The sequence below is a fragment of the Rhamphochromis longiceps genome, linkage group LG16 (assembly GCF_057381845.1).
Source record: "Rhamphochromis longiceps isolate RC_006_pf linkage group LG16, R_longiceps_female_GT1.1, whole genome shotgun sequence".
Classification (NCBI taxonomy): Eukaryota; Metazoa; Chordata; class Actinopteri; order Cichliformes; family Cichlidae; genus Rhamphochromis; species Rhamphochromis longiceps.
Genome location: NC_140572.1, coordinates 11211199 through 11282295, shown reverse-complemented (window position 1 = coordinate 11282295; position 71097 = coordinate 11211199). Strand labels below are relative to the sequence as shown.

Sequence of the window (71097 nt, the reverse complement as noted above, 5' to 3'; positions counted from 1 at the left end):
CCCAGTAACATCATCATCCTCTCTCTGGCTGTCTCTGACTTTTTTGTCTGTTTTTTGTTGATGCCGGTAGAAATCTTCAAAAACACGGCCTGCTGGGTATTTGGTGATCTCATGTGTTCACTTTATACTTATCTGGGCTGCATTCTTATCAATGCTTCATTTGAAATGATTATTCTCGTATCAGTTGACCGCTATGTGGCTATTTGTGACCCTCTGCATTACCCCACCAGAATCACTGTGCCGAGAGTCAAACTCAGTGTTTTTCTGTGCTGGCTTTATGCTATTTTGTACAACATCATCTATACAAAGCATGCCCTGATAAACCCAGGCAGGTATGTGTTAGATTTGTATTGTTGATTGTCATTTATGCTTAGAAATATTTACTTATATATGCTTAGAGTTTTGTAATTAGTTGTAGATTGGTAGAGGTTTTGATCCTTGATAGTCTGCAAACTTTGTGTGTATTAGACAGCACTTTGGGAGCATGAGAGGTCATACCGTGTCTTATTGTTTTATGGTAGGATTAACGTAGCTACATCTGTTCTAGTCTAAGTGCTCTTTGTTTAGATGAACTGCAGGACTTCCTCACCGTGTTATCTAGGATGAACCATCTAGGGTGAGGGGGAGGCTACCCTCTTCCTGACCAAGGATGTTTAACCCTTTGATCAGAAACACACACACACACACACACACACACACACACACACACACACACACACACACACAGGCAAGGTACTCTTTGTTTGTATGTAGACGTCGTATGTTAATGAACCTATGCATATTCATGTAACCTCAATAAAAGGACAGTGTTACGGGAGGACGGACGAGAGCTACTGGGGTCAAGCGAAGGAACGGCGTTTGTCTGGTTCTCTCCCGTGCATGAGTACCATGAAGAAGTTTGCCTACTTGCGTCTTGCTTGCAGTGTAATTATATTGTCTTCAACGTTCCAGCAGATGGGTTCAAGCTACAAACCTATCAGTATGGTTCCTGCTATGGAGAGTGTGTTTTTGTTGTTGATGATATTATTGGAATTGTTGACTTTGTTGTATCTCTTATAGTTCCAGTTACGATCATCGTAGTTCTGTATACGAGAGTGTTTGTGGTGGTTGTGTCTCAGGCTCGTGCCATGCGCTCTCATGTTACAGCTGTCACACTTCAGCGGCCACTGAATCAAGCAAACAAATCTGAGCTGAAAGCAGCCAGGAACCTTGGGATTCTTGTAGTTGTGTTTCTGGCGTGCTACTGTCCATTTTACTGCTACTTTTTTCTTGCAGGCAATGATCCAGCTGCTTCTTCTGCATCTTCTATCCTCATTGTTTATTATTTTAACTCTTGCCTAAACCCATTAATGTATGCACTGTTTTACTCCTGGTTTAGAAATGCTGTTAAACTTATCATCACTCTGCAGATATTAAAGGCTAACAGCAGTGAGATCAACATACTACAGAGATAATGCGGAGTGACTTGACTAACATCTGCTATATAAAGATTTCAAATCCAGTAAATGAATGTGTCCATAGTCTGGAAATATAAAAATGCTGTCTTCTATGTATTGAGATGTGTATGAATTCAGTACGATAAAATTTGTTTAAATGTTAACATTTAAGTTAACTTGAACATGAAGAGCATTCAGCTTAAGCCACTTTCTATTTTATAACCAATAATGACATTGACTTTGGCTGTGTTTCTTAAACACACATTGATTTACAGCTGTGTTGTTTTTCTAGCTCTGATACAATTGTATCATATGCTTAATACCAAAATTTTTTTTTCTCAAAAATCAAAAGTTAGCTAACTATTTCCACACCTGTGAATATGGCTAATATATTAATTAGCATCTCAGTAAATGTTACCTTTTAAATATATCATAACAGTTTTGAGGAAAAAGAAGGCAATCATGCTAAAAATCCATCAATAGAAGAGAAGCAGGTATGTAGGTTGTTTAAGTAGATTGTTTTATCTAGTTAATAAAAATGTTTTTTCTAGCTTTAACTGCTGTTTTTAATGAACTTTCAAGATAATGAAGTTGACAAATATGTAAACTTCCTTGAGAAAAAGTAAAGAATTTCCATGAAGGAACTGTTACTAAAATATAGTTAAAAGTAGAAACTGATAGCACACCATTAAACATGCCCTGCAAAGTTTGCCTCCCCTAATTTAGCTGAGCTGAGCTGAGCTAACGTGGCTAACTAGCCTTACAGTTATGCTGTTTTTTGATGCATTAGCATTGCAGTCTTCTTTCAAACCTCACTTTTAAACTTAGTATTCTGTAAACCTCAGGTGGGTTACGTTTGCATCTGGCAATAAATATCTATATGTACATAATTTTTCTGTTGTAAGGATAGTTGAGACTTGCTAGAGTCTTAAGCTACTTTCATTTTCATTAATGCTTTATAATGGTACGACACTCCATTTACATGAGGTCAAACAAAATACTTAACAACTAGTAAGTGCCTGAATTAACTATGAATTACAATATGAAATAAGTATTAATAAAACCTCCATTAACACACTCAAACAATGCACTTATATCTTAATCATTATATATATATAAATGTGCTTCTAAATACTTGAATCACTTATTTAGACTTTGTACATTTTACCATGAACAAGTTATATATGAGCAACACTTTATAAATGATCAGAGGTGGAGGAAGATCTCAGCCTGGGCGTCTATTGTCTTGTGTAGTCTGGAAGATGAGTGGATGGCGGGGTGGGTGGAGTTTTCTCTGTGGTGGGGTCGTGTGGGCTAAGTCCTGGGCTCTGTGGGGCCAGGCAGCGCCGCCGAACTGTGCCCCGGTCCGGATGGGCCTGGGCCCCCTTTCCCTGGCGGGTTGCAGAGTATGGAGATGCCTACTGGGGTCAGCAGGGGAGCTGGCCCCAGGGAGGGGTCACTTGCCCCTCCCTTCCTTCCTTTCACCCCTGCGTCATTGCCCACCTCTCAATTTTAAATACACGTAGACACTGAGGGCTATCAGGACAGGCTATGCGCTTACCTGCTGCTCTCTGGCAGGTAGCTCCATGTCCTCCTAGGTTTTAAATGCACCTTAGAACACACATGCATCAACACTACATATGAGCGGGCAGAAGAAGCTTTGGAGTCTTTACACACCCCCGTTCTCTGCAGCCTGTCGGAGTGGGGGGGCTAGGAGGAGGAGATGGCCGCCCGATCAGGGTCTGGAATGTGGGGCCTCCCTGCTGCTGCCGAGTCAGGGCAGTCTGCTTCTCTCCACCCCAGAGAAAAGGGTAACACTACCTGGCTTGGGTGCAGTTTCCCCCCCTCCGAGGGCACAGCTGGCTGCCGGCGGAGCTCACGGGCAGCCCCCCCTCCTGGCTTCTGCTCCGCAGCTACTGAGTGATCCCTCATCTGGGACTCTCCTCAGCTCTTTCTGGGACAGTGGCGTGGCTGCCCCTCTGTTGGTCTTCCTTGGTTTCTTGTGTTCTGAGGGCCTCTGGATGTCTGGAGTTTTGATCTCCTCCATACCTGCTTCATGCCCTGGAGGACGGGGCAGTGGCTCCCCACACCCTCTAACAGATCATTACATGTAGGAACCTTTTAAATACAAGCGTGCTCATGCTCACAGGTGTACACACGGGTGCTCACACACACAAACTACACCCTTTTTGGCTCCTACCTCAAAGCACACTGTGCGCTGTTGTTTTTCCCTTTATCCCCGTCCCTCTTCCCTGCTGTTTTTCTTTCCCTCTTTCTTTCTCCCCTTTCTTTTCCCCAGTCAAGTCTGTCCCGTATTTAACAAGTGAAAATAAAATAAACAATAAAAGGTGAATCAAATTGACCATTACGGCAAGGCTGGGATGGTCAATTTGGTAAAGTAAATCCGTTGGGCATCTTTCTTTGCCTTTAGACATTAATTCTGATGGCAGAAGAGCCAAACGGGACAGGCAAAAAAAAAAAAGGGTTCATTAATAGGAAGGGATGTAGAAGTGAAACCATGGGTGTGGTCTGTACAACAGTTGGTCCAGTTTCAATTTCTTTAACACTATGACTTTGTGTTAAATGATTATGCCTCTTCCTGTTAACCATCATTTGACACATTGTTGTTATTGTGACCAGAAGATCTCTTTTTTTTTTATCCATGTCCACTTTCTTTGAACCCAAAGCCTTTCTTACTCCCTCTTCCCATGCTGCACGTGCCTTATCATAATTCTCTTTTGCTTTTTGATGCAGGGCTTGTATTGTATCATTAGTTGGGAGTGGTGCTCCTGGATGTGTAGTGAGAAATCCTTTTTCCCACGCCATCCAGACATCATCGAAGCATTTTTACGATTTTGCCCTTTTTTTCTTCTCCGTTTCTCTTTCCAACATTTGGCATTTACAAAGTCCTTGAGGTGTCTCATATTGCTGGGAGCTGCTAGTTCTTCTTCATTGAATGTTGCAGGGGTGGTAGTAGCCATTGTAATTTTTCTTTTATATTTCACTCTTCCTATATAATTATACCTTAATTATTTTGTTGCTCGTGTATTCATTTACTGTTTTTAATTTGTTATTACTTATTTCAACATCATCTGTTATTTTATTATTCTTCCAATTATTTTCAATTTCTTTCTTTCGTTGCTTAATCTTTTTTTGAATTGCCAGTATTTCTTTATGCTTTATCACTACTCTTTGTTGATCAATCAATTAATTTTTTTTATCCTGTCCTCAATTTTTTCCTTAAGTTCTTACTCAATGAATTTATTTATTGTACTTGTTTTATTTATTAACAGTAAATGGACTAATTCTATACTACTTTGATACTACTTTTTCACTTTTATTCAGCCCTCCCTCTCTACAGGTTTTACACCTTTTAAACAAAACAAGTACCAAACCAAAAACAGACAAATACATACCACAACAACTACACGTAAAATAATCACATCGTGACGCCTCTGCCTTTCTAAATGGAGGGACATTAACTGCGCGTGTATGTAAGCGTGTAAAACCTGCAGATAGTCAGATTAACATTTTGTCTCTATCTGCCATTCTGCAATTTATTCCATATAAACAATAACGTGGCGCACAGCGTGACGTGAAAAAAGGCACATACCTTTGACATTGCGTGACGAACTCTGTATTTCTCGTCCACACTAAACGCAAAAAAAGAGTTTTAAAAAAATCTCAGTTTTCGGTGATTCGAAACGCCGTTTACGTGTGGACGAAACAGCTGCGTTTTCACAAATACCCGTGTAGGTGTGGACGTAGCGTAAAAGAGTTAGTAGTTTATTTCATTGCTACCTGTAATTTATTGCAGATTACTTGTATTTGCTTAATTGTTTACTAAATGTTTGAGGTGTGAAATAAACTGCAATGGAGCAAAATATGGGTGTTTGTGGTTGGAGGATGTGTGCGTGTGCACGCGGGTGCGTGAACATTTTTCTTGTAAAACAAAGGGGGGCGCAGCAAAAAAAGTTTGGGAACCACTGCCATAGACCCCTATGCTCAAAACCATATTCGGCTTGCTCCTTACTTATTGAAAAAATCTGTGTATATGCCCCGTTTTTTCCAAAGTTCAGACACGGGTTGATTCTCAAAGAAAATAAATAGCAACATTAATTTGACATAGCATAGACCTTGTTAGCTGATTGGAGTAAAACCTTAAATTGGAGGAACAGGTCCAACTTGCCTACACCAAGTCTACTTCCTGTGTGCAGAGATGTGTGGAGTCTGTAAAAGTCCTTAAAGGTTTCAAGTAAAATGTCCAAAAGTCTAGGGGAATGTGTGTGTGTGTGTGTGTGTGTGTTTGAAAGGGGACAGCAAGTTCAAAATGGCGTGAGATTTCTGTTGCAGCTGGCCTACCACACTCTGTTTTGGAGCACGGGAAAAAATCAACTGGTCCATCAACAGGATTGGCTCATCATCAATATCAGATCCAATCTAACGCATTTAACAAAAAACCTGACCTGTCAACGACAGTGTCATAGGACATACTGAGTTTGTAAAAATTAACACTTCACAATTTGTTAGCAAATAAAAAATTACTGCTTGTAACATTAACCATGCTTACAATTGAAAATAAAATACCAAAATATGTAACACTCTTTTTAAATGCTTCTTCAGTCTTCTCTCAATAATTTAAATATTTACAATTTCAATCACATTCTGAATAAAAAATACCACTGCAGGACATTGCCTCAAGTTTTCTTTTAAGCAAAATAAAGTATAGCTTTCTACAAAACATTGTAAACTATTTCTTCAGTAAATGTTAGAAATATTTTACTCACAGTGAACTCATAAAAAGTGAAAATAAATAATGAACAGGTAAAATAATTTGCTCACCGATCTCACAAGAGGACATTTTAGAAATGACACTCTCTCTAAGCCCTGATTTTCTACGACCAAAAATGCAGAGAGAATCAGAACTAGTTAATAGTAATTACATTTGAACACACTGTTTTAGCAGTATACATGCATAAAATAATTTTTAGTATCTGCAGTGAGTGCTAACTCTTCTTTCTGTATCATTTTTGTAAGTTTTACTGTGAATCTCGGTGTCCTTATTTTGTGCTAGTGTGCTCAGAGCTCATGTGGCAGCCACCAGAAAAGAGGAAGGTCTGTGCTCTCTCAGATGGAGATGGCAATTGGGACAATGCACCAACTACTAGAGATATTAGAGGAATATTAGAGATTGGATATTAGGGATGAGGTCCACAGACTAACCCTGATAGGTCCCCTTCTTCACTTTGATTGCTCCCTTCAGCCAGTTTACTAATAGTTTATTGTAAGAACAAATTATGTTCACCAAGTGAAAGTTGCATTTGAGAATACAATAGGTGAAGTGAAATTGGAGTGGAGCAGGAACTCCACAGGTGAAGCAAATGCAAAGAAATCAAAATTGCCCACATGAGAGAAAGACAGAAATAACAGGAGAGAGGACTGGGAGAGAGAAAAAGAGGCACAGCAGAGCAAAGGAAAGAGAGGTTGAACAAAATAAATTAGGTGTATGACAGTCCAAGAGGTTGTGCAGAGAGAAATAGGAGCGAATTCTACAGAGCATGAATGAGAGGAGGAGACAGATCAGACGCAGAGATAAATCTGCTGTATAATAATGAGATCAGGTCAGAGAGCTGCAGAGGTTGTAGTTGTCTGATGATGGAGATACAGAAAGGAGCTGAGCTCTGTTTTCCACAACTCCTCAACAGCTCCTGCAGGAAGCCGACGCTTCGCTGGTCCAAAGCTGTGCTCCTGAACATTGTCCTGTCCTGCATCTCTCTGCTCACTGCTGCTCTAAACCTTCTCGTGATCATCTCAGTCTCCTACTTCAGGCACATATAATGTTTCTAAAACTTAAACTGTATCTTCATTTAAAAAGTTTAACACCATGATTTATTATCTAAATTGAAATTAATTTGGCACATTCTTGGTCAATTTAAACCACAATATTTAATTTTTATACACCTTAATGTCTTTGTCTTACAGTCTTAATAATGGACCTTTTTACATTTTAAAATTACTAATATATTCTTTTTTGTTCTATTTCAGGAAGCTTCACACACCCAGCAACATCCTCCTGCTCTCTCTTGCTGTCTCAGACTTTCTCATGGGTCTCTTGCTGATGCCAGCAGAAATCCTTAGAAGCATGACGTGCTGGGTACTTGGTGATCTTATGTGTTCTGTTTATTTTTTTCTGACTGTAAACATTACCTGTGCTTCAATAGGGAACATAGTTCTTATATCAATTGACCGTTATGTGGCTATTTGTGACCCTCTGCATTACTCCACGAGAATTACTGTGGCAAGAGTCAAACTCAGTGTTTGTCTGTGTTGGTTTTATTCAACTTTCTACTGCAGTCTTTATACGCAAGAAATGCTGATTGAACCAGGCAGGTATAATTCCTGTTATGGTGAGTGTGTGCTTGTCATCAGTGATTTTGCTGGAATGGTTGACCTTATTTTATTTTTTATTCTTCCAGTTTCTGTCATCATAGTTCTGTATACAAGAGTATTTGTGGTGGCTGTGTCTCAGGCTCGTGCCATGCGCTCTCATGTTACGGCTGTCACACTTCAGCGTTCATTGAATCAAACAAACAAATCTGAGCTGAAAGCAGCCAGGACTCTGGGGGTTCTTGTAGTTGTGTTTCTGTCATGCTACTGTCCATTTTATTGCTACTCTCTCACTGATAAAAATGCTGTCAATGATCCAGCTACATCTTTTGTGATCTTTATCTTTTATTTTAACTCTTGTATAAACCCTTTGATCTATGCCCTGTTTTACCCCTGGTTTAGAAATGCTGTTAAACTTATTATCACATTGCAGATATTCAAGCATAACTCCTGTGAGGCCAACATACTATAAAAAGACTATGAACCCTGCTCCAGTAAACTGCTTTAAATCAGGAAATGGGCCCATGTGGTAATCTACTGCATTAATTACAGAGGGGAAAAAAAGCATTTTTGACCACTTCAATTCCACGAACACTAGCATTCAAATTACTTATGCCAGTAATCATCCACAACTATTTTCAGTTGCAGATGATAAAGGACTCAGAAACTTTATTCATGCAAGCCCATATGACAGAGAATGTGCATCTTTTTGCTTTGCATATTTTAATTTATATTTTATTGTGTTGTGGTTTGCAGTGTTTTGTGTTGTTTCACTTTAAATTTGTTTAAAAGGAAAAAGCTGAAATTTAAATAGTTAGGAGTTGAAATGCAAATAGTTGGTTTTTGTATTTTATAATTTATTTATTACATTTTACATGATGTGAATAAATAAAAGTATCACCCAAGCGAAAATATAACAAAGTGCGCCATACAGTCAAATGCCACAACGAGCAATCCCTTTCACGTCCCCATAGCATAGCTACCCGGAAGCCATTATGTCCTAAACTGCACCTAGCTGCTACTGTGGGGATACTTCCAGGCCTAACCTGGGCTTACCATAGAACCAAGTTCGCCAGAGCTCATATTATATTTTTACATGTTGTGGAGCCATTTTTGGGAGCATTTCAAGTTGATATACATCAGTACAACCATTATAGCCCAAATTTTAATAATATGTCTGCATTAAGTGCATAGTACTTACATAAATTGCAACAAAGTGCAATAAACTACAAAAAGAATTAAAATTGTTTTTTTTTAACATATATTTCTAGTTAGAGAAATTTAAGAGGCTTATCCCTCAAAACTGTAAATACAAAAAAGTTGCACAAAATAGTTTCCCACCACAGGAAATTTATTTTAAGTGTCTTCATATTATTATTTCTGAAATACACCAATTTTTATATACTGCAGCAAAAACGAAAATAAATATTATAATGCAAATTTGCAAAAAAAAAAACAGCATATGCATCAAAATAAACTATTTTCAGCAGTGCAATATGAGTCCTAAGCATCCCAGAAAATTCTTTATTTATCACATGCATAGTCATACGAGCACAACACACAGTGAAATGTTTCTTGAATGCTCCTTTGACTGTGCAAAAAACAACATTATATGCAAATGGTGTTAGAGGAATGGCTGTAACCCATATCCCTTATAATATAAGAGTAAATGGAACAACCAAGGTTAAAAAATAGTCCCAGTAATGCAGCGTATGAGAATCACACATTCTCTCTAGCAGGGATTACATCTGCCTAGTTGAATTGGATTATCTGTTGCAAACACACTGCTATAGAAAACAGAACAAGGCTAAGAATTGCTGACAAAATTGACCAATATTAGCACATGCATGAAGACAGACATGTCTGTCTGTCTTCCGAACTTGTCCCTTTGGGTCCCATTTGGAAACACTGTGGACAGACCACTCAAAGTGCAGGGCCTATTGCCCATTGGTACATTATTGCTACCTAGTGGTATTAGGTGTAGTCTAGAAATTTTGAAAGAAAAAAAAAAAAAAAGCTACTCTTAACTACATTACCCACATTAACCATTCATTATAGAGTTGATTCGGCAGATTTTTACACTAGACACCCTTCATGACATAACCCTCAAAGGATTTACGTTTTCTCTCAAGCTTGAACCAGGGATTGTTTGCTTGACAGTTAAACATATAAATCACTACACTATGGATCAAATTGCCTTCAAAAGGGATAAAAAAAAAGTTTAGTATGACTTGGAATGTAGCTCGATATCTTTCACTTCGTGAACAGTTTTGCATCAATCCATCCATCTTCTTCCACTTATCGGTGGCTGGCAGGGGCAGCAGCCTAAAGAGAGAACCCCAGACCTCCCTCTCACCAACCAACTCCTCCAGCTTGTCCAGGAGAGAGCATCCCAGTGAAACACTAGGACCATCTCTGAATTGTGGCCACCGCCCTTACATCTTATACACAGAGACAGAGACAAAGAACATTCCACAAACTCTTACATGTTGGCCCCTCTTGGGGAGGGGGGGGGGGGGGGGGGGGGCTATACCTTCTCCCTTGCAGAGAGAATTATTACCTCGTTTTCTGCTTGGCCGTCACCTAAGGACTTACATCCCTGATGTGATTAACACAACAGAAAAGAAACCTGCTTCCACAAACACCTAACACAGAATGTGCGTGGGATGCATCATTATCAGATGCTTGAACCACCTCAACTGGCTCCTTTCGATGTGGAGAAGTAGCAGCTCTACTCTCAGCCCCTCCTGGATGGCTGAACTCCTCACCCTATCTCTAAGGGAGAAAGAAACCAGCCATCCTTCAGAGAAAGCTTATTTCCGCTGCTTGTATCCATGATCTCATTCTTTTGGTCACTACCTAAACTTTGTGACCATAGGTTAGGGTGGGGACAGAGATCGACCGGTAAATCAAGAGATTCACTTTTATGTTTAACTGTCTCTTCACCCTTCAGACTGGTACAGCGTCTGCGTCATTGTAACCACAGCACGAATCCGTCTGACACTTTTTGTGCAAAATATAGCTTCAGTTTCATGATCTTAGTTGTTTGTTTGTAATAAGTGGTTATTTTGGGTTCTGTTGCCTTCCTATCAGCTTGAAGTAGTCTAGCCATTCTCCTCTGACATCAACAAAGGATTTCAACCCAGAAAACTACAGCACACTGAATAATTTTCTCATTTCAGACCACTCCATAAACTCTGGAGATGTTTGTGCAGAAAAATCTCAGTACATCAGTATGTCTCTGAAATACTCAGATCCACTGGTTTGACATCAACAATTATGCCACATTTACTCATCTTTTTTTCATTTTTTGATCCTCGGTTTGACCTCCAGCAGGCACCACCTTGATTATATCGACATGCCTAAATGCTTTGACTATCTCTACTTTTAAAATTAGGCTTAAAACTTTCCTTTTTGCATATAGTTAGGGCTGGATCAGGTGACCCTGAATCCTCCCTTAGTTACCCTGCAATAGTTATACAGGGAGTGCAGAATTATTAGGCAAATGAGTATTTTGTCCACATCATCCTCTTCATGCATGTTGTCTTACTCCAAGCTGTATAGGCTCGAAAGCCTACTACCAATTAAGCATATTAGGTGATGTGCATCTCTGTAATGAGAAGGGGTGTGGTCTAATGACATCAACACCCTATATCAGGTGTGCATAATTATTAGGCAACGTCCTTTCCTTTGGCAAAATGGGTCAAAAGAAGGACTTGGCAGGCTCAGAAAAGTCAAAAATAGTGAGATATCTTGCAGAGGGATGCAGCAGTCTCAAAATTGCAAAGCTTCTGAAGCGTGATCATCGAACAATCAAGCGTTTCATTCAAAATAGTCAACAGGGTCGCAAGAAGCGTGTGGAAAAACCAAGGCGCAAAATAACTGCCCATGAACTGAGAAAAGTCAAGCGTGCAGCTGCCAAGATGCCACTTGCCACCAGTTTGGCCATATTTCAGAGCTGCAACATCACTGGAGTGCCCAAAAGCACAAGGTGTGCAATACTCAGAGACATGGCCAAGGTAAGAAAGGCTGAAAGACGACCACCACTGAACAAGACACACAAGCTGAAACGTCAAGACTGGGTCAAGAAATATCTCAAGACTGATTTTTCTAAGGTTTTATGGATTGATGAAATGAGAGTGAGTCTTGATGGGCCCGTGGCTGGATTGGTAAAGGGCAGAGAGCTCCAGTCCGACTCAGACGCCAGCAAGGTGGAGGTGGAGTACTGGTTTGGGCTGGTATCATCAAAGATGAGCTTGTGGGGCCTTTTCGGGTTGAGGATGGAGTCAAGCTCAACTCCCAGTCCTACTGCCAGTTTCTGGAAGACACCTTCTTCAAGCAGTGGTACAGGAAGAAGTCTGCATCCTTCAAGAAAAACATGATTTTCATGCAGGACAATGCTCCATCACACGCGTCCAAGTACTCCACAGCGTGGCTGGCAAGAAAGGGTATAAAAGAAGAAAAACTAATGACATGGCCACCTTGTTCACCTGATCTGAACCCCATTGAGAACCTGTGGTCCATCATCAAATGTGAGATTTACAAGGAGGGAAAACAGTACACCTCTCTGAACAGTGTCTGGGAGGCTGTGGTTGCTGCTGCACGCAATGTTGATGGTGAACAGATCAAAACACTGACAGAATCCATGGATGGCAGGCTTTTGAGTGCACTGTAATCCCTAACAGTTGTTCTAGCTCATAACTAATAAGCTCATAACACTCAAATGTCGTTTTGTAGTTGAGCAAACTATAAAGTATTGAGCTCTGTTGGCTTTTATGCAGCTTTAATTCAACAGGGCTCAATATTTTTTAGCTAATTTTTTTGGAACGCTCAAAAAGTTTAAGAAGCATATATTAGTGACGTTCTGGTGGGTGGAGTCTTGTCGCTCCTTCAGGAAAGCTGTGTCAGCCATCTTGAATTTACCTTGATGCGGGGAAGATTTGGCCAGCGTCATTAATTAATTATTTTTTTAATTAAGTTGAAAAATATTGAACATTTTGAGTTTATTACTCCCTAATTATAAGTTGAGGAATATCAACATTTATGAGTTAACATTGAGGTAATTTAAGGCAACTGCAACTATAATTTTTAGTTAAACTTAAAACTTTTAAAAACATCACTAAAAAATTGTGTAATCTGTTACACAACAATTTTTGAGTTCTGTGAACTTATTAGGTTTTACAGTGTGTCCTTGCAAAGAAAGGTGGCTATATTGGTCGCTGATTTGTTTTTGTTTTGTTTTTGAATGTCAGAAATGTATATTTGTGAATGTGGAGATGTTATATTGGTTTCACTGGTAAAAATAAATAATTGAAATGGGTATATATTTGTTTTTTGTTAAGTTGCCTAATAATTATGCACAGTAATAGTCACCTGCACACACAGATATCCCCCTAAAATAGCTAAAACTAAAAACAAACTAAAAACTACTTCCAAAAACATTCAGCTTTGATATTAATGAGTTTTTTGGGTTCATTGAGAACATGGTTGTTGTTCAATAATAAAATTATTTCTCAAAAATACAACTTGCCTAATAATTCTGCACTCCCTGTAGGCTGCTGGGGGATTACCATGATGAGTTTTTCCTTTCCAGTCACCTTTCTCACTCACTATGTGTTAATAGACCTCTCTGTATTGAATTGTACCTGCTATTAATCTTGGGCTCTGTTCCACAGCATGTCTTTTATTCTGTTTTCCTTCTCTCACCCCAAGCGGTCGCAGCAGATGACTGCTCCTCCCTGAGCCTGGTTCTGCTGGAGGTTTCTTCCTGTTAAAAGGGAGTTTTTCCTTCCCACTGTCGCCCAAGTGCTTGCTCATAGGGGGCCATATGATTGTTGGGTTTTTCTCAGTATCTATTATTGTAGGATCTACTGTACAATATGAAGCGCCTATGTTGTGATTTGGCGCTATATAAATAAAATCGAATTAAATTGAATTGGTGCTGATGAGAAAGGCTAATTAGAAATATGGATTATTGTGGCGAGCACTGGAGTAAAGTGTAACTGATAAAGTGGTTGCTGAATGTATGTACAGGGTGGGCCATTTATACGGTACACCGTAATAACATGGGAATGGTTGGTGATATTAAAGTCCTGTTTGTGGCACATTAGTATATGTGAGGGGGCAAACTCCTAAAGATGGGTGGTGACCATGGTGGCCATTTAGAAGTCGGCCATCTTGGATACAACTTTTGTTTTTTCAATAGGAAGAGGGCCATGTGACACATCAAACTTATTGGTAATGTCACAAGAAAAACAACGGTGCGCTTGGTTTCAACGTAAGTTTATTCTTTCATGAGTTATTTACAAGTGTCTCTTTGTTCACAGCCATTGACATGTCGAAGAGGTTAACACATGAGGAGCGGATCGAAATTGTGTTGATATCTGGTGAACGCAGTAACCGGGTCATTGCAGCAGATTTCAATGCAAGACACCCTACGAGACCACCCATCTCCCATGCTACAGTTAGCAAACTGCTTGCTAAGTTTCTATATATATATGACTAGAGATGGGTATCGTTTAGGTTTTATCCGATACCGGTGCCAAATCGGTACTTTTGAAACGGTGCCGGTGCTCAAACGGTGCTCAAACCGGTGCTTAAAGAATGGAGAACACAAAATTGGTCCAAAAACCTCTCATGTTCAGCTGTTTTTTGTAAAAATATAACAATGTTAGCCTTTTCTGCAGCTATGGGGCATATATGGTATCACTCTTGGCTGGAAGCAGTGCTTAAACAATGGAAAAAACACAAACTTTGTCCTAAACCTCTCATGTTTAACTGTTTTCCACTTTTTCTTTGGTCATTTTAGCCTTTTTAGCCAGGGTGAAGAGAGTATCTGCCATCAAACAAGAAGACAGCCGCATGTAGCTATGATGATGTTTGCTAGTTCACCTTACATGCATTAATGTAATAACGTGGTTAGCCTACTCACGCAGAGAAGAACGGCTGCTGCTGCCATCATCATCCGTCATCATTTCTGCTACACTGGCAGGGCTAGGGGCCAGGACTCTCCTCTTCGTGTTTTTGGGGGATGTTGCATAACAGGCAACCCACCCGCAGTAGATGTGCTCGGTGTGAGGTCTCGCAGCAAGCTATCAAATACGGCGCATTTCTCGGCTTTTAAAAAAAACGCTATGCGTCGCCAGGTGTTTCATCGGATTTCAGGTGTTACCTCCTTTGACAGTATCACAGTATCAGCTTAAAGCACTTGTTGCAGGCTGCTGAGTTTGCATATTTTGCTATGAAGTACAGCCAGACTTTTAACCGCTTCGCCTTGGACATTTTTAATCTGTAGCTCTGCTCTAAAAGAACGTACGTACCTGGCCCCGCCTACTATCCTCGGAAACGTAAAATGATTGGCTAGAATCTAAAGTGTATCACAGCTCAGGAAAAAAAAGCACCGAAATAAAGCACCGAAATGTGCGCTGCTTTTCGGTCTGGTTACTACCGTTTATGTCAGAACCGGTGCCATCATGGCACCGGACACCGGTACCCATCCCTATATATGACTGACATAAAATGGTGCTTACAAACCAAAAAAATCTAACAGCTGAAAATAATGACAAAAATTAGTTGGAGAAGAGTTCAGAGTCTTTTATAGTATGTTGGCCTCACAGGAGTTATGCTTGAAGACCTGCAGAGTGACAATAAGTTTAACAGCATTTCTAAACCAGGGGTAAAACAAGGCATAGATCAAAGGGTTTAGACAAGAGTTAATGTAAAAAATAATGATAACAGTAGATGCAGATGGATCATTGACCACATTTTCTTCAGCAAGATAATAGCAGTAAAATGGAGAGTAACATAATAGAAACACAACTACAAGAACCCCCAGAGTCCTGGCTGCTTTCAGCTCAGATTTCTTTGCTTGATTGCTTGAATGCTGAAGTGTGACAGATGTAACATGAGAGCGCATGGCACGAGCTTGGGACACAGCCGCCACAAATACTCTCATATAAAGAACTATGATGACAGAAAGTGGAACAATAAAAGCTAAAATAAGGTCAATAATCCCTGCAATATCACTGCTGACAAACATACACTCTCCGTAGCAGGAATTATACCTGCCCGGTTCAATCAGGATATTCTTTATATAAAGACTCCAGTAGAAAATAGCATAAAACCAACATAAGCACACACTGAGTTTGGTTCGTTTCACAGTAATTCTGGTGCGGTAATGCAAGGGGTCACAAATAGCCACATAACGATCAACTGATATTAGAACTATGTTCCCTATTGAAGCACAGATAATGTTGCCCATCAGATACCAATAAACAGAACACATAAGATCACCAAGTACCCAACAGGTCGTGCTTCTTAATATTTCTGCTGGCATCAACAGAAGACCCACAAGAAAGTCTGAGACAGCCAGAGAGAGGAGGACGATGTTACTTGGTGTGTGAAGTTTCCTACAAAGAGAAAAAAAAAAGTAATTCATCATTTCAAAAGGTCTTCAGTAAAAATTCCATCAGTGAAAAAGTCCTATTAATAAGGCATGATTCAATCGAGGCAAATAAAATATTTCAGTTGTGATTAAAATACACCAAGAACATGCAAAATTGATTCCACTCATCACTAAGCAATTTCAGTTTGAAGTGTCTGAAGTGTAAGATTAGGATGAAAATAAGACTGCTGACAGCTGCACTGAAAATGTTTTGTCAATCATGTTAAAACCATCTTAGTGAAAATGTTTCATTATTAAGACATGAAGAAGCCTATTCAACTTAACAGTGATAACTGAGACAAAGATATTTATTTATCTAACAAAACGAAAGTAAAAATTAAAAACAGAGATATTTATCAGTTGCATTTCATTATTGTCAATAAAAAAAATCATCTGTGCCTGAAGTGGGAGACTGAAATGATGACGAGAAGGTTTAGAGCAGCAGTGAGCAGAGAGATACAGGAGAACACAATGTTCAGCAGCACGGCTTTCGACCAATGAAGTGTCGGCTTTCTGCAGGAGCTGTTGAGAAATTGTGGAAAACAAAGCGCGGGCACTTTCTGTATCTCCATTAGGCATGTCCAGCTCCTGCTGCTCTGTGATCAGAGCCGTAGGGTGGATTTATCAACCCCCACTCCAATCCCCTCGTCTTCACTCACGTACACACACGCGCACACAAACACACTGTCCCTCCTATTTCTTTGCGCACAATCGGCACTTCCACTTTGTCAGACTCACTATGTCACGCAAAGCGTATTAATGTCTTCTTTATTTGAACTATTAAAACCAGTCCTACAGCTTGTCACTACAGAAGTTGTCATGGTTTAATATCTTCTTAATACACAAGGGTCACAATTATTAATCAGCTTCAAACCATATTCTTTTTTAATAATACTAATCGGAGGTAATTCTCTCTTTTTTTTTTAAGTGTATTTACCACAGATGCTGATGGTACAGGGCTAGAACAGCAACTTTGTTAACCAACTATTTCTTCATATCCATTTGCTTTAACTTTTCTGGTAAAAATGACTGTATTGGGTCCAATGATGAAATGGGAAAACAAGTCCAACAACATGCAATCAGTCTGCTATTAGTTTTTTGACAAGACAAGGTTTCATTGGCACTTTCATGCAGTCTGTTTGCTATGATACTGTACTTATTTCTGATAAATCTTAAATCTTTTGACGTTTGCATCAGATGTGTAGTGCTCGAAAGAGCCAGGGGCTGAAGCAACACCAGCATGAAAACCATACATTGGGAGGAACTCTCTCACCCACGGACTAGGGCGGAATAAATGGAACAAATTTGTAATTTATAAAGTTTGTTAGTTAGTTCTAGTTAGTTCATTATATTAAGCTGATCTAATGTAGTGTTAGTCTATATTACAAATACCAGTTAATTGGGTATTATGGCACCTGTGGTTGGCAGTGTCATTGCCAGTGTTTCTGCAGGTGTCTGTATTTGTGGTCTTTTTCTGTGTGACCTGTATCGCTGATTTTTGATGAGATTGCAACTTCCTTTGTTTTTGACTGACCAACACCGAACAAAAACAAGCTCCAGCGAACCAAGTGAATTGTCCAAAACACAAACACACATGCTGGAGTTCAATAACAAAACACAGTTCAGGAGGCCGGCCTGGAGGCTGACAACTCAGAAGTCCAGGACGATTCATCGTCTGAGGCCGGCCGCGTTGGCGACACAGATCCAAAAGCAGACTGCACGGAAGGCAGCGGTGGCGAAGTGGAAACAGTTCAGGGGGCTGACCGTGCACACGACAGCGGCGGCGACGGGGAAACCGTTCAGGCGGCCGACCGTGCGGACAGCAATGGCGGCGACAAGGAAACAGTTCAGGCGGCCGACCGTGCGGACAGCAACGGCGGCAGTGACACAAGTCTGGAGGCCGGCCACGCGGAAGGCAGCGGCGGCGTCTGGAAGGTCGTCCATATCGACGATGACGCCCAACTAGCGGCCTGGCAGATGACCGCCGATGTCGAGGCGGCGGTTCGGGACCCAAAGGCTGCGTGGCCCCTGCAGAAGCAGAGGCCGGACCAGGCGAGGCAGAAGCAGAGGCCGGACAAGGCGAGGCAGAAGCAGAGGCCGGACCAGGCGACGCTGAGGATGCTGAAGCCGGACCGGGCGACGCTGAGGATGCAGATGCCGGACCAGGCGAGGCAGAAGCAGAGGCCGGACCAGGCGACGCTGAGGATGCAGATGCCGGACCAGGCGAGGCAGAAGCAGAGGCCGGACCAGGCGAGGCAGAAGCAGAGGCTGGACCAGGCGACGCTGAGGATGCTGAAGCCGGACCAGGCGACGCTGAGGATGCTGAAGCCGGACCAGGCGACGCTGAGGATGCAGATGCCGGACCAGGCGAAGATGAAGCTGAAGCCGGCGAGGATGATGAGGCTGCAGCTGGCAGCTGGACGGGCTCCTCGGGCCCTCCAGCTGACGAGACAGGCGGCTGAACCGGCCCCTCGGACCCTCCAGCGGAGACAGGCGGCTGAATGGGCCCCTCGGACCCTCCAGCGGAGACAGGAAAGTGCTGGCCGGGCTCTCCAGAACCCCCAGCGGAAATAGTCACTGAACCAGCGGGCACAGGGGCCCCTGGCACACGCAGGGCTGAACCAGCAGGCACACAGGCCTCTGGCAGGAACGGATCAGAGCCAGTAGGCGCACGGGCCTCTGGCAGGGACGGATCAGAGCCAGCAGGCGCACGGGCCTCTGGCAGGGATGGATCAGAGCCAGCAGGCGCACGGGCCTCTGGCAAACACAAAGCAGCCTGCAGCTGCACAGAGCATTGACTCAGCTCAGGCAGCGACAGCCGGGTGCAGTCCTCAGCTGGCTTCTTAACCTCCAGGGGTCCAGAGTCACACTCACAGTCTCTGAACTGGCCAGCTTTTGAGGACTGATTACAATATTGGGTGGTTTGTCTCTCTGCTTGGAATGAACAGTTGAAAAATACACTGAACAAAAATATAAACGCAACACTTTTGTTTTTGCTCCCATTCCCCATGGGATGGACGTAGAGACCTAAAATTCATTCCAGATACACAGTATAACCATCCCTCCCAAACAGTGGTCACAAATCAGTCCAAATGTGTGGTAGTGGGCACATCTGCTATATTGAGATAATCCATCCCACCTCACAGGTGTGCCACATCAGGATGCTGATCTGACATCATGAGTAGTGCACAGGTGTACCTCAGACTGCCCACAACAAAAGGCCACCCTGGAATGTGCAGTTTTGTCTCACAGCAAAATGCCACAGATGCCACAAGCAATGAGGGAGCGTGCAATTGGCATGCTGACAGCAGGAATGTCAACCAGATCTGTCGCCCGCGCATTGAATGTTCATTTCTCAACCATAAGCCGTCTCCACAGGCGTTTCAGAGAATATGGCAGCACATCCAACCGGCCTCACAACCGCAGACCTCGTGTAACCACACCAGCCCAGGACCTCCACATCCAGCAGGTTCACCTCCAAGATCGTCTGAGACCAGCCACCCAGACAGCTGCTGGAACAATTGGTTTGCACAACCAAACAATTTCTGCACAAACTGTCAGAAACCGTCTCAGGGACGCTCAACTGCATGCCCGTCGTCCTCATCGGGGTCTTGACCTGACTCCAGCTCGTCGCCGTAACAGACTTGTGTGGGCAAATGCTCACATTCGATGGCATCTGGCACGTTGGAGAGGTGTGCGCTTCACGGATGAATCATGGTTCACATTGTTCAGGGCAGATGGCAGCTGAGAATGTCTCAGTTCTTGCATGGCCAGCATACTCACCGGACATGTCACCCTTTGAGCATGTTCGGGATGTGCTTGACCGGCATATACGACAGCGTGTACCAGTTCCCACGAATATCCAACAACCTCGCACAGCCATTGAAGTGGAGTGGACCAACATTCCACAGGCCACAATTGACAATCTGATAGACTCCATGCGACGATGTGTTGCACTGCATGAGGCAAATGGTGGTCACACCAGATACTGACCGCTTCTGGGTCCCCAGACCCCCAATAGCGCAAAAAACTGCACATTCCAGGGTGGCCTTTTGTTGTGGGCAGTCTGAGGTACACCTGTGCACTACTCATGATGTCAGATCAGCATCCTGATGTGGCACACCTGTGAGGTGGGATGGATTATCTCAATATAGCAGATGTGCCCACTACTACTACACATTTGGACTGATTTGTGACCACTGTTTGGGAGGGATGGTTATATTGTGTATCTGGAATGGATTTTAGGTCTCTACGTCCATCCCATGGGGAATGGGAGCAAAAACAAAAGTGTTGCGTTTATATTTTTGTTCAGTGTAGTTCTTTTCGGGTTGGATTGACTCAACTTGTTGTACAGGAGGAGTTGGTGAAGACGATGGCTGAGCTGATAATAAGGCTGATGAGTCTCCTACCAACTGAGCTATTGACTGGGCTATGGACTGTAACATGGTGTCTAATAAGTCTGACTGTGACTGTAACTGGGCTATGGGTAGTGAGGCTGAATGAGATGGAGGTGACGGCTGGGCAGTTAACTGAGCTTCTGGCTGGGAAGCTAACTGGGGTAAAGACAGCTGAGCAGGAGAATGAACAGGCAACAAACAGTTCTCCTTGTCATCTGCTGCACAAAACAAGGCCCCTGAATAAACTGTCCCACAGTCCAAAAAAGGGTCCTTCTCACTCACCACAGCCGGCAGTTCTGAAGTCCTAATATCCGGCTGTGGGGTGACGCGCTGACGGCGTGATCGTCACTTCCTCCCTGCCGACTGCTCCGGCGGGCCGGGCAAAACCTCCGGCGGGCCGGGCAAAACCTTCACCGCCGGGCTGGGTTGGGAAGCGGTAGCGGCTGGAGGTGAAGCTCATTAAGAATGAAGTCTTGTGCGAGCGGGTGAAGAGAGTCCAGTAGCCAGGAGTGAGAAGAAATTAGCTACTGTAGCCTGGCTTCTACAGCGCGGTGAAACTCCTCTCCCTCTCCACGTTCGAGCCACAGGTTGACCAACCTTGAAACGGAGTCGATTACTTCCTCCCGAAACTCCTGGGAAGGTGCGGATGCTGCTGGGTCCATGTTTGGTCGGCTTGTACTGTCACGGCTGGCGGGGTGAGCCGTGTGGTGTTGGAGGAAAGGAGGACCCAAAATGCAGGCAGCCGACTGATGATATGAGTGAGGGTTTATTTACAGGTGACAGTGGCAGAACAGACAACGAAGCATGAGAAAACAACTGAAGAAACCTAAACTGGCAGAACTAAATGACAAACCTGAGAGCATACAAAAGGGGTGTGGGGCAGAGACAGGAACGGAACACCATAGAACGCAGACGAGCCGACAATGAACACAGACCGACACCCACTAAATATACACACACAAGGTAATCGGGTAATCACACACAGGAGGGAAGAACAGCTGAACCCAATACACATGAGGACCGGAGGAGACAAGCTGAACACAATGACAACAGACACAGACTTTCAGAACAAAACAGGAAATCTAGAACCTGAACCGGACACAAGGGGGGAGGGCACCGAAGAACTAGAACAGAGGAAAATGATCACAAAACACAAAACGCTGGGTCAACGACCCAGGACCATGACAGTGGGTTGATGATGATGAGGTCTTTTGATTACTTACATACTAGTGTAACAAGATGGTTATGGCAGAACCCCCCACAGGACTCCATACACTCAGTTTAACTCTACCTAGTCAGGTAGACTTTCCTAGAGTAATATTGAGACAAATTAAGGGAGATGTGTTTAATTGATAATAGGCAGCATGACCTGGCACTTCCGCTGAACCCTCCACACCTCCCCTGCAGCTCAGCCATAAATCACACCGTGCCACACACACACACACACACACACACACACACACCCACTGATCACCTTGAACTTGAACAATTGCAGAGCTGGATACCAATGCAATTAAGGCAGTGACATTATTAATGCACTGGAATGGTCTGAGCAGAGGTTTGAAAGGCCATCTGGTACAGAGACATCAGTATCCACCAGCCTATGGACACAAACACCCATATGCATACACACTCAAACACACTGTCCCTTCTAACTAATAGGAGGTAACAATACTAATAGGAGGTAACTCTCTCTCTATCTTGAACTTGAATGTTGGTCACCCCCTGGATCGCCAAGCACTCTTTCGCTCAGACAACTTCTTGCTGTACACAGTTGATGTCACGGTTCGGCATGGCAAACCGTGGGGGGTGTGGAGAAGGAGGACCCAGGCGCGGTGCTCTATGTACAAGCAGTGCGTTTATTTACAGTGATGGAACTGATACACAACAATAATACATCCCCGTGTGCTCCCGACTTCCACTCCGTGTCTTCTCCCAGTGTTTGTGCCCATGTGCCTGCTCCCTAGTGCCAGTGCACTCTGTGTCTGCTGCCCTCTCATCCAGCAATCCTTCCTGGGAAAATAGAGGCAGTAGTTAGTACCCTCAGTTCACTTGGTAAGCTCACACTCACAAACAGACCAGCTCGGGTGTGGCCAGTCCGCCAGCAAGGCCACACCCACCAGGCCTGAAGGCGCCCGCAGAAACACATACACACACACACATACAAGCAGGGATAACGAGGGACAGCAATACAAAATATATATTATAATATTAGTCCATAACTGATCAGGGATCCTGGGTCGCTCAGACCCAGGACCCTGACAGTTGATCCTTTTGCTGACAAAACAGGTAGGTAAGGGGGCTGGTCAGTAAATAAAGTGATAGCAGCTGACCAGCCCCCCAAAACCGCCTCACCTCTGTTTTTGGTTTTGGGGGTCTGGCAGGATTCGATTGCCGCTGTCTTTCCTGTTTGAGGGTGCACCTGCCCATCCCCAAGTGGTACACCAAATACTGTACCTCCGTATGTCCAAAGCACACTTTTTGGGGGCAGCCAAGAGCCCCGCTTGCCTCAGAGACTCCTGCATCATGGCCATCATCTGTACATGCGCCGACCAGGTGTCATTGTCTTTGATAATGTCATACAAGTAGGCAGCAGCACATGCATGTGCGGTTGCAGCACCCTGTACATGAGAAAGTGGAAAGTGGCCTGGCTCTGAACAAGCAGAGCTGAAAATGAATTGGCAAAAGCCATACAAGATGTAGAAGGTCATTTTTTCCTTAGACTCTGGAGACTAGTTAATTTGCCAGTATCCCTTGGTCAAATCTAGTGTTGTGAAAAAAGAGCAGTGCCCAATCAGTCCCGGAGCTCGTCAATTCAGGGCATAGGATAAGCATTAAACTGTGTGTAGGCCGCACAGAACCATATAGACCCATTCGTAGGATATTCGTAAATTTCACCATGAATACATTTTAACTCCACAATTCTCCGGGCTGAACCAGGGTCTGAGCTCCTTCACCATCCCTCACCAAGTCTCGATGCACATACGAGAAAAAAAAAAAACTGCCTGCAAACTCAGCAACTGGATAGTCATATGGAAAAAGAAGTTTTCATGAGTGTAAATAATCCTTTGAGATCTTATTTCAAAGGTTGCAATAGCTTAGTCAGAACATAAATTAATTTGTTGTACAAACTTAAAGTCACATTACCAAATCATCTTTACTCATGTTTTAGATAAAGCATATCATCTTCCATGAATTTATCCATTTGTAATTTTTATAACAACTCATTCAACTTTTCATAAACTATGGTCTTAAGTTTCATCATACTGGTGTTCCATGGTCAGTATGGGCAGATAATTATGAATAATTTATGGCAGTTGACAATAATTTTGTGACTGATTCAGGTATTTACATTTAATGGAAAAAGGTCAAAGCATGTCCTGTGACTGTTGGTGTGACGCTGTAAAATCTATTTTTATCATTTGATATAAGTCTTTACACATTACATTATATATGATTATATATTGTGTTTAAATGCCATTGTACATCTAAGGTCTATTTTTGCAAACCATGGTATTTTGGAAGTCATTTGGAAGATAATGGCCCTCAGTTTTCATGACATCTCTTTGGCATTTTTGCAGTTACATATGGGTCATGGATCATATAGATTGAAGCATCTCACCAGCAGTCCAAGGTTTCCAAAGAGTATTGGTACTGGCTGTTCAAACTGTTAAAAAAGCCAGGGATTCCTATCTGGCTCTTCTTGACTATAGATCTATCCCCCTTCAGAGTGGTTACAGAACAGCTCAGCTCAGCTTTGCACCACAGTGCTAATACTTCCTTCTCTTCTGGATCCTACCTGGCCCGACATCATTATGTTCACTAAGGTAGAAAAGTTGAAGAGGATGTTAGATGCTAAGGAGTACAACAGGCATCACACTGGCATAGATGGTCTTCCTGTCGAATTTTACAGATCTTTTTGGTCGGTGATGGATGAGGATTTGCTGGAGGTTATCACGAATAGTCTGCATAGAGGCTTTCTGCCTCTGAGCTGTAGAAGAGTGGTCATTACTCTGCTACCAAAGAAGGGAGCTCTATGCAATTTGAAAAACTGGCAACCAGTCTCTTTTCTGTGTTCAGACTGTGAGATTCTTTCCAAAGCCTTGGGGACTAAACTTTGGGATATGATGGCTTCTGTCATTCATGGAGACCAAACAAGCAGACTAATAAGTGATAATATCACTTTAATTCAAGATATTTTGAAAATCTCTAGCTCTTTGGACATAGATATTGGTCTCATTTTTATAGACCAACAAAAAACTTTTGACCGGGTTAAACACCAATATTTGTGGTAAACTTTGAGTGCTTTTTGCTTTCAGCCCAGGTTTTAAAGCAATGATTCAGGTTCTGTACCATGACATTATGAGTGTACTGAAAATTAATGGAGTCTGTTAAGGGTTCAATATTGAGGAGGAGAGTAAAAACGACCAAGCTCTTCTGGACCATGGTTGTTTTTACTCTCCTCCTCAATATTCTTAAGTGGTCCATTCAATTTTCTAATGGGGATGAGGCATGGATATTCTTTGTCAGTGTGATGGCTGCAGTTTCAGCCACACAGTGGCAATATCAGTGTAGAGGCTTATACATAACACTGGATTCACATTTGTCTGTCTTTAAATATAGGAATTAATTTAAAGGACAGTGAATAACTGGTTTTGGTTTAGAATTAGTTTGTTATGTTAGTTTCAGTTAGGCTTTGTGTGTTTTTACCCCTTTTTGTGTTTTTGTGGGCTAATCAGCCACTATTTAAGTTTCCCCTTCATCGTGTTTAGTTAGGTCAGTGTCAGAGTTTTACCCCTGATACTGCTGGATAAAACAGAAACTCACTCAGGAACAAGGTCACACAGAGCTCAAGTTTTCACTCGCGAGGGGGAAGCAGCTGTCTCCAACCCACTTCAACTTGCTTTCCCCCTGCAGGTTGTTTTTATTGGTTATACACATGAATATTCATAAAGCTTGTTGCTGTATTACCTATGAGAAATTACTATAACTAGATACAAAGTGTGATTGTGCTGTGCAAGCGTGATTATACATTGTGTGTGGTTATATGATGGGAGTGCAGCTCTCCCAGATTGTTGTTGGTAGAATCTGTTCTTCTCAAGGCTGCTTGTTCCCCTTATCAAAGTCATGTACGTAGTCATATGCTTAGGTTACCGAGATAGCAAACAGAAGCATTCTAGCTTTCTAAATGGCAACCTACAATACATACATTAAACCTAACAGTCAGCTTGTTTGAGTTATCAGTATTGTTTTTTTGTCAACCTTGAGTAGAGTTCTGTTACTTTGACCTCTTTTATGGGCTCAAGATTTAGATTTTTTTGGTCTTTGGTCAGTGGGTTTTGGTCAGTGGTTGTTGATCAGTGGTCATGAGAATTTGCATAATTATGATGAAGGAACTGACCTCCCAGCCCATTGTCCCTTCAGTGGGCTGGTTTCAGTCATTATGCAAATGTACTCTTAATAAGATTGGGGAAACCTGCAGTCAGCTGAAGAAGTCACTTGGGTGAGTGACGAAACGTTTCTCTCACAAAACGCTACGTCCAGATGAACAGAATCAACTTTTGGAGATTTACTTTTCTGGATGATTGAGAATGCATCAAGACTTTATTCAAGTAATTAAATCGAATGTTTTCTTCTTGTTTATGGAATAATAAATCACCTCACACAGGAAAAGAATTTATGGAAAGACCAACACATAGGTGGGCTTTCACTGCCAAACTTGCACACGTATTATTGGGCGGCAAATCTTAATGCCATCCCTTTATGGCTAAAGGACTGGAATGATAAACTATCAAAACTTGGTACGACAGGGGCATTCACAGCATTGAAGATTTGTATATTATTGATACTGTCACAGCCTGGGGGATCAGCAGGGCGCTCATCAGCTGTTTCTCTCTCGCTCTCGCTCTCTCTCTCTCTCTCTCTCTCTCTCTCTCTCTCTCTCTCGCCTCCTCTCTTTCTCTCTCTTCCTGTATCTCGCCGGGGTTCACGCCCTCGGCCCACGCCCCTTGGAGGAGGAAGCACCTGAGGCTTATTAACGCAACCAGCATTTAAGCCAGACGATGACTGCTGTTCTTCACTTGATCATTGTGTTTGACTCGCGTTAGTGTCATCAAGTTGCCAGCTAAGTTTTCCCTTCGTGTTTCTGAGCATTGAACTACCGAACATTTCCCTGTGTACAGACTCCCAGGACTGTTTTCCCGTTTCCCGTGTGGTGAGTGTCGGAGAAAGACAGCCTGATCATGTGTGTGGATTGTTGCAAGAAGAGCGAAAGTCTGTTTCCCTGGATTTCCCTGGAGCCCCATCACCCCACTTTTGTACATAGCACTATTTCTGCAGATTTGTGTATACGCTCGGTGAACTGTGTAAATAAATTGCTTGTGAAGCTTCCTAATTCAGAGTCCTGCATGTGAGTCCTCATGGCCTTCTCCACCTTCTCACCAAGCTCTTTCAGTTTTCAAGATGAGGAGCCTCCTCTTTCTCTCAACCAAACCTGTTAACGCAACACAACTTTTTTTTATACTCACTGTCTCACACACAATTGGTAAATAGTTTTGTCATTAACCTGGTATTAATATTGCTCATTATAGTTAGATTATTGTCTTGTTATGGTGACCTCAATTAACATCAGGTTTCATCCACACTCTGCAATGAGCAAACAACTTTAACAAGCTGTTTCCCCCACAGTTTGCAGAGGTTCAATTCTTCGTAAGAGGACACAGACATGCCCATCGCACAAATTGTTGATTCCAGTGGCTTGTAGTGAAGTTAGCTTCCAGACATGACAGCCAACTGTGGCCACAGATGGCAGCAGTCTACAGGATGGAGGCAACTGTAGGACATCCTTTGTGTGGCAGAACACTGTTTGAACAGGAACTGTAAACAAAAACAGCGGATCATACTGGAAACCACTACTAAGGTCTTACTGAAACTTAGCATGTTATTCATTTATAATTCCTAATTTTATATCTCTTGGAGATATATCCTTTATATATTTATAAATGCACCATGCGGCTTAGAGTGAAACAGCATTTTGGTACACTGTATACTGCAGGGGTCTCAAACTCGCGGCCCGCGGGCCATTTGCGGCCCACGTCACCTCTACTTGCGGCCCGCATATTGATGTGAAGAAATAGTTGTAAAAAAATATGAAAAATATATTTAATATGAAGGCAGAGTGTTACAAGCACAGCCCTTTAAGACTGTAGCCTTTTTAAATGCACATAGACACTAAGGGTTTTCGGGAGGAGCCGGGCTGCTCTCTGAGAGGAAGCAGGAACCATGCTCTCCTGTGTTTTAAATGCACTTTAGAACAGCACACAGCAACACTACATATGAGCGGGCGTAGGGAGGTTTGGGGTCTTCACTCACCCCGGTTCTGTTAGCCGTCAGATTGGGGTCTGGGATGCGGGGCCTCCCTGCTACTGCAGATAAGGAGGTGGTCCGCTTGCCTCCACCCCAGAGAGAAGGGTTACATCTCCTGGGTCTAGGTGCGGCTTGCCCCTCTGGGGGCGAGGGTACCTGGACCCGGGATATAGAGTATGATTGGGGAGTGCGACTTTCTGTGCAGTGTCTATTTGTGTCTGTCTACACGTTGGGTGAGTGCCGAGTATTTGGTTGTGTATATGGGGGTGGGAACGCACGTTTGTGTCCGCGTGCGCCTGTTTGTCTGTGTCTATATGTCAGGTTGGGTCTTAGACTCAACCTCTCTGGGTACATCGCAGGCCCTCCAAAGTACGGAGGCCTATCTCCCCTCACCACACTCCCTGCGGTTCCCCCCCCTTTGGTGGTCCTCCTCGGGTCCTTGTACTCTGGGGCTTCTGGATATCTGGGGCCTAGATCTCCTCCATACCTGCTTAATGCCCTGGGGGACGGGGCTATGGCTCCCCACACTCCCTAGCAGATCGCTACATGGAGAAACCTTTGGAATACAAGCATGCTGATCCACGCAGGTGTACACACAGGTGTACACACGGGTGTTCACAGACGCGACTACACCTTTCTTGGCTGCTGCCTCAAAGCACATTGTGCACTGTCGATCTTGCGTGCTGCACAATATCGTTTATTTTCAGTATCTACTGTTATCTACTGCTAGCTAGTTTATTGTGATGGTGCTGTGTTTATTATGCTGCTCTTTTTTTGTTTGCTTTCTCTTCTGTTTTTTTTTCTCCATACAGGTGATCCAGGTGTTTTGTTTGTTTTTCTTTCTTTCTTCCCCCCTTTCTCACCGTCTCTTCTCCCCTCTGTCATGGTGCTGGGTCGTTGGCCCAGCGTTTTGTGTTTTATGATTATGTCCTTCTGTTCTAGTTCTTCGGTGCCCTCCCCCCTTGTGTCCGGTTTAGGTTCTAGATTTCCTGTTTTGTTCTGAAAGTCTGTGTCTGTTGTCATTGTGTTCAGATTGTCTCCTCCGGACCTCATGTGTATTGGGTTCAGCTGTTCTTCCCTCCTGTGTGTGATTACCCGATTACCTTGTGTGTGTATATTTAGTGGGTGTCGGTCTGTGTTCATTGTCGGCTCGTCTGCGTTCATCTGTGTATCTCTGCGTTTTTGGTATCCTCCGTCAGTCTGCATCTCTCTGCTTTTCACCCCGTGCCCTGAGGATTTCTAGTTGCTCTTTAGTTTTCCCAGTTTAGGTTTCCGTTAGTATGTCTCATGATTCGTTGCCTGTTCCTGCCACTGTCACCTGTAAATAAAACCTCACTCATATCATCAGTCGGCTGCCTGCATTTTGGGTCCTCCTTTCATTCCACAACACGACTGCTGCCCCAGCCGTGACAGTACGAGCCGACCAAACATGGACCCAGCATTATCCGCACCTTCCCAGGAGTTTCGGGAGGAAGTGATTGACTCTGTTTCGAGGTTGGTTAACCTGTGGCTTGAACGTGAGGGAGAGGAATTTCACCGCGCTGTAGAAGCCAGGCTACAGCAGCTAATTTCTGCTCACCCCTGGCTACTGGACTCTCTTCACCCGCTTGCACAGGACTTCCTTCTGAAAGAACTGCACCTTCACCTCCAGCCGCTACTGCTTCCCGACCCAGCCCGGTGGTGAATGTTTTGCACTGCCCGCCGGGCAATCTGCGGCCCGGCCCGCCGGATGTGGAATTACCCGGCCGGTCGGAGCTATCCCCGAGAAGGAAGCGACGTTCACGCCGCCGACGCCCATCGCCACAGCTGGGTCCCGAGGCTTCTGAGTTGCTGTGGTGAGTGGAAAAGACACTCTGTCTGTTTCGCCAGACCTTGTGACTGTTTATACCGGGGCTGTGTTTTTTGAGTCAGCTGCCCAGCCGTCACCTCCATCACATTCAGCCTCACAATCCATAGCCCAGTCAATAGCTCAGTTGGTAGACGACTCATCAGCCTTATCATCAGCTCAGCCACCTATTCAGCCATCATCTTCACCAACTCCTCCGGTACAGCAAGCAATGACAGTTCAGCCCATAAAGGACAGGTCAACAACTTCCTATTCTATTTTATTTTTCTATATATTACTTTGGTTGTAACTATCTTTCTCTATAAAATTTAATTGACTTCTACGGTGGCCTGCTTTTGTTAATAGTAACATGAGTAACGTCCAACATTTTCTCCCCTTTAGCATTTGGCATCTTCCCAACTATATAATGTACTACCATAATCTAAACCCAGTCAATAAAACAGAATTTTCTTAAAGCAGACATCAGCGACCCAAAAAAGTCTGCAGCTCCAAACTCTCATGTGAACCTTTCAGTCTCCCCTCCGTTCTCTCTTCTCCTCCTGCTCATGGCAAAGCAAAACAAAGCAAAGCATTCCCCCTTCGCATCCTAACCTTGGTCCCGTCTTTGTCTCAGTGTCAGGTCACATTTCAGTCACACATTCAGTCATTCACTCAAGATATTTGCTGACAGTGGAGACTAATAATCAAATTCTCCACCCTCAGCAACATGAGCTCATTCATTTGTTTTATTTTGTTTTGTTTTTTGTTTTTGGAAAAGAGTTCTTTATTATCTTACAACCTGATCAGATCGACACAGATGGCCTTCTCCTCAGCCAGTTGTAATCTGGAAAAGGTCATCTTAAATTTGTTCTCCCAAAACTTTTACAGCGCTGTTAATTCAATCTTGCAGGCCTGCTTAGAACAAAAATGAGAAAAAGAGAGCTGATTATTAGCTCATCAAAACACAAAACATAATCACCTGCCACGATTTCCCTAAGTGCACTGTTACAATTATAAAGGCCCATTATAGACATGTCCATGTTTAATAAAACTCCCTCTATTGAAATAAGAAAACAAGCCAAACCTAACTGACAGAATCAACCCATCAATAAAACAACAACCCCAAAAATCTTAATCAGAGAAAACTTTTGCTTACTAATCTAACAATATGTTGGCCTCAGGTTCTTCAGCATCCTGACACTCTGAGGTCAACTGACATAATTTCACCTGCTAAATACACAGAAAATCTTGTTAAAAGCCACACAGTTTTGCACAACATTAACATTAATTCCCATTAAGCCCTTTCTAAAAACATTATAACAATCGATCATCACTAAATTCTAAATTTCTTTTCCAAATCTGGAATACTGCACTTAGTCACAGACCTGACCACTTTATTTAATTATCCTGTATTTTACCATTATATATTTTACCAAGCAATTCTTCTCATTCACAGACATGTTGTCAGGCTCAGGAGGGACTCGGAGGCAGACCGTCACTTAAGTTCGTGATTTATTTACACACACAGACACCAGGTGCGAATATATATGGGTGAGGGGGCACAGGAAGAGGGTCTCCGGGGAACACAGGCACGGGAAGAAGAGGGCTAGGTACAAAATCCACTGAAGCTCAGGTAGCTCGGACTCCGGCTTTAGCTCACCAACGGCGGTCCTCAGGCTGGCGAGAATTCTAGCACAGAGAGGAAAGGCAGGTAAGTAGTGGCACGACAGAAACTCGAAAAACGGCTCAGATAGGTGATGACACTGACGAGTGTTACACAATAATCCAGCGAGGAAGCACTCTCAGCAGCCGCCTTAAGAAGTGGGTGAGATGATTGCTTGCAGGTGTCCGAGCCAGGGGCTGGAGCCGTCACGACTCCGCCCCGGTAGAGCGCAGTGCGCGGGAGGGGAGAGAGAGAGATGCAGCACAACAAAAACACTTGTAGCCATACAGAGTCAGCCGAGAAGGCACAGGGTCATGACACATGTTTCTTTCACAGCCAGAAAGGAAGCTTCAGTTCTTTTTTTTTTTTGTCGCCACACATTCAGCTAATTTTCATACTCTCTCCTCTCATAAGAAGTTGCCTTGACAAGAGAAATGCATATTTAAAACATTACCACATAATTAAATTATTATTTTATTTTCTTTCTAGAGTAATAACTTGTTTTGCTCAATTGGCACAAAAGCACTTCTAATTCACTATTCTAAAACTACTTTACACTTCCAATCACTGGTTTATCCTTTTTCCTTTTCACAAAAATCCCTCTATTTTCATGGAACTCCCTGAGTTATTCCTCAACTTCAAACTTAAGTGTGTTAAATCTCCACCATTTAGCATTTATGTCATGTATTCGCATTCATGAATGTAAGCATGTCTTCATTGCGTGTATGTATTTGTATTCAGATTAATATTGAGTGTAAGCTGGTCTTCATTGCCTTGATGTGTTTTTATAATCAGGTTTAATTCATGCATCTTTGCACTGAGCTGTGGATTCAAACTGTCTCACTTCTGATTCTTTCTTAAAAATAATTTCACATGTAACAATTTGTATATGTGTCTTTTCTATTCAATTGTTCAATTCAATAATTGTTAGTTTATTTATTTCTTTATCTCTCTCTCTCTCTTTTTTTTATTTTTTTATTTTTTACCTCTCTGTTGTGATGTTCTGGACATTTCTAAACCTCCATGAGTTCAGTCTCAATCTTCAATCCAATTTCCCACATGCTTTCACTGCATCATGTCTCGGTTCACCTCTCACTGATCCTCGTCCCTGTTCTCACAGTTTTCTGTGTGGCCTCGCAGATCAACACAGGCCCAAATCAGCTGTTTCCTCTCTCCATTCCTTCTCTCTTGATCTTTTCAGTCTTTTCTTGGAGGATATCTCCCAGCATGGCAAATATGAAACTCAGTATCCAGTACTGTCCAGTGCTTTTGCACAGTCATCCCACTGTTCAACTTCCCAGCTTGTAATTCAGAGTGCATGTTCCATCAAGTGTTTCCTTACATGCTGCTGCTGGAGTCTTCAGTGTTATAGGTCAGTTGCACTGTCTTTTTGCCTGCTGTTAATTCTTCGAGTACACGGTGTTCTGTCTGTCTTCTGTCTTCATCAGGAGACTGACTGTCCTTTAAGCTTCTTCTCAGGATGAGGACAGAATGAGAGGTGAAGCTGTCAAATCTTTAAGCCAAAGCCTGGCCTGTTTTCGTCCCAATTCTGTTAATCTATCATTTTGCCGCTGTACTCACGTTTTCAAGTTGAGAAGAGTCCACCTGTATTGACACACTAAAACATTTATTTAATATCATTTTCATTACCATTTCTTAACACTACCTAGATTTTTAACACGTCTCTCTCTCTCTGATTGCACACTCCACATATCAGCCAGTTTCCTTTTATGGGCATGCAAGCTTGTTCACTTCCTGCCAGACACACACACACACACACACACACACACACACACACACACACACACACACACACACACACTCTTCTCTTCAGTAAATTTTCATCTACAACCTAACCGAACTCTTATTTTATATTTACAGTCTATAGACCCTATGTAACTCTGCTACGTGTTAATATAAAAAGAATGGACCCTCAGTACACACACACATGCACACACTTTTTTTTTTTCTTTTTTTTTTGCCTGTCCCGTTTGGCTCTTTTGCCATCAGAATTGTTGTCTAAAGGCAAAGAAAGATGCCCAACGGATTTACTTTACCAAATTGACCATCCCAGCCTTGCCATAATGGTCCATTTGATTCACCTTTTATTGTTTATTTTATTTTCACTTACTGAACATGGGACAGACTTGACTGGGGGAAAGAAGGGGAGAAAGAAAGAGGGAAAGAGAAACAGCTGAGAAGAGGGACGGGGGAGAAGGGCAAAAACCAAAAACCAACAGAATGAGCAGAAAAAGAAAAAAAAGAAGAAAAACAGAAAAAAAATGCATATATCGATCACCTGGATCACCTGCTGAGAAAGAAAAAAGAAAACAAGCAGAACAGAACAAGAGTAATAGAATAAACAATATCACAATGATATATGGGAATATGACAGTAAATACTAAATGTTAAACATTATTGTGCAGCACATAAGATCAACAGAACACAGTGTGCTTTGAGGTAGGAGCCAAAAAGGGTGTAGTTTGTGGGTGTGATCACCCGTGTGTACACCTGTGAGCATGGACGCACTTGTTTTTTGTTTTTTAAAAGGTTCCTTCATGTAATGATCTGCTAGAGGGTGTGGGGGGGCACAGCCCCGTCCTCCAGGGTGTGAAGCAGGTGTGGAGGAGATCAAAACTCCAGACATCCAGAGGCCCCCAGAACACAAGAGACCAAGGAAGACCAACAGAGGGGCAGCCGCGCCACTGTCCCAGAAAGAGCTGAGGAGAGTCCCAGATGAGGGCTCACTCAGCAGCCGCGGAGCAGAAGCCAGGGGGAGTTGCAGTGACGCGCCCGTGAGCTCCGTCGGCAGCCAGCCGTGCCTGAGTGACCGAGCCCCAGGCCGAGAGGCCGGGGGCACCCCACCTCCGAAGTGGCCCGAGCAAGCCCCAGGCTCCAGGCCCCGATAAGCGGCCGCCAAGGAGTGAGCCGGTGTGTACCTGGACGCCCATCCCCGGACACAAAGAACCACCAACGCACCGACGTCTGAGGGAGTCCGCCACTGGCAGGGGAAGTGGTGGTAGGGGGAGATAGGCCTCCATACCTTGGAGGGCCTAAGATGTCCCCAGAGAGGTGGCGCCTGACACCCAACCTGACATATAGACACAGAAATACAGGCACACACATATACAAACATCCATTCCCACCCTCATGCTCTCATATACACTTACTCCACACTCAACCAACGTGGAGACAGACATAAAGAGACGCTGTACACACGATCACACTCCCCAAGCGTACTCTACAAACCGGGTCTAGGTACCCTTGCCCCTGGAGGGGGGGGAACTGCACCCAGACCCAGGTGGTGTTACCCTTTTCCCTGCGGTGGGGGGAGGCAGACCGCCCCGACTCCGTAGCAGCAGGGAGGCCCCACACTCCAGACCGCAGTCGGACGGCCAACTCCTCCTCCTAGCCCCCCCGCTCCAGCAGGTCGCAGAGAATGGGGGTGAGAGAAGACTCCAAACCTCCCTCCACCCGCTCATTGTAGTGTTGATGCATGTGTGTTCTAAGGTGCATTTAAAACCCAGGAGGGCATGGAGCTACCTGCCAGAGAGCAGCAGGTAAGCGCATGGTCCCTCCTGCTGGCCCTCAATGTCTACGTGTATTTAACATTGAGAGGTGGGCAACGACGCCAGGGGTGGGGTGTGCACCCTGATGGTACTTTGGATTCCGTGTACACATGCACACACTTAAATATACTCAGCTCTTTGCATTTGCAAGCACTCACATCAAAATCTTCAATGTGCTTATCAGAGCTCTTTTGGTACAAATCCTGAGGACAATTAACAGTTTTTCCACACATATCACCATTCTTTCAGCTCAGTTTTGTAGCATCATTCACACAATACTTTCATCAGCATTTTGCACACTTCCCTGAGCTTCCTTAAAAGATAATCGTCTCACACACACACACACATACCACACCCTTTTCTCTCAAAACAATGTGCACCTTTAATCATTCATCCAAATAACAATTTTACACTTCATTTATACATTCACACATTTATAAAGACACCGACTGCCAAGATAAATAATTTTCCTTTCCAAATCACAACTTCACATCATCTTCCTTTAGTACTAGTCACCACTGACAATTAACCAAGGTCCCAAGTCTTGGCAGTGTGGTCAACTGAGATACCGGAGCGAAGGGGGAGGTTCTCACCTCTGAACTTGTGTGCACTCCTGGGGGTCACACCGCCGTCCTAGATTAATTTAAATAACTTTAAAAACATTACTGGGGACTCTAACACCCAGTTTACTGATGTCCAGGCCCAGCCTTCTGACCAAAAGGGACTCCTACCCTGAAACCAATGTCCAATTACCTACTCTCTAATCTCTTTTCACTTGGCTGAAAAGATTACACTCAACACATCAACTTTAAACTTCACTTTATCATTAACAACAATAAGCTTTTATCAAATATTCCTAGACTTTACTTTACTTCACTCAAAATTACCATGGACATGTCACCCGAAATCTACTTAACAGATTTTATAATTGACTTTAATTTCGCCACTACTGAGCCAATTTGACGGTGACGATCATCAACTCGGTGAACAGATAATTTAGATTTCATCCAATATGCACAATTTTGCTTTTACTTTGAACAGGCTTGTGCCTACCTTTAAATCTTTTTAGACCGGTCTGTTGTCCGCCTCATATCAGATTGTACCTTAAGCTCCGAATTAGTCCTCTCAGCCGCAAAAGAATCCGGGTCACTGCACCAATTATTAAATTCAGTTCTTTGCATTCTTTTGGTGGCAAAGAAAAACATGGCTCAAAGTGGTCTAACTCAAAAAATGATCTTTAATTTTACATTTCCAAAAAAGGAGACTGAGCACACACAGCTCTGAAGCAGCAGCAGCCTGCCTGATGTACATATATACTTCCTCTAGACGTCACGCACACTTTAAGTTTCGATCCAACACTTAGTTTCGCTTTCTTTCTGCACCTCATATGCTCTGCAAAAGCATGCAGTTTCCTGTCAGTACGTTTTGGCTCAGACTCTAGTCAGAGCTGGCCCTTTTAGACTACATTAAAAACAAGTAACAATATGCACTAAATAAGCACTAACAATATATTAATTTCGTGACAGCGTGAGGGAGGGAGAAAAAGGAAAGTGAAAAGTACAGGTGCTACCGAGCAGAAACGGGAGATGGAAGCATGTAAATATAAAAATAACCACTGCAGCCAAAAAGAGTGCCTGACGAGCCCAGTAAGCTATTAAGACTCGACTTTACACTGTGTTCGTGTTTTCCTGCGAAACAAAAAAGTTCTGCTGCAGCAGCCTTTCAAAGCCTCTTTCTGTCTCTCGCTTGCAACGTAGACAGTAAAGCTAGTTCCCGGCTACGAGCCCGACACGGAACCCAAAGTAATAGCCAGAGGTCTCCTTACCACGGTTCGGAGCCGCGGACCTGGCCGAGGTAAGAAGAGAGTGCAAACATGTTGAGGCCTGTGTTAGTTCAGTGAGAGATTTATTTGGAAAGAAAACAATTTTCACTTGCAGTCGAAAACTAATGTGTACACTTATGCCTGCATTTTTATTTTGTTAAATACAAACAAAATTGTAGCAAAAGTGCTGCCACGTGTCTGGCCAGAAAGAGCTGTTTATTTGGTAGTTCAATGAAACTACTGTACTATACTGTACTATACTGCTGAGTGACTGTCTTCTGGTCAAATACATTTCATTGCAATGTTGACCCTGCGCTAACTTGCGTATGACAAATGAAACTGAAACTGAAAGGCTTCAGATAGTTAAGAGTGAGGAAAAAAATTGCATTCATGTTTGCAATTTTGTCTTGTTACACAATATTTGGAATTAAATTTTTAAAAAAAAAACCCACTACGTTTTAAGAAATATTAGTGGGTGTTTTCGTTTTTGTTTTTTTGTACTACTTGGACACTAAAGTGGCCCTCCAATGAGATGACGGTGCCAGAAGTGGCCCGCGGCTCATTTGAGTTTGAGACCCCTGGTATACTGTGTAGACCACTGTACTGATAGTAAAGCTCTTGAATCTTTAATCTTGAATCTTATAAGCATCAGGGTTTCTGGAGCTCTGGCATTAGGCTTTTCACTCTGCCTCACATTTTGACTCCAAACCAACTCTGACATCACTGACTGTGAGGTGGGGGCAATAAATCCAGCTGTGGCTGTCAAGCCTATAGTGTTATTTTACCCTAAAAAACTTTTTTTGCTATTTGACATTGTTCTCAAGCTCTCATTATGTCAAGCTTATCTGAGAAGCTTATCTAGTTTTAGCTATCGTCTTTTTATCTTGGTTCTAAAATGTAGTTTGTGGTTCTTTGTAAAGCTGTTCTGGTTTTTTATTCTTTGTATATTGTTGTTATTTTAGTTTTTATGTATTTCCCTTTCCATTTCTGCTGACAGTGTCAGCCAGATCATGACTATGAACCCTGTGTGAAGCAGTTGTTTCTCCCGCTCTATAATACACAAATGGTACATTAAGGACAATAACCACCTGGCGAAATTCTATTTTAATTAGACCCTAAATAGAACTTTTTTTTCTCATGCCAAAAGCACCGCTTGATCTCTGATATTCCAAAATAATCCCCCTGTAGTCATTTTTTACTGTTAATGCCATTGTTTTAGTTTTAGCCTTTATCTAAGCTGAAGTCTTTCAATGTCTTGAGGACCATCAAAATGTATATGAATGTGGTTGGTGTGATGGAAAATTTGTCTTTCCAGTCATCTAACCTCTGTCAATTATTGGTATGTAATTTGAACTGTCTTGTACAAAAATGTATTTGCAAAGATGGGAAAACAACTGACTCTAAGTTGTGTTGATGGCCACAGCACAGTTCATGATCAGGCTGGTGCTCACATGATGTTGAGAATTTAACTCCCAACTGCTGAACAGACAAAGATTGTATCCACACAAAGGGTATAAAGGAACTGCTATGATTGTGCTTTTTGCTGAAACCCTACTTGGTTCAAGTATGTGGATGACACCTGGGTGAAAATCAAATCTGGACATATCAAGGGATGAACCAACACATCAAGTTCACCAGAGAGGATAAGAAAAATTACAGGTTAGGCTTCTTAGACTGTGAGACTTTCATCAGTAATGGGGGACAGTTAAAAGTCAATGTGTACCCTAAACCAATACATACGGATCAGTTTTTAAGGTTTGACTCTCAGAGCAAACACCATCACCAGACATACAGTGGCCAGCAGAAGAACGTCATATCATGGAGGCCCTGAGTAAATGTGGTTATCCCAGTGAGACATTTGTCAAAGCTGGGAAGGCACCTAAAGAAAGCTCCAGGCGATCCAGGAGAGAAAGACAACTGCTGTCTAAGCGAAAACCCTTAGTGATCCTTTATGTGTCAGGATTATCGAAACAGTTGAGAAACATTATCTCTAAACACCGCGTCTCTGTGGCTTTTAAACCTCAACACAAGCTGTGCCAAAAAGTGGTGCACCCCAAGGTTCGAATCCCCTGACACGAACAGAGTAATACAGTGTACGCTGTCAAGAGCCAAGAGGATCGCCATGATTTATACATTGTGAAAACCAAACAACCGCTGCCTAAGTGGATTGTACAACAGGAGAGATAGACAGTGGACACTCTTTCAATGATGAGGATGTACACATCCTGAACAGGAAGAAAGTGAGGAGTCAAGGAGGCCATATACATGAAAAAGGAAAAGACCTTCTTTGAATTGAGGTGGACAGATCTTGTAATGCTGTGATTGCAACCATTCCCCAACTCTCTGAGAATAGTACTCATGGCCATTGTCACTGATCAGTGATGAATGATCAATATCATTGTCTTTGATCTGTGGTTGTTGGGGCGACCGTGGCTCAGGGGGTTGGGAAGCGTATCTGTAACCGGAAGGTTGCCGGTTCGATCCCTGGGCTCTCTGTCCTGGTCATTGTGTCCTTGGGCAAGACACTTCACCTACCACCTACTGGTGTTGGCCAGAGGGGCCGATGGCGCGATATGGCAGCCTCGCTTCTGTCAGTCTGCCCCAGGGCAGCTGTGGCTACAACCGTAGCTTGCCTCCACCAGTGCGTGAATGCGAGAGTGAATGAATAGTGGCATTGTAAAGCACTTTGGGTGCCTTGAAAAGCGCTATATAAATCCAATCCATTATTATTATTATTATTATTATTATTAATGGTCATAACAATTACCATATTAATGATGAAGAAACTGACCTCAAAGCTCATTTTTTGCCAGTGGCGCTAGATTGAGTTATTATGCAAAATGTACTTTTTATAAGAATGGGGAAACGTGCAGTCAGCTGAGACTGAAGAAGTCATTTGGATGAGTGACGAAATGTTTCTCTCACTGAAAATACTACGTCCAGACGAACAGAATCAGCATTTTGGGATTTTCTTACCTGGATGATTGAGCATGCATTAATACATTATTACACAATGTAATAAAATTGTTGTGTAACGCTTCTCAAAGTTTTAGCTATAAAACATCTTGTTTAATTTGCATTTATTTATACCTTATTTTGCTGGAATAGGCAGCCAGTCTGTCTATGATGACATCATACACACTGTGTGAGGAGTTGTCGTTATAGGAGTATAATTATACAAATATTGGTGTCGGGACAACAAACACCTAACAAAACTATGACCACTAAGCCCTAAACAGTCTTTTCAATGGCAAAAATGTATTTTTAAAACACAGCTATTGTTACATTTCTTACATTACATTTTATTATTGTTGTATATAGATAATTATATAAAATGAGTAATAAAAGCTTAAGCCTGCTTATACATCTGTCTTATTTTCATTACTTGTCATTTCCAGTTAATGTTAACATAATTTTGGAAAACCTTTAAATTTGGATAGAAAGTTATTTTTATGGTATGACCTATTTCTGTAGGCCCCTTTAAAAATAAAATACATGGTAATATGGTACTTATGAAACCAGTATAACAGTGGTAAATGATAATAGCAACAGACAGAGAGACAATACTAAAGTTAACATTTGTCCCGATTCGTGATTGAGGTGAGAGACAAACGACCACAAGTCCAAGTGCGTCAAAACAATGATTTTATGTGGAGGAAATACACCATCACAATCCTCAGCATGAATCCCCCAAAGAAAGCTTACTCAGAATGTTTTATGTATTATTATGCCCCTTCATGCGTCAAAGCAGATACATAACATGCATAAACTACAATAACCACAACCTTTGACACATTCAAAAAGAGCATTTTCTCCGTCTTGACGCCAGGTGCTTCCTGTTGATCTTCTTACTCTCGCTTATCTCTGGAACATCAGAACCACATCCTACAAAAAACTGTCACTTATGCAGGCACAAAATGCAGTTACAAGCAAAATATGAGTCTATATACTATGTGTGTGTGTGCAGGCAAACTGTGTGTGTCTCGCACTGAGGTCGAGACACCTCAGTGCACTCTGTCTCATGTCTCACCTCGCCAACTAAAGCTTATAACCTCTTACTAGACAGAAAGCCAACTTCTCTGTAACTGAAACTATATGTGTAATATATTGAATAAATGTTTTAATCAAATGCCGCTACTCAAAGCTTAATAAAAAGGATATAAACGAATAAAAAGGATATGAATGAATAAACATGATATTAAAATGATATAATCCCCACACATTCTTAATCACACTGAGCCAAAAGCTGGATAAAGTCTATGTAAAAAGTATTAGTACCTTTAAAAAAGTACTTCATGAAATTTTACTGGCAATTTCCTTCTCGGAAGTGGCATATAATATAAATAATCAAATAAAAATAAGAAATAATAAAATACATTGCCGCAACACTATCATACTTTAATGACATTTTCTATATTTCCTCATTTGTGACAAGGTCAAAATTTTCATTTTCAGATTTCTGAATTTATTGATTTATTGATTTCAATTGTTAGTAGAGTGGATTTCCTTATCTTTTTAAAACATGTTTGCTTCACTAGTGTCATGCTTAAAAATCTGCAGAGTGATAATAAGTTTAACAGCATTTCTAAACCAAGAGTAAAAAAGGGCATACATCAGTGGGTTTAGACACGAGTTAATGTAAAACACAATGATCAGAAAAAATGTAGATGAGTCATTGATCACATTTACTTCAATAAGAGAGTAACAGTAAAACGGAAGGTAACATGCGAGAAACACAACTACAAGAACTCCAAGGTTCCTGGCTGCTTTCAGTTCAGATTTGTTTGCTTGATTGCTTGAACGCTGAAGTGTGACAGCTGTAACATGAGAGCGCATGGAACGAGCTTGAGACACAGCCACCACAAACACTCTCATATAAAGAACTATGATAACAGATACTGGAAAAATAAAAGATAACACAAGATCAATAAACCCTGCAATATCATTAATGTCAAACACACACTCTCCATAACAGGAATTATACCTGGCCGGCTTAATTAGAACATCCTTTGTTAAAAGACTGCCGTAGAAGGTTGAACAAAACCAACACAAACAAACACAGAGTTTGACTCTTGCCATGGTAATTCTGGTGGGGTAATGAAGAGGGTGACAAATAGCTACATAGCGGTCAACTGAAATGAGAACTATGTTCCAAGTTGAAGCACAGAAAAGACCGGCTGTCAGATAAGTATAAACAGAACACATAAGATCACTAAGTACCCAGCAGGCCGTGTTTCTAATTATTTCTAGTGGCAGCATAAGGAGACCAGTGAGAAAGTCTGAGACAGCCAGAGAAAGGAGGAGGATGTTAGTGGGTGTGTGAAGCTGCCTAAGGAGAGAGAAAAAAAGAATATATTACACATTAATAATGTAAAAATGTCTTCACTAATTCCATTGGTTTTTAAGACTTAAACTACAATTTCAGCTGAGAAGTTAATTTCTGCCTGAAGTAAGAGACTGAGATGATGACGAGAAGGTTTAGAGCAGCAGTGAGCAGAGAGATGCAGCACAGCACAGTGTTCAGCAGCACAGCTTTGGACCAGTGAAATGTTGGCTTCCTGCAGGAGCTGTTGAGGAGTTGTGGAAAACAAAGCTCGGCTTCTTTCTGCATCTCCAAAATCATACAGCTGCAGCTCTCTGATCAGAGCTTCTTGTCACATAGGGGATTTATCTCGCCACACCTCCACACCCCCTTCACCTCTCCTTCTTCTCTTCCCTACCAACAGAACCTCATACACAATCAACAGATTGTGGTTCTGTTTTATTGTGTCCTCCAGCAACGTACTGATCACTTTCAGTCGTCAAGAACTGAATGACAGTGGCCTCAGCCTGAACGCACACTTTACAGCATCCCACCCGAGACTGCAAGATGATCAAGCACTCTGTGGGTTATTTTTGGGCACAGGAAGCAATGCAGATGATAAAAGAAACACTGCAAAATCTCCAGTGTTAAATTGACACTAGAAAGTGTCTATAGTTGTCCACTCTTTTGAGTGTTAAATTAACACTTTTGACAGTATTAGATTTCTAATAGTAACCTAGTCAGTATTAAAGATTAACAATGACTAACATTAGCAGTGTGTTTTTTCTAACACTGAAATGTTACCAGCATTTTTAGTTATTTTCCAGTGATAGAAAATCAGCACTACTCAGTGTTAGTCATTGTTAATCTTTAACACTGACTAGGTTACTGTTAGAAATCTAACACTGTCAAAAGCATTAATTTAACACTCAGGAGAGTGGACACATAGACACTTTCTAGTGTCAATTTAACACTGGAGATTTTGCAGTGTGGGCTGCAACCAACTCTCTCTTATCCATGTGCATATGCTGACCATCAACATAAACCTGACCAGCAACGGGCTTTAAAGAAGCTTTACTGAAGCCTTTGACAAAGCAAGGGCAGCTGTCGAGCAGGACCACTATGACAGTGTGATTGAGGTTCAGGGCTTTAGCAGCAAGGACCTGTTTAGTGAGGAGTTGTAATACTGTAGTGGCAAAGATGAACAGCTGGAGGCAAGAGACGAGGCAGGATGCTATGGTGTGGAGTCCAGAGCAGTTGTTGGGGGAGGATGAAGTGTGAAATCAGGTTCATTCGCCTGGGATTCTTGAAGGCTACTGATCTAATCCACCCATTCACAGCCTCACTGTGGTCCAGATACATGTCAGTAAGAATCTCATGGAAATAAAGAATTATTTCTCAAAGAGCTTATACTCCTCTTCCAGGCTGACATCGTTATGTGGTTGTGGGGCGGTTGTCACCACTCATCTTGAGGAGTTTGCCCCCTCACATATACTAATGTGCCACAAACATGACTTTAATATCACCAATCATTCCCATTTTATTACGGTGTATCCATATAAATGGCCCACCCTGTACTATGACCACAGAATATGTAGATGAATGTGGCGGTCTGTGGCGTGGGGAGGCAGACACACCTGAGTGGCATGAGTAAACATGCCACACCTGTACTAAAAGAATGAACTAGGTCCTCACTGTTGTTGTTATTAGCGTCTGTGGCTGTGAGCTGCAAAGCTGCAACCAGTGTGTAAACAGTAACAATAAGAAATAAAGTTTGTGAAAAGCGTAAAAGTGGGTGTGATTCCTGTCACAATGAATTACTGTCTACATATTCTACAACAAATGCAGTATCTGTAAAGTGACAATTAGTTTCAAAGCTTTTATGAAAAAAAGGATAGAACAAGGCATAGATCACTGGGTTTAAACAGGAGTTTGAAAAGAACAGACTGATCACAATGAGCGCTGTGATGTTTACAGAGATTTTATTTTGAAAGGTCGAATGTTAGGCGGAAGGAGAGGATAGAAAAGAGGGACAATGAAAAACGGTAGATGAACAAGTTAGCGCTGCAGACTGTGTTGCCGCTGCAAGCCTGCGAATTAAAGAATGGAACTGAGAAATACTGAAGGTGTCATCATTAATGTTTGAGGCATGCAAACATTACAGGAGCTACTGAGCTAAAGTCCTCCCTTATAAGAGAGACACAGTAATATGGGCAGAAACACAGTAGAAACACAACTACAAGAACTCCAAGTGTCCTGGCTGCTTTCAACTCTGATTTGTTTGCTTGATTCAGAGAACACTGAATTGTGACAGCTGTAACCTGAGAGCGCATGGCATGAGCCTGAGACACAGCCACCACAAATACTCTCATATACAGAACTATGATGACAGTAATTGGAAATATAAAGGATAAAACAAGGTCAATAGTCCTTGCAATATCATTAATGACACACTCTCCATAACAGGAATTATACCTGCCTGGTTCAATCAGGTAGTCTTTTGCATAAAGACTAATGCTGGAAATAGCATAAAACCAACACAGACAAACACTGAGTTTAACTTTTGCCACAGTAATTCTGGTGGAGTAATGTAAAGGGTCACAAATAGCCACATAGCGACTGATATTAGAACTATGTTCCCTATTGAAGCACACGTAATGTTGCCAGTCAGATACCAATAAAGAAAACAATTAAAATCACCAAGTATCCAGCAGGTGGTGCTTTTTAAAATTCGTAACGGCATCAACAGGAGACCCACGAGAAAGTCTGAAACAGCCAGTGAGAGGAGGAGTATGTTGCTGGGTGTGCGAAGCTGCCTGCAGGGTAACAGAAAAAATAAATAATACACATTAAAAATGTTACATTGTTTTTAGTGAAAATTCCATTAGTAGAAATGATTTATTAGTAAGGCATGATTCAATTCTTGTTTAAAATACACAGAATGTGCCAAACTAACTTAACTCATCACTAAATTAAATTACAGTCTAAAGATAAACCTCACCTTTCAGCTGAGGTTTATCTATGCCCAAGGTGGGGCAGCGAAATGATAGTGATAAGATAGTTGAGATTATGTCATATGTTAATTATGTCAAAATGTATTTAGTGAAATTGTTTCCTTATTAAGACACGGTGAACCTTACACAACTTAACAGTCATGGTTGAGCCAAAGACATTTATTAGTTTCACTTAATGTATTCTTTGCTAATTCCAATGATGCAAATCTCACTTTTCATATATCTAAACCTTAATCTAAGTTAATTTAAAAGTTGGTCTCTGCCTGAAGTGGGAGACTGAGATGATGGCCAGAAGGTTTAGAGCAGCAGTGATAGAGCAGCAGTGATCAGAGAGATGCATGACATCACAATATACAGCAGCATAGTTGTGGAATAGTGAAGTGTTGGCTTTCTGCAGGAATCGTTGAGGAGTTGTGGAAAACAGAGCTCTAGTCCTTCGTGTATCTCCATCATCAGGCTGCTGCATCTCATCAAAGCTTTTCCTCACAGAGCTCATTTATCTATTTTGTCCTTCACCCACCAGTCCCATCCCTCCTCTTTCTAATGACACAACCTTTGGAGCTTTCTTTTTTTCAAACTCGCTCTCTCCCACAGTCAACTTATAAACCTTTATTTTTCTGGACTCAATGTTGAACATTTCTATACAAGCAGACACTTGGGTCATAATTGTTAACCATCTTCATCTTTTTTTTAACAGTACTAAAATGGGATGACTATTTTATTTTCAACTTATGTCTGCAGATGATACTACAGGCAACTTGAGCAGACAAGCCTCATCTTCCTATTGAAATCTGAACCAGGATAACCAAAGGGGATCACTCAGTATCCAGGAAATCACAGAACTGTGTTACGGAATAAATATATATTCTTAGTGCTTATTTTCTATTTATATTGTTTTATAGAGGCCAGTGTAGAAAAAACGCCACTTTGAGTTAGAATGTGTGCTAAAGGTCACAGAGTACTGTGTAAGACAGGAAACTGCAGAAGACGCTTTGTGCAGGCCTGCAGAGTACAGGAAGTGAAACTAGAGTGCAGCGCAGCAGTTGTTTTGATCAAAACCATGTGTGACGTATGACTGATTATGTTATGCTCATTTGGCTTGTAATGCTTCAGATCTGCTCAGGATTTAGCCTGTGCACATCTACTTTTCCAGAAATGTAGACTAAAGAGGATTTTTGAGCTTTGACCACACTGAGTCGGGTTTTTTCTTGGTCAGTAAAAGAATATAAAGGAACTGGATTTGATCATTGGTGCCGTGAACCCGGATTCTTTGACGGCTGAGAGGACCAATTTGGCCATGAGGCAAACAGAGGACAGGTCCAAATTTAAAGTTAAGCACCACCTGTTAAAAAAGCAAAGTGTGCTTATTGGATGAATTCTAAATTATCTGTTCGCCGAGTTGATGATCTTCACAGTTAAATTGGCTCAGTTGTAGTAAAATTAAGCTAAATTACAAAATTTGTTCAGTGGATTTCTGGTGAAATATCCGTGGTGATTTTGGGAAATTTGTGATAATAACAGTAAAGTCTGGGGAAATATCTGATGAAAATGTATTACTGTTAATGTTGGGTTGAATTTTAATGTTCATGTGTTGTGTGCAATGTTAACTGTGTTGTGTCAGCCAAGAGAAAAGAGATTAGAGTTGGTAATTAGGCACTTGTTTAAGGGATTTGAGTTCCCATTTTGGGCAGAAGGCTGGGCCTGGACATCAGTAAACTGGTGGTTAGAGTCCCCAGTGGTGTTTGAAAATTTATTTAAATTGATTTAGGACGGGGAGGGCGATCCCTAGGAGTGCACACAAGTTCAGGGGTGAGAACCCCCTCCTTGCTTCGGACGTGTGGCAAGACCCTGCGGCGTCAGGATTATCTCAGTTGGCCACTGCCAAGACTTGGGACCTTGGTTAACGGCCAGTGGTCAGGGACCACTTTTGGTGCATTGTTTGAGTGAAGAGGCCGGGCCTCGAGCATGACCACCTCAACATAGAGTGGCTGGTAAAGTTTTAGGCGAGAGATGCTGGTAAAGTAAAGCTTCCGGTAAAGCTGCGGGTGGGGGAAACACTTTTAAATTAAAATAAGACTTAGAAATCAGGCCTCTGTCCGGGACAGAAACGGTTTAATTGATTAATTAATTTGGACCTGGGCTCATAGGCTTTTAAAGTTGTCAAAATTGTGTAGGGAAAACTGGTACCAGTACAGGATGATGTAAAGTGTGGTAAGGAAATGGAAATAATGTATCTTGGCATTTGGTGTTATTTTGTTATACGTATAAACGTGTGAATATATAGGAAAGTGTAAAATTGTTCTTTGGATGCATGATCAAAAGTGCATATTGTTTTGAAAGTGTGATAGAAAAAGGGTGTGGCTTGTGTAAGAGAAGATCTGCTAAAGGAGCTGAGTGAATTGTGCCGCAGAGCTGAGCTAAAAGAATTGTTATGTGTGTGGAAAAACTGTTAATTGTGCTGAAGATATCCGCTTGGCATCTTTCTTGGCCTTAAGACAACAATTCTGATGGCTAAAGATCCAAACGGGACACAAAAAAAGAAAAAAAAAATTGTGCTGAAGGAATTCTGATAAACACGTTGAAGACTTTGATGTGAAGGATTTCGTTTGGTTAATGCTTGCAAATGTAAAGACCTGAGTATATATTTGTGTGAAGCTGCTCAATTTGTGTGTGTGTGGCTGAGGGTGCATTCTTAAAATGAGTACATTAAAAATGAGTAGAGTTACAGAGGGTACAGTATATAGAGAGTGAACATAAAACAAGAGTTCGATTAGGTTGCAGAAATTGATGAAATGGAGTGAGGTGAGGAGTGTGTGTGAAAACCGCTGTGTGTGTGTGTGTCTGTGACAGGAAGTGAAATGTTTGCAGGCAGTTTGGAGGAAATTGCCTGATGTGTGTGCAACGTGAGAGAGAGAAAGATGTCTTAAAATCTAGATAGAAGAATTAGACAATGAATGTGTTGATAACTAGGAAAATTATATTAAAGAAATGTCTTAGTGTGTTGATACAGGTGCCCATGGACTTAGCTCAACCTCGTGGATGAGTACAGCGGCAAAATGATAGATTAACTTAACTGGGACGACAAACAGGCCAGGTTTTGGCTCAAAATTTCATAGGTTCACCTCTCATCCTGTCCTTATCCTGAGGAGAAGCTTAAAGGACAGTCAATCTCTTCATGAAGACATACAGAGCAACACTGTGGACTTGAAGAATTAACAGCAGGCAAAAGCAAAAGACAGCACAACTGAGCTAAAACTCTGAAGGGTCCAGCAGCATGTACGAATACCATCATTGATGGAAACATGTGCTCTAATCACCAGCTGGGAAGTGTACCAGTGACATTATTGTGTGAAAGCACTTGATGGGACTGTCTGAGGTTTATGTTTGCCATGCTGGGAGTTAAGCGGCAAAAGAGACTGAAAAGAGGAAGAGAGAATAACAGAGAGAAAGAAACAGCTGATTTGGGCCTGTGTTTGCTGGAGATTTGGGAGGACACACAGGCAACTGTGAGAATAGGGGACGAGGACGGGTGAGAGGTGAAGGCTGGTCTTGTTAAAGTGAGAGCATATGAAAGTTGATGCTGAACTTGTGGAGGTTTAGAAATGTCCAGAGCATCGCCACAGAAAGGTAAATAAATAAATTATAATTTAGTGATGTCCCATAACATATTGTTACACTAGTAAGCAAAACTTTTCTGTGATTAATCTGGCAGATTTTCGGGGTTTTGTTTTAGTAAGAGTTTTTCTATACATGGACATGTCCAGAACTGGGCCCATTATTTTTGTAACAGTGCACTTAGCGAAAACCTGTCAGGTGTCACCCTTATGGTGATGATGTTTTCTGTTTTGATGACTTAGAAAAAAAAGAGCTGATTATTATTTTTTGTTCTAAGCAGGCCTGCAAGATTGAATTAACATTTTTGTGAGAGCAAATATAAGGTGAGCTTTTCCAGATTACAATGGGCTGAGGAGACAGCTACCTATGGGGACCCGATCAGTCCAAAATCATAAACACTTGTTATTCTTTTTAAAATGATGACGTCATCTTCCTGGTGATGGACACTGGAAAAGGTTGCGCGCAGGACTCTATTATCAGTAATATCTCGTGTGAATGCGGGTGAGTGTGTGTGCATGAATGTGTGTGACTGGGCTGTGATGGACTGACGATGGGGACTAAAGTGTTGACTGACTTGACACTGAGACAAAGACTGGACCAACGTTAGGATGAGTAAATGTTGACAAATATTCACAGAAAAGGGTGGATGCTGTTAGGTTTTGTATTGTTGATTGTCATTTATGCTTAGAAATATTTAACCATATATGCTTAGAGGTGTATAATCAATTGTGTAGTGATAGGATGTGTGATCTTTAGCAGGCTACAAAGGCTTGGTGTGCATTCCAGAATGCACACCTACATCCTGGGAGCATGGGAAGAGGTCGTACCTTGTTTTATTGTTTTATGGTAGGATTAACGTAGTTGAGTCTAAGTGCCTTTTACATATAGATGAACTGTTGGATTTTCCAGACCAGCAGGTTAAGGGAAGTTGTTTATGGGGTCACACTCTGACCCCACACACACACACACACACACACACACACACACACACACGCACGCACGGTACTCTTTGTTGGTATGTAGACGTCGTATGTTAATGAACCTATGCATATTCATGTAACCTCAATAAAAGAGCAGTGTTACGGGGGAGCGGACGAGAGCAACTGGGGTCAAGCGAAGGAACGGACTTTTGTCCGGTTCTCTCCCGTGCACGAGAAACATGAAGAACTTTGCCTACTTCGTGTCTTGCTTGCTGTGTAATTATATTGTCTTCAACGTTCCAGCGAATAGGTTCAAGCTACAAACCTATCAGATGCTTTGCTTTGTTTTGTTTTTGCTTTTGGCAGGAGCAGGGGGATAAGAGAGAGAGGGGGAGACTGTAGATTCACATGAGAGTGTGGAACTTCAGATTAATTTTGGGGGGCTGATGTTTGCTTTAAGAAAATTTTTGATATCACTCATGTAACCATTAACCATAGCAGGCCACTGTAGAAGTCAGTTAAATGTTATAGAGGAAAATAGTCAGAACCAAAACAATATTCATGAATTACATAGGGGAAGGATAGATTTGTCACATTCAAAGTACAGTTATGGAATAACAAACACTGGTCCAAGTGACCCAGGTTTTTCCCTTTAAAATAGTAAATTATTAAAAAAGAGAGCACAACCGGTAGGGGCATGCGATCTGTCAGGGTTCCTGGTGTCAGGGTCCTGGGTCTCCTGACCCAGCGTTTTAGTTCATTGTGATTTTTGTATTATTGTACTTGGTGTGAGTTTCTATGGTTTCTAGTTTCGATCCCTTGCCCTTCATGTTTCTCTATGTCCCCTCTGTTCTGTGTAAGTCTGTGTCTGCATGTTTGAGTTCCCCTCTGTGTCTCTCGGTTCTTAGAGTCCTCTGCCTTATGGTTTATGTCTCTGTTTTTCTTAGTTGCTGTCTCCACTGTGTCAAGTTCGCGTCTCTGTGTGATCCTTCCTGTTTTACTTTGTAGGTCCGTGTCTTATGTGAATGTGTCCTGCTTTGCTTGTCTCGTCAGTTCTAATTTCCCCCAGCTGTGCCCTCCTTCTGTGTCTCATTCTCCTCGTTACTTCCCAGTGTATTTAGTCCCTGTGTTTCTCTGAGTCAGTGTTGCGTCGTACCCTCAACAAGCTGTGTGTGTTTTGCCTCCGTGTTGCCAGTGTTTTGTTTCCAGTTCCAGTTCAGTGTTTTGTGCTTCAGTGTTTTAGTCCACCAGCGTTTTTGTTTGTCTTTTGGTGAGTTTAGTAGTAAGATAAGATAAGATAGAACTTTATTAATCCCTCGGGTGGGTTCCTCTGGGAAATTCGACTTCCAAAAAGCACAGCAACGACCGAAGTTACAGTTACAGAATTGTTATATTAAAAAAAAAAAAACACCCAGCACGCCCCTGCGGGCGGTTTATCCTTTCAAGCTCGGGTCCTCTACCAGAGGCCTGGGAGCTTGAGGGTCCTGCGCAGTATCTTAGCTGTTCCCAGGACTGCGCTCTTCTGGACAGAGATCTCCGATGTTATTCCCGGGATCTGCTGGAGCCACTCGCCTAGCTTGGGAGTCACCGCACCTAGTGCTCCGATTACCACGGGGACCACCGTTACCTTCACCCTCCACATCCTCTCGAGCTCTTCTCTGAGCCCTTGGTATTTCTCCAGCTTCTCGTGTTCCTTCTTCCTGATATTGCTGTCATTCGGAACCGCTACATCGATCACTACGGCCGTCTTCTTCTGTTTGTCTACCACCACTATGTCCGGTTGGTTAGCCACCACCATTTTGTCCGTCTGTATCTGGAAGTCCCACAGGATCTTAGCTCGGTCATTCTCCACCACCCTTGGGGGCATCTCCCATTTTGACCTCGGGACTTCTAGGTTATACTCGGCACAGATGTTCCTGTACACTATGCCGGCCACTTGGTTATGGCGTTCCATGTATGCCTTGCCTGCTAGCATCTTGCACCCTGCTGTTATGTGCTGGATTGTCTCTGGGGCATCTTTACACAGCCTGCACCTGGGGTCTTGCCTGGTGTGATAGACCCCAGCCTCTATGGATCTTGTACTCAGAGCTTGTTCTTGTGCTGCCATGATTAGTGCCTCTGTGCTGTCTTTCAGTCCAGCTTTGTCCAGCCACTGGTAGGATTTCTGGATATCAACCACCTCCTCTATCTGCCGGTGGTACATACCGTGCAGGGGCCTGTCCTTCCATGATGGTTCCTCGTCTCCCTCCTCTTTCTTGGGTTTCTGCTGCCTGAGGTATTCACTGAGCACTCGGTCAGTTGGGGCCATCTTCCCAATGTATTCTTGGATGTTCCTTGTCTCATCCTGGACTGTGGTGCTGACACTCACCAGTCCCCGGCCCCCTTCCTTCCGCTTAGCGTACAGCCTCAGGGTGCTGGACTTGGGGTGAAACCCTCCATGCATGGTCAGGAGCTTTCTTGTCTTTATGTCAGTGGCTTCTATCTCCTCCTTTGGCCAGCCTATTACCCCAGCAGGGTACCTGATCACGGGCAGGGCGTATGTGTTGATGGCCCGGATCTTGTTCTTACCATTCAGCTGACTCCTCAGGACTTGCCTGACCCTCTGCAGGTACTTGGTGGTTGCAGCCTTTCTAGCGGCCTCTTCATGGTTCCCATTTGCCTGCGGGATCCCCAGGTACTTGTAACTGTCCTCTATGTCTGCAATGTTGCCTTCTGGTAGTTCAATCCCCTCAGTTCTGACTACCTTCCCTCTCTTTGTTACCATCCGACTACACTTCTCCAGTCCAAACGACATTCCAATGTCATTGCTGTATAGCCTGGTAGTGTGGATCAGTGAATCGATGTCTCGTTCACTCTTGGCATACAGCTTGATGTCATCCATGTACAGGAGGTGGCTGACAACTGCTCCGTTCCATAGTCGGTATCCGTAGCCAGTCTTGTTAATGATCTCACTGAGGGGGTTCAGGCCTATGCAGAACAGCAGTGGGGACAGAGCATCTCCTTGGTAGATCCCGCACTTGATGGTAACTTGTGCTATGGGCTATCAGCCGAGACTGCAAGACCAGACTGACCAACCTGTGCACTGCCTGGATTGATTACAAGAAGGCCTATGACTCAATGCCCCACAGCTGGATACTGGAATGCCTAGAATTGTACAAGATCAATGGGACCCTAAGAGCCTTCATCAGGAACTCAATGGGGATGTGGCGTACAACACTAGAGGCCAACTCCAAGCCCATATATATATATATATATATATATATATATATATATATATATATATATATATATATATATATATATATATATATATATATATATATATATATATATATATATATATATATATATATATATATATATATATATATATAGAGCAGCTGGATAGCGTAGTGGTTAGACTACACGCCTTTGGAACAGAGGATCGCAAGTTCGATTCCTGCCTGGGGCGTCTGTATCCAGTAAGGGTCCTAAGGCTAGACCCCCTATGCTAAGCAAGCCTACCGCAGACATGAGCGAGACAGATAAATATGAAGGCATGCCGGCTCGGACGTCGCCCGGATCAACAAGGTCCGCGTCAGGTGTTGAGGAACCAGGGCACCCTGACGAAAAGTGGGCTACTGGAACAAGAAGGCATCGGTGGGCAAGAGACGAAAACAGGGCATTGTTGGAATGCTACTATGCAAGTAACCCCGGCGGAAGGGGCTACATGAATAGGATGAGGGACCTATGGATTCTTCGATACCCAACATCCACAATGACGGCGAAACAACTAGTAGCTCAGTGTTCCAACATTCGAAAGAAGGGACTGCTCTCACAGCTAGAGATTGACGAGGTACAACACAAATGCTACGGCAAGGAGGAGTCAGGACGCCAGGTCAGGGGGGAGATATCATCACCCCCACCCGAGATTGGGTACATAGCCCCAAGTGCGATAGGAGAAGGATCGTTGAGTGCGAGAGGAACTGACCTGAAAAATAGGATCATGGCCAAGCTTGAAACCTGGATCCCGCGTAGCCGGTTACCAAGATTACGTGAAGTTCCCTCAGAAGGTCTGCTAGATGATGTTAATGCAGCACTACGGGCAATACCTACAACCACGATTACCGACACTAACAAGCTGATCTACAATACGGCAACAGTGGTCAGTGAGATGCTTGGCTACAAGTTGAACAGCGACAAGGGGCAGTACCCTCCATGGAGAAGGAGGCTAGAGGGCAAGATCAAAGTAGCACGGAGGGAGGTTAGCCAACTAACGGAGTTGCAGAAAGGTGCGACAAATAAGGTGCCTAAGAAATACAGCAAGCTGTCCATACCTGAGGCCTTGGAAACTGCCAAGCAAAGACTCACAGCCTTGGCCAGCCGCTTGAGGAGGTACACCAGAGAGATAGAAGGCAGGAGAATAAACCAGCTGTTCTCCACAGAACCAGCAAAGGTGTACTCTCAGTGGCAAGGGAACAATAAGAGAACAGCACCACCAAGGCTGGAGACGGAGCAATACTGGAAGAGCATATGGGAGAAGGATGCAACCCATAACGGCAATGCTCAGTGGCTAGAGGATCTGAGGGCTGACCACAGCGACCTCCCTGAACAGGGTCCAGTAACCATCACAGTGGCAGATATCCAAGAAAGGGTCTCCAGTATGAAGAGTTGGACAGCACCAGGGCCCGACATGGTTCACGCCTACTGGCTGAAGAAGCTGACTGCACTCCACGAGCGTCTGGCAGCACAAATGAACCAGCTGCTAGTTAACGAGAGACACCCGGAATGGCTAACTGAAGGCCGGACGGTCCTGATCCCCAAGGACCCCAAGAAGGGACCGGTCCCCTCCAACTACCGACCAATAACCTGCCTCAGTACTACATGGAAGCTCCTGTCAGGCATCATATCGGCTAAGATGAACAGGCACATGGGTCAATACATGAGCGGGACACAGAAAGGAATTGGCAAGAATACCAGAGGCGCAAAACACCAGCTACTGGTAGACAGAACAATCAGCCGAGACTGCAAGACCAGACTGACCAACCTGTGCACTGCCTGGATTGATTACAAGAAGGCCTATGACTCAATGCCCCACAGCTGGATACTGGAATGCCTAGAATTGTACAAGATCAATGGGACCCTGAGAGCCTTCATCAGGAACTCAATGGGGATGTGGCGTACAACACTAGAGGCCAACTCCAAGCCCATAGCACAAGTCACCATCAAGTGCGGGATCTACCAAGGAGATGCTCTGTCCCCACTGCTGTTCTGCATAGGCCTGAACCCCCTCAGTGAGATCATTAACAAGACTGGCTACGGATACCGACTACAGAACGGAGCAGTTGTCAGCCACCTCCTGTACATGGATGACATCAAGCTGTATGCCAAGAGTGAACGAGACATCGATTCACTGATCCACACTACCAGGCTATACAGCAATGACATTGGAATGTCGTTCGGACTGGAGAAGTGTAGTCGGATGGTAACAAAGAGAGGGAAGGTAGTCAGAACTGAGGGGATTGAACTACCAGAAGGCAACATTGCAGACATAGAGGACAGTTACAAGTACTTGGGGATCCCACAGGCGAATGGGAACCATGAAGAGGCCGCTAGAAAAGCTGCAACCACCAAGTACCTGCAGAGGGTCAGGCAAGTCCTGAGGAGTCAGCTGAATGGTAAGAACAAGATCCGGGCCATCAACACGTACGCCCTGCCCGTGATCAGGTACCCTGCTGGGGTAATAGGCTGGCCAAAGGAGGAGATAGAAGCCACTGACATAAAGACAAGAAAGCTCCTTACCATGCATGGAGGGTTTCACCCCAAATCCAGCACCCTGAGGCTGTACGCTAAGCGGAAGGAAGGGGGCCGGGGACTGGTGAGTGTCAGCACCACAGTCCAGGATGAGACAACGAACATCCAAGAATACATTAGGAAGATGGCCCCAACTGACCGAGTGCTCAGTGAATACCTCAGGCAGCAGAAACCCAAGAAAGAGGAGGGAGACGAGGAACTATCATGGAAGGACAGGCCCCTGCACGGTATGTACCACCAGCAGATAGAGGAGGTGGCTGATATCCAGAAATCCTACCAGTGGCTGGACAAAGCTGGACTGAAAGACAGCACAGAGGCACTAATCATGGCAGCACAAGAACAAGCTCTGAGCACAAGATCCATAGAGGCTGGGGTCTATCACACCAGGCAAGACCCCAGGTGCAGGCTGTGTAAAGATGCCCCAGAGACAATCCAGCACATAACAGCAGGGTGCAAGATGCTAGCAGGCAAGGCATACATGGAACGCCATAACCAAGTGGCCGGCATAGTGTACAGGAACATCTGTGCCGAGTATAACCTGGAAGTCCCGAGGTCAAAATGGGAGATGCCCCCAAGGGTGGTGGAGAATGACCGAGCTAAGATCCTGTGGGACTTCCAGATACAGACGGACAAAATGGTGGTGGCTAACCAACCGGACATTGTGGTGGTAGACAAACAGAAGAAGACGGCCGTAGTGATCGATGTAGCGGTTCCGAATGACAGCAATATCAGGAAGAAGGAACACGAGAAGCTGGAGAAATACCAAGGGCTCAGAGAAGAGCTCGAGAGGATGTGGAGGGTGAAGGTAACGGTGGTCCCCGTGGTAATCGGAGCACTAGGTGCGGTGACTCCCAAGCTAGGCGAGTGGCTCCAGCAGATCCCAGGAACAACATCGGAGATCTCTGTCCAGAAGAGCGCAGTCCTGGGAACAGCTAAGATACTGCGCAGGACCCTCAAGCTCCCAGGCCTCTGGTAGAGGACCCGAGCTTGGAGGATAAACCGCCCGCAGGGGCGTGCTGGGTGTTTTTTATATATATATATATAATATACAAAGGGGATAAATAGGAATAAAAAATAAAAATACAAGTGAATTGCACATTTCAAGTATTGAGTCTATTGCACTGTTGACTATTTACAAAAAGTATTGCACAAGGTATTGTACAGTGAGGTGAAGAGGCACTACAGCTTAGTTGTTCCCCCCTCCTTTGTCCTCCTGTTTCCCCTCCCTCTCCCCTCCAGAGAGGAGTTAAACAGTCTGATGGCGTGTGGGACAAAGGAGTTTTTAAGTCTGTTAGTTCTTGTCTTGGGGAGAAGCAACCTGTCACTGAACAGACTCTTCTGATTGTTTATGGCCGTGTGCAGAGGATGCCCAGCATTGTTCATAATGTCCATCAGTTTCTTTAATGTCCTTTTCTCTGCCACTGTCACCAGAGTGTCCAGCTTCATGCCGACCACAGAGCCAGCCTTCCTGATCAGTTTCTCTAGCCTGCATGAGTCCTTCTTTGCTGTGCTGCTCCCCCAGCACACCACAGCATAGAAAAGTACTCCAGCAACCACCGACTGGTAAAACATCCTCAGGAGCTTCCTGCAGATGTTAAAAGACCTCAGCCTCCTGAGGAAGTACAGTCGGCTTTGGGCTTTTTTATACAGGTGCTCTGTGTTGCATGACCAGTCCAGTTTATTGTCCACCCACAGCCCGAGGTACTTGTACTTGTTGACCACCTCCACCTCCTCCCCCTCTATCTGAACCGGCAGTGGACCTTCTCTGGACCTCCCGAAGTCCACAACCAGTTCCTTAGTCTTTGAGGTGTTGAGTTGCAGGTGGTTTGTGTGACTCCATGCGACAAAGTTCCTCACCAGACTTCTGTACTCCTCTTCCTGATCATCCCAGATACACCCCATGATGGCCGTGTCATCTGCAAACTTCTGAATATGGCATAATTCAGAGTTGTAGCAGAAGTCAGAGGTGTACAGGGTGAAGAGAAGAGGGGACAGCACAGTTCCCTGTGGTGCTCCTGTGCTGCTGACCACAGTGTCAGACGTGATGTCCTTCAGCCTGACGTACTGTGGTCTGTCGGTGAGGTAGTCGGAGATCCAAGCCACCAGGCAGGGGTCCACCTCCATCCTGTTCAGTTTTTCCTGAAGCATACAGGGCCGGATGGTATTAAAGGCACTGGAAAAGTCAAGAAACAGTATCCTGACCGTGCCTTTTCCCCCATCCAGGTGTGAGTGGGCTCTGTGTAGGAGGTACAGGATGGCATCCTCCACTCCGACACCCGCCTTGTATGCAAACTGTAGTGGGTCCTGGGCATGTTGTACCTGTGGTCGGAGGAAGTTGAGGAAGAGCCGCTCTAGAGTCTTCATAAGATGTGACGTCAGTGCCACCGGTCGGAAGTCATTCAGCTCATTGGGCCGGTTCTTTTTGGGGACCGGGACGATGCAGGATGTCTTCCATAGGGCGGGCACTCTCCCCAGTCGCAGACTGAGGTTGAAGACTCGTTGTAGCAGCTCCCCAAGTTCAGCAGCACACGCCTTTAGCATCCTAGGACACACCTTGTCTGGGCCTGCTGCCTTTCTGGGGCGAAGCTTCCTCAGTTGCCTCCTGACCTGATCCACTGTGACACTGGGAGATGTTTGGGAGGAGGGGAGGGGGGGAGATGTCTTGCTGTAGTAAGAGGTTTTCCAGCATTAAAGCTGCGCTTTAAGTTGAACTTCTGTGTCTGAGTCCTGCATTTTGGATCCACCACTCCTGCTTGCCCGCCTGCCACACAGCCAACCATGACAGAACGACGCAACCATCAAATGGATCCTGCGGACTCACGGTCTCAGTATCTCGCGCAGTTGTGGAATTACTGCCGGGAAGTAATCCACGCTGAGGACACCCCCAAGAGACTCCTTCAGGTGGTCTTTTTTGACAACTTTTTGTCTTCCACCCTCTGCACAGCTGGTTTTTTGGACATTAACAGATTAAAACAACTAATAACAGCTCTGAGAGCCAGGATATGCTTCGAACTGTTTGGCATGGGCGGTCCAGGCACGGTAGAGTCAGCTACCCTCCTGGAAGCCCTCGCTGCCTGGTATTCTCAGCATCAGCATCTGTTCCCATCAAGCCTTATCACTAAATCATTCCATCCTCCCTTAAGAGAGGGACTGCATCCTCGTTGCCTTCACCCCAGTACACCAGCGTCACCTGTGTCTCCAGCAGCTCAGCTCCCAGTGTCACCTGCCCCGCAGCCTCCCTCAGCTCGGTTAGCTGCCCCGCAGCCTCCCCCAGTAGCTCCAGTGCCGCCTGTAGCGCAGGCCCCAGTAGCTCCAGTGCCGCCTGTAGCGCAGGCCCCAGTAGCTCCAGTGCCGCCTGTAGCGCAGGCCCCAGTAGCTCCAGTGGCCCCGCTACCCGTAACTCTGGCTCCAGTAATAGTGGTCTCACACACTCACTCCATGCAGGGAGAAAGTATAATTTTACCTCAAGGTGCTTTTTGTAGTTCAGCCGCCTTTGGCACAGTTTGCCGCTCCAGGGCTTCCCCAGAGGCTAGGTCCCAGTCCTCAGCTGATTCTGGACCCCTGGAGTTTAAGCAGCCACCCGAGGGACCGCTCCGGCCTTCGTGTCCTGTTTCTGCTGGAGGGTCCGAGGGACTGCTCCGGCCTTCGTCTCGTGTCTCCGCTGGAGGGTCCGAGGGACCGCTCCGGCCTTCGTTTCCTGTTTCCGCTGGAGGGTCCGAGGGACCGCTCCGGCCTTTGTCTCCTGTTTCAGCTGGGGGGCCCGAGGAGCCCGTCCAGCAGCCTTCCTCGTCAGCTGGTGGTTCCGGAGAACCACACCGGCCTCATGCCTCGTCGGCTGGAGGGTCCGAGGGGCCCGTTCAGCCTCCCGTCTCCGCTGGAGGGTCCGAGGGGCCCATTCAGCCTCCCGTCTCCGCTGGAGGGTCCGAGGAGCCTGTCCAGCCGCCACCTGCGGCCGCTTCGTCGTCGTCTGGTCCAGCTTCATCCGAGTCTTCGTCGTCGTCTGGTCCAGCTTCATCCGAGTCTTCGTCTTCGTCCTCGTCTGGTTCGGCTTCATCCGAGTCATCATCCTCGTCTGGTCCAGCTTCATCCGAGTCTTCGTCTTCGCCTGGTCCAGCCTCATCAGAGCCTTCGGCCTCGTCTGGTCCAGCCTCCGTGTCTTCAGCCTCGCCAGGCCCAGCCTCATCAGAGCCTTCAGCCTCGCCAGGCCCAGCCTCCGTGTCTTCAGCCTCGCCTGGCCCAGCCTCCGCCTGTGCTTCGCCTGGTCCGTCTGTTCCTGCCTTGTCATCGCCTGGTCCGGCTCTGTCATCGCCTGGTCCTGCCTCGTCTGGTCCTGTGCCCACCGGGCCTCAGCCAGTACGCTTGACACTGGAGCGCCGCCGCTGCCTTCCGCGCGGCCGGCCCCCTGAACTGCTCCGTCGTCTCCTTCGTCGCCGCCGCTGCCTTCCGCGCGGCCGGCCCCCTGAACTGCTCCTTCGTCGCCGCCGCTGCCTTCCGCGCGGCCGGCCCCCTGAACTGCTCCTTCGTCGCCGCCGCTGCCTTCCGCGCGGCCGGCCCCCTGAACTGTTTGGACTCTTGTGCTGTCGGCCCCCTGGCCGGCCCCCTGAGCTCTTCTGTTTTGGACTCCTGTGCTGTCGGCCCCCTGGCCAGCCCCCTGCATTGTTCTTTTTTCTGGGCTCGTGTTTTGTTTTGGGGCTTTCTTGTGCTTTGGTGTTTTTGTTTCGTGCCCTCCTTCCTGGGCCCCCGCCGCCCGCCCTGGTCGGGTTGTTTTCTGTTTTGGGCGGTTTTTGGGTTTTTTTTTTTTCGTTTTCTTGTGTTGGGCGGTCGGGAGCCAGCCCTTGGGGGGAGGGTACTGTCAGGGTCCTGGGTCTCCTGACCCAGCGTTTTAGTTCATTGTGATTTTTGTATTATTGTACTTGGTGTGAGTTTCTATGGTTTCTAGTTTCGATCCCTTGCCCTTCATGTTTCTCTATGTCCCCTCTGTTCTGTGTAAGTCTGTGTCTGCATGTTTGAGTTCCCCTCTGTGTCTCTCGGTTCTTAGAGTCCTCTGCCTTATGGTTTATGTCTCTGTTTTTCTTAGTTGCTGTCTCCACTGTGTCAAGTTCGCGTCTCTGTGTGATCCTTCCTGTTTTACTTTGTAGGTCCGTGTCTTATGTGAATGTGTCCTGCTTTGCTTGTCTCGTCAGTTCTAATTTCCCCCAGCTGTGCCCTCCTTCTGTGTCTCATTCTCCTCGTTACTTCCCAGTGTATTTAGTCCCTGTGTTTCTCTGAGTCAGTGTTGCGTCGTACCCTCAACAAGCTGTGTGTGTTTTGCCTCCGTGTTGCCAGTGTTTTGTTTCCAGTTCCAGTTCAGTGTTTTGTGCTTCAGTGTTTTAGTCCACCAGCGTTTTTGTTTGTCTTTTGGTGAGTTTAGTAGTAAGAGGTTTTCCAGCATTAAAGCTGCGCTTTAAGTTGAACTTCTGTGTCTGAGTCCTGCATTTTGGATCCACCACTCCTGCTTGCCCGCCTGCCACACAGCCAACCATGACACCTGGGTTGTTGACCCAGTGTTTTCCGTTTTGTCATCTTCAGTTTATTTTCACATCTGTTTTCTGTGGCAGCATACCGCCTGCGTATTGTGTTCCAGTTATTCCCACGTATCATTAGTCAGATTATGTTCAGCTGTGTACTCACCGGTCTTTCATTATCATCCTCACCAGTCTGTGTATTTAAGCCCTCTGTTTCTATTCGTTCACTGTCGTGTCATTGATGTTACGTTGTCCTTCCCGTGTGTTCCCTCAGTTCAGTCAGCCGTTCAGTTGTCTAGCCAGTCAGTGTCCGTTCACCCTCTGTTCACCCACTCCCTATAATAAACCTTCACCTACCTGCCAGTCCTGCGTTTGGGTTCCTTCTTCCTCGCCTCCACACAACGCCTGACACGATCGGACATGGTACAGCAGGAAAACAAGAGCAAAGTAAGAGAGAAAAATAAAAACGGGGTTCTCAAATGTGAAGTTCATGTTAACACACAGGTTTTGTTTCTAGGTAGTTCTGTGGATGTAGGCTCTGGGTGGAGCCAGGAGTTCAAAAGATTTGACATGATAATTAAACTGATTTCATTTTTTAACACAGGTTTGCAGGCCCGGAGCAAATATACTCGAGAGGGGAATCGCTGAGGTGTTCTGAGGAATAATATGACTAACCTTTTTCTTTTAATTTCGTAGATGTGGTGAAGCCTTTTCATTCTGTGTGACACATAAAATGTGTTGGCATCTTAACCTGCTGCTCCAGCATGCAACAGCATAGAGGATGGCAATGGGGTGAACAGACTCACAGAAAATCATAAGCATTGTCCGACAAATTAAAACACCCTCTATGAGCAATTATTTGACGACAACGGGAAGGAAAAACTCCCTTAAAGTGGTATTTAAACAAAAAAGTAACAAAAGGCAAGTGAAGAAGAAACCCTCAGTGCATCATGGGAATCCTCCAGCAGCCTAGTCCTATTGCAGTGAGGGTTCAAGGTCACCTGATTCAGCCCTAAGCTTTCAGCTTTATTAAAAAGGTCGCTTTTAAATGTAATAGAGTGTGTCTGTCTCTCCTATATATTTGTTTAATATCCACATTGAAGGACATATCCTGTTTAAAAATGACTCCAAGACTCCTTACAGAATTATTGAAGGCCAAGGTAATCCCAGAGTAAGTATCTGGTTTGCCACTATTTTCCTCAGATTTTCAAGACCGAGTACAATAAGTTCAGATTTATCTGAATATAGAAACAGAAAATTAGAGGTAACCACGTCTTTATGTCTTCAAGACATTCCTGTACTTTAACCTGGTGTGCTATCTGATTCATGGCTAGATGATGCTAGGGGTCATCTACATAGAACTGAAAATGTACGCTATGACTTTCAAAGATACTGCCTAAGGCAAGCATACATAAGCAGAATGCATAAAGTAAACAGCGTTCATCCTGGCACAGGACTTTGTGGTACTCTGTAATTAATCCTACCGAGTGAAGAAGACTCCCCATTTACATGAACAAATTGGAGTCTATTTGCCGCGTTCTGATATAATTCATATCACTGAATAGCGATGACTAGAAATAGAGAATCGAGACAGAAGCACAAAATGGACCACTTTGGAGAACCTGTCAATTATGGAAAATATGACAAAGTTGCTAGAGCAGTACGGCAAGCCGGTGACAAAATCTAAGGCAATGTGAGACCAGGGCTGACTTAAAACCGTTAAGGGGCGTAAAAAATGCCAAAACATATTTGCATGCATCACCTTCTAAAGAGAGTCACTAAAAGCATTTTAACAAGGAAATTGTCCTTGCGATCAAAGTGCGCTGTGTGGAGCCAGTGCAGCACATGGGAGTGTGCGGTAGGTGGAGCAAATAGCCTGTGAGGTGGGCCGCAGCTGGATCAGGCTCTTCTGGCTGTGCACAGCGCACCAATGTCTTGATTTCCCAGGTAACAGCGCCCACTACACAGGATGCAAGTAAGATATGCACTGGTTTCGATGATTCAGAGGGTTCTTCACAGTTAATTCATTCAGTCCTCCAAAATCTATACAAGGCCTGAGTTTATCATCCTTTTTGCTCAAAAGAAAGAAACTGGTGGCGAGAGGTATGGACCAAGGTAGATTTAACCTGGCTTCCAGTGACTCCTTACTGTACTTTTCCATAGCTGTTTTTTTTTTGGGGGGGGGGGGTCCAATGAGATTGTCGAAGTGGCTTGAAGTGGCCAGTACCAGCTGTGGCTGCCAAGCCTGTAGTGTCTTGTTGCACTAAAAAACTTTTTTGTCATTTGACGTTGTCCTCAAGCTCTCATTATGTCAAGCTTATCTAAGAAGCTAATCTAAGTTTTAGCTAATCTAAGTCTTTTTATCTTGGTTCTAAAATGTAGGTTGTGATTCTTTGTAAAGCTGTTCTGTTTTTGTTTGTATTGTTGTTATTTTATTTTCATTTATTTCCCTTTCCATTCCTGCTGGCACTGGTAGCCAGGCTCTTTGTCATAACTTTATGAACACTGTGTGAAGCAGTTCTTTGTCCACCTCTATATTATACAAATGGTAGACTAAGGACAATAGCCACCTGGCAAAATTGGGATATGCGAAAAGTTGACCCTGAATAGACCTTTTGACCTCTAAATAATCCCCCCGTAGTCCCCCTGTACCGTTAATAACATTGTTTTAGTTTTAGCCTTTATCTAGGCTGAAGTCGTTCAATGTCTTGAGGACTATGCTGCCTGTTCTCAATGGTGGCAAGTTCAGTATTCTATGTGGCAGTGCCACAGCACTCTATCACTCTCCTTCTTGGTAAAATACCCCTACGCCATACACAGCCTGGAGGTGTGTTTGAGGTCACCAAAAGATGCTGTGGTACCCACATTGGTTTAATGTGCCTTCAGTTTTGAATTAATCCCCAACAGTGTATTAGTGTATTTTAATGTTAAGACTAATATCTCATAATTAGCATCATATATTTGTGTTTTGTCTTTTACTGCACACAGTGCATTGTAGAATAGTTTTGAACTCACACGGATACTAACAGAAACAACACTTCCTCACAACTTCCTCACAGGAATGTGGCCTCGATCATAAATCTGCTGTTATAGTATGCACTATAGGGCTTTGGAGTTGACGTCACGCCGCAATGCATTATGGGAGCGCAGCGCCATTTTCGGGGTCTACGAATCAACACAAACACACTGTGTTGGAACGACGACTACAAGAAAGATGCTTAAAAGCAGCTCAAAAAAGAATGAACTGTTTAGAGACCGATTGCGTCCAGAGGCGAAGCAGCGGTACTTGCAGAAAATAGCGTGCATTGGAAATGTGGACCCGTATGAAATACGGCCGTGGAGTAGAAACCCTGAAGACCAACCGCTATTGACGTAGCCTGACCTTGTCTGTGGAGTCAGCGCGTACAAGTCGTCATTCAAACAAAGGTAAGTCAGCTCGAGTACTGCGAGTGAAATGCTTTTGATTTCCCTGCAAACATTCACATTAGTGCAGCATAAATTCATTCATGAGGGGAAATTACAGTGAGAACATGTGAAGGCTGTTAGAGGGATAACATAGTGAGATCTTATGTGTTTACTTTATATTTATATGACCAGCAACATTGTCTGTGCTTCAATAGGGAACATAGTTCTCATCTCAGTTGACCGTTATGTGGCGATTTGTGACCCTCTGCATTACCCCACCAGAATGACTGTGGCGAGAGTCAAATTTAGTGTTTGTCTGTGTTGGTTTTATGCTGTTTTCTACTGCAGTCTCTACATGAAGGACATCCTAGTTGAACCAGGCAGGTATAATTCCTGCTATGGAGAGTGTGTGTTTGTCATTAATGATATTGCAGGGATTTTTGACCTAGTTTTCTCTTTTTTTGCTCCAGTTATTATCATCACAGTTGTTTATATTTGAGTGTTTGTGGTGGCTGTGTCTCAGGCTCGAGCCATGCGGTCTCATGTCACTGAATCAAGCAAACAAATCGGAGCTGAAAGCAGCCAGGACTCTTGGGATTCCTGTAGTTGTGTTTCTCTCCTCTCTTTGAACTCTTGCAGAGTCTCCTGCACTATTTTCCAGACATACTGCTTGTTTTCATAAACCTCTGTGCAGTTTTTCCCAGAGTAAATAACAGCCAGAGGTCTCCTCACTTCTCTGTTGTATATGGACTGTTGCGAAACAAAGAGGGGATGCAACACATAGTAAACATTGCCCTTTCCCAGAGACGTGTTGCTGCCATCATATTGAAACTGATCAATGTTCCCCCCACACACTATTAGATACTTAAATGGAGAAACCTCATGAACACAAGCATGCTCCCACGCACAGATTTGCACACAGATACAGACTCACAATATGTTAGTCGACTGCTGTCTCTAAACATGTCATGTATCATTAATACTCTGTCCTGCTCAGTAACATTTAATATTTATTATTTAGTGGTACTTATGCATATGTTGGTTGTTGCTATGGTTTGCCTGCTATGTTGTTTCTTTTTAACAGGCGTTGAAGCAGATGTTCAGTGTGTTTTCAACAATTCTGATTGCTGCACTGCGAGACAGGGCAAGCAAAAAAAGTTCCATGTCCTCTTTTTAAATATTTGGTGTATTTTCTGTTACTTGTTATTTTGGGAATACAAATTGTATTTATGAGGTTTACAAATTATTGCAATTTGTGTTTTCTTTTTAATGTTTTTGGCATTTAGCCACGCAAATAGCCTGGTGTGGAGTCAAATCCAGGCCTTGGCAGTAGATTTTTGTCGTACGGGCTGCCTGCTCAATCAATCAACAATGCCAGCACCCTGCATTCTGTGTTTTTTTTTCTTTTTTTACATTTTACAGAGAGCCACATTTTTTTCCTTCATATTTTTAAAGGGTGCACATTTTCAAGATTCAATCAAATAGAAGTGCCTGTAATTTAACATTTATTGTTCATGTCTTGTCCCACAAGCGTAATCACAGACAACAGTTGATTCTGTGACTGCTGATTATAACTACGTTGACAGAAAAACTAAAAACTGTATAAAAGTCTGTATTGTCACTGCAGTTACAGAATGACTGAAATCTCAGTGCTAGGAGGTTTTGTATATATGTTATAACATCATCATATGAAACTGTATGATGTCAGTTTTGTTGGAACAACACTAACTTAGGTATCTTGATTATAAATGAAACTAACATAAGCATCAATTACACAGTAAGAACAAATTAATTGTGCCATAAATCAAGGATTGTATTGATTGCCTGTGTGTATTCAGCTTATCTGGATTAGGTGCTGCATAAAATATTCATCTTAACTCTTACATACTGATTGTAAAAGGAGAACAGAGACAATTGGATGGCTGATTTGTAGATGACTGTTTTTAGGCCCAAGTTTGTAGTTTTGGCCATTAAAATGTAAATCTTCTGGTTTTAATTGTGATAGATATGTTTGGATGGGAGACGGAGAAATCAAAAGTGAAAAGTACAAGAGGTTGTGTGCACAAAAAGAGGGAGGATATCATTCTCCAGGGAGCACAACAGTAGATGGGAGGTATGGTAGAAGGAGATAAATTTGTTGTATGACAGAAAATTCTGATTAGACTGCTGCAGGAACCTGATGATGGAGATCCAGATGCATCCAGAGGCAGAGCTCTGTTTTCCAGAGCTACTGAACAGTTCCTGCAGGAAGCCGACACTTCACTGGTCCAAAACGGTGCTCCTGAACGTTGGGCTTTCGTCCATCTCTCTGATCACTGCTGCTCTTAATCTGTTCATCATCATCTCAGTCTCCCACTTCAGGCAGAGATTAACCTCTCAGATGAAACTAAAGTTCAACTTTTAGAAAATCAAGTTTAGTAATTAGTTAGTAAATTAGTTAAGTAATTAATGAATTATGTCAAGATGAATGTCCTGTGTGTACTTCATCATGACTGTATAGGTTTTATTTCCTTAATTGCACCATGCCTCTAATAGAACATCTTCATTGAAGATATTTTGACATGATTAATGTGTAATTTATAATTTTCTGTCTCCCTGCAGGCAGCTCCACACTCCCAGTAACATCATCATCCTCTCTCTGGCTGTCTCTGACTTTTTTGTCTGTTTTTTGTTGATGCCGGTAGAAATCTTCAAAAACACGGCCTGCTGGGTATTTGGTGATCTCATGTGTTCACTTTATACTTATCTGGGCTGCATTCTTATCAATGCTTCATTTGAAATGATTATTCTCGTATCAGTTGACCGCTATGTGGCTATTTGTGACCCTCTGCATTACCCCACCAGAATCACTGTGCCGAGAGTCAAACTCAGTGTTTTTCTGTGCTGGCTTTATGCTATTTTGTACAACATCATCTATACAAAGCATGCCCTGATAAACCCAGGCAGGTATGTGTTAGATTTGTATTGTTGATTGTCATTTATGCTTAGAAATATTTACTTATATATGCTTAGAGTTTTGTAATTAGTTGTAGATTGGTAGAGGTTTTGATCCTTGATAGTCTGCAAACTTTGTGTGTATTAGACAGCACTTTGGGAGCATGAGAGGTCATACCGTGTCTTATTGTTTTATGGTAGGATTAACGTAGCTACATCTGTTCTAGTCTAAGTGCTCTTTGTTTAGATGAACTGCAGGACTTCCTCACCGTGTTATCTAGGATGAACCATCTAGGGTGAGGGGGAGGCTACCCTCTTCCTGACCAAGGATGTTTAACCCTTTGATCAGAAACACACACACACACACACACACACACACACACACACACACACACACACACACACACACACACACACACACACACACACACACACACACAGGCAAGGTACTCTTTGTTTGTATGTAGACGTCGTATGTTAATGAACCTATGCATATTCATGTAACCTCAATAAAAGGACAGTGTTACGGGAGGACGGACGAGAGCTACTGGGGTCAAGCGAAGGAACGGCGTTTGTCTGGTTCTCTCCCGTGCATGAGTACCATGAAGAAGTTTGCCTACTTGCGTCTTGCTTGCAGTGTAATTATATTGTCTTCAACGTTCCAGCAGATGGGTTCAAGCTACAAACCTATCAGTATGGTTCCTGCTATGGAGAGTGTGTTTTTGTTGTTGATGATATTATTGGAATTGTTGACTTTGTTGTATCTCTTATAGTTCCAGTTACGATCATCGTAGTTCTGTATACGAGAGTGTTTGTGGTGGTTGTGTCTCAGGCTCGTGCCATGCGCTCTCATGTTACAGCTGTCACACTTCAGCGGCCACTGAATCAAGCAAACAAATCTGAGCTGAAAGCAGCCAGGAACCTTGGGATTCTTGTAGTTGTGTTTCTGGCGTGCTACTGTCCATTTTACTGCTACTTTTTTCTTGCAGGCAATGATCCAGCTGCTTCTTCTGCATCTTCTATCCTCATTGTTTATTATTTTAACTCTTGCCTAAACCCATTAATGTATGCACTGTTTTACTCCTGGTTTAGAAATGCTGTTAAACTTATCATCACTCTGCAGATATTAAAGGCTAACAGCAGTGAGATCAACATACTACAGAGATAATGCGGAGTGACTTGACTAACATCTGCTATATAAAGATTTCAAATCCAGTAAATGAATGTGTCCATAGTCTGGAAATATAAAAATGCTGTCTTCTATGTATTGAGATGTGTATGAATTCAGTACGATAAAATTTGTTTAAATGTTAACATTTAAGTTAACTTGAACATGAAGAGCATTCAGCTTAAGCCACTTTCTATTTTATAACCAATAATGACATTGACTTTGGCTGTGTTTCTTAAACACACATTGATTTACAGCTGTGTTGTTTTTCTAGCTCTGATACAATTGTATCATATGCTTAATACCAAAATTTTTTTTTCTCAAAAATCAAAAGTTAGCTAACTATTTCCACACCTGTGAATATGGCTAATATATTAATTAGCATCTCAGTAAATGTTACCTTTTAAATATATCATAACAGTTTTGAGGAAAAAGAAGGCAATCATGCTAAAAATCCATCAATAGAAGAGAAGCAGGTATGTAGGTTGTTTAAGTAGATTGTTTTATCTAGTTAATAAAAATGTTTTTTCTAGCTTTAACTGCTGTTTTTAATGAACTTTCAAGATAATGAAGTTGACAAATATGTAAACTTCCTTGAGAAAAAGTAAAGAATTTCCATGAAGGAACTGTTACTAAAATATAGTTAAAAGTAGAAACTGATAGCACACCATTAAACATGCCCTGCAAAGTTTGCCTCCCCTAATTTAGCTGAGCTGAGCTGAGCTAACGTGGCTAACTAGCCTTACAGTTATGCTGTTTTTTGATGCATTAGCATTGCAGTCTTCTTTCAAACCTCACTTTTAAACTTAGTATTCTGTAAACCTCAGGTGGGTTACGTTTGCATCTGGCAATAAATATCTATATGTACATAATTTTTCTGTTGTAAGGATAGTTGAGACTTGCTAGAGTCTTAAGCTACTTTCATTTTCATTAATGCTTTATAATGGTACGACACTCCATTTACATGAGGTCAAACAAAATACTTAACAACTAGTAAGTGCCTGAATTAACTATGAATTACAATATGAAATAAGTATTAATAAAACCTCCATTAACACACTCAAACAATGCACTTATATCTTAATCATTATATATATATAAATGTGCTTCTAAATACTTGAATCACTTATTTAGACTTTGTACATTTTACCATGAACAAGTTATATATGAGCAACACTTTATAAATGATCAGAGGTGGAGGAAGATCTCAGCCTGGGCGTCTATTGTCTTGTGTAGTCTGGAAGATGAGTGGATGGCGGGGTGGGTGGAGTTTTCTCTGTGGTGGGGTCGTGTGGGCTAAGTCCTGGGCTCTGTGGGGCCAGGCAGCGCCGCCGAACTGTGCCCCGGTCCGGATGGGCCTGGGCCCCCTTTCCCTGGCGGGTTGCAGAGTATGGAGATGCCTACTGGGGTCAGCAGGGGAGCTGGCCCCAGGGAGGGGTCACTTGCCCCTCCCTTCCTTCCTTTCACCCCTGCGTCATTGCCCACCTCTCAATTTTAAATACACGTAGACACTGAGGGCTATCAGGACAGGCTATGCGCTTACCTGCTGCTCTCTGGCAGGTAGCTCCATGTCCTCCTAGGTTTTAAATGCACCTTAGAACACACATGCATCAACACTACATATGAGCGGGCAGAAGAAGCTTTGGAGTCTTTACACACCCCCGTTCTCTGCAGCCTGTCGGAGTGGGGGGGCTAGGAGGAGGAGATGGCCGCCCGATCAGGGTCTGGAATGTGGGGCCTCCCTGCTGCTGCCGAGTCAGGGCAGTCTGCTTCTCTCCACCCCAGAGAAAAGGGTAACACTACCTGGCTTGGGTGCAGTTTCCCCCCCTCCGAGGGCACAGCTGGCTGCCGGCGGAGCTCACGGGCAGCCCCCCCTCCTGGCTTCTGCTCCGCAGCTACTGAGTGATCCCTCATCTGGGACTCTCCTCAGCTCTTTCTGGGACAGTGGCGTGGCTGCCCCTCTGTTGGTCTTCCTTGGTTTCTTGTGTTCTGAGGGCCTCTGGATGTCTGGAGTTTTGATCTCCTCCATACCTGCTTCATGCCCTGGAGGACGGGGCAGTGGCTCCCCACACCCTCTAACAGATCATTACATGTAGGAACCTTTTAAATACAAGCGTGCTCATGCTCACAGGTGTACACACGGGTGCTCACACACACAAACTACACCCTTTTTGGCTCCTACCTCAAAGCACACTGTGCGCTGTTGTTTTTCCCTTTATCCCCGTCCCTCTTCCCTGCTGTTTTTCTTTCCCTCTTTCTTTCTCCCCTTTCTTTTCCCCAGTCAAGTCTGTCCCGTATTTAACAAGTGAAAATAAAATAAACAATAAAAGGTGAATCAAATTGACCATTACGGCAAGGCTGGGATGGTCAATTTGGTAAAGTAAATCCGTTGGGCATCTTTCTTTGCCTTTAGACATTAATTCTGATGGCAGAAGAGCCAAACGGGACAGGCAAAAAAAAAAAAGGGTTCATTAATAGGAAGGGATGTAGAAGTGAAACCATGGGTGTGGTCTGTACAACAGTTGGTCCAGTTTC

General features: G+C 43.6%; 5 protein-coding genes across 5 annotated transcripts in view; 3 read left to right on the top strand and 2 right to left on the bottom strand.

Moving 5' to 3' along the window:
• The window catches only part of LOC146650677 (trace amine-associated receptor 13c-like), a 1874-nt gene extending 420 nt beyond the window's left edge, over nt 1–1454 (top strand). The window contains exons 2-3 of the mRNA XM_085384491.1: nt 1–336; nt 981–1454. The exon at nt 1–336 is cut by the window's left edge and continues 13 nt beyond it. Coding sequence (XP_085240617.1) covers nt 1–336; nt 981–1454 — 810 coding nt within the window. The remainder of the gene's footprint in view (nt 337–980) is intronic.
• A 5634-nt stretch (nt 1455–7088) lies between these two features.
• LOC146650676 (trace amine-associated receptor 13c-like) lies at nt 7089–8295 on the top strand. The gene is made up of 2 exons (XM_085384335.1): nt 7089–7264; nt 7482–8295. Exons 1-2 carry the CDS (start codon nt 7089–7091, stop codon nt 8293–8295), a joined length of 990 nt encoding a protein of 329 aa, XP_085240461.1.
• Nucleotides 8296–15417: 7122 nt separating this feature from the next.
• Nucleotides 15418–16838, bottom strand: LOC146650675 (trace amine-associated receptor 13c-like). The gene is made up of 2 exons (XM_085384490.1): nt 16666–16838; nt 15418–16231 (listed from the first exon to the last, which is right to left on the bottom strand). The coding sequence occupies exons 1-2, from the start codon at nt 16836–16838 to the stop codon at nt 15418–15420; spliced, it is 987 nt and encodes a 328-aa protein (XP_085240616.1).
• Nucleotides 16839–41422: 24584 nt separating this feature from the next.
• Nucleotides 41423–42527, bottom strand: LOC146650674 (trace amine-associated receptor 13c-like). The gene is made up of 2 exons (XM_085384552.1): nt 42352–42527; nt 41423–42236 (listed from the first exon to the last, which is right to left on the bottom strand). Exons 1-2 carry the CDS (start codon nt 42516–42518, stop codon nt 41423–41425), a joined length of 981 nt encoding a protein of 326 aa, XP_085240678.1. The 5' UTR covers nt 42519–42527.
• A 24127-nt stretch (nt 42528–66654) lies between these two features.
• LOC146650673 (trace amine-associated receptor 13c-like) lies at nt 66655–68562 on the top strand. The gene is made up of 3 exons (XM_085384488.1): nt 66655–66821; nt 67062–67410; nt 68089–68562. The coding sequence occupies exons 1-3, from the start codon at nt 66655–66657 to the stop codon at nt 68560–68562; spliced, it is 990 nt and encodes a 329-aa protein (XP_085240614.1).
• Nucleotides 68563–71097: the final 2535 nt, after the last annotated feature.

Excerpts from the sequence above, each read along its gene's own strand:
- LOC146650674 (XM_085384552.1), bottom strand. The coding sequence starts at position 42,518 with ATGCAGAAAGAAGCCGAGCTTTGTTTTCCACAACTCCTCAACAGCTCC. Across the intron at positions 42,237-42,351 it reads ATCTCAGTCTCTTACTTCAG|GCAGCTTCACACACCCACTA; the intron begins GCAGAAATTAAC and ends CTCTCTCCTTAG.
- LOC146650676 (XM_085384335.1), top strand. The coding sequence starts at position 7,089 with ATGATGGAGATACAGAAAGGAGCTGAGCTCTGTTTTCCACAACTCCTC. Across the intron at positions 7,265-7,481 it reads ATCTCAGTCTCCTACTTCAG|GAAGCTTCACACACCCAGCA; the intron begins GCACATATAATG and ends GTTCTATTTCAG.
- LOC146650673 (XM_085384488.1), top strand. The coding sequence starts at position 66,655 with ATGCATCCAGAGGCAGAGCTCTGTTTTCCAGAGCTACTGAACAGTTCC. Across the intron at positions 66,822-67,061 it reads ATCTCAGTCTCCCACTTCAG|GCAGCTCCACACTCCCAGTA; the intron begins GCAGAGATTAAC and ends GTCTCCCTGCAG. Across the intron at positions 67,411-68,088 it reads TGATAAACCCAGGCAGGTAT|TATGGTTCCTGCTATGGAGA; the intron begins GTGTTAGATTTG and ends CAAACCTATCAG.
- LOC146650675 (XM_085384490.1), bottom strand. The coding sequence starts at position 16,838 with ATGGAGATACAGAAAGTGCCCGCGCTTTGTTTTCCACAATTTCTCAAC. Across the intron at positions 16,232-16,665 it reads ATTTCAGTCTCCCACTTCAG|GAAACTTCACACACCAAGTA; the intron begins GCACAGATGATT and ends TTCTCTTTGTAG.